Source organism: Channa argus, chromosome 12 (assembly GCF_033026475.1).
Source record: "Channa argus isolate prfri chromosome 12, Channa argus male v1.0, whole genome shotgun sequence".
In the NCBI taxonomy this organism is placed as follows: domain Eukaryota; kingdom Metazoa; phylum Chordata; class Actinopteri; order Anabantiformes; family Channidae; genus Channa; species Channa argus.
The window spans coordinates 27,414,522-27,472,312 of NC_090208.1; the positions used below are offsets into that span (position 1 = coordinate 27,414,522).

General features: G+C 37.6%; 3 protein-coding genes across 3 annotated transcripts; 2 read left to right on the top strand and 1 right to left on the bottom strand.

Moving 5' to 3' along the window:
* The first annotated feature begins 1,285 nt into the window (after window positions 1-1,285).
* Window positions 1,286-24,525, top strand: alox12 (arachidonate 12-lipoxygenase). The gene is made up of 15 exons (XM_067524904.1): window positions 1,286-1,568; window positions 4,343-4,524; window positions 6,951-7,152; window positions 8,033-8,114; window positions 8,204-8,326; window positions 8,558-8,664; window positions 12,570-12,742; window positions 18,004-18,147; window positions 18,800-19,003; window positions 19,335-19,421; window positions 19,634-19,803; window positions 20,094-20,215; window positions 20,845-20,945; window positions 21,221-21,388; window positions 23,206-24,525. Exons 2-15 carry the CDS (start codon window positions 4,378-4,380, stop codon window positions 23,383-23,385), a joined length of 2,010 nt encoding a protein of 669 aa, XP_067381005.1. The 5' UTR covers window positions 1,286-1,568; window positions 4,343-4,377; the 3' UTR covers window positions 23,386-24,525.
* A 4,528-nt stretch (window positions 24,526-29,053) lies between these two features.
* On the top strand, window positions 29,054-36,350 carry zgc:92664 (uncharacterized protein LOC436695 homolog). Its single transcript, XM_067524883.1, has 5 exons — window positions 29,054-29,409; window positions 29,988-30,082; window positions 32,220-32,446; window positions 34,424-34,531; window positions 35,289-36,350. Exons 1-5 carry the CDS (start codon window positions 29,389-29,391, stop codon window positions 35,351-35,353), a joined length of 516 nt encoding a protein of 171 aa, XP_067380984.1. The 5' UTR covers window positions 29,054-29,388; the 3' UTR covers window positions 35,354-36,350.
* A 13,187-nt stretch (window positions 36,351-49,537) lies between these two features.
* Window positions 49,538-56,907, bottom strand: si:dkey-6n21.13 (P2Y purinoceptor 3). The gene is made up of 2 exons (XM_067525522.1): window positions 56,711-56,907; window positions 49,538-53,408 (listed from the first exon to the last, which is right to left on the bottom strand). Exon 2 carries the CDS (start codon window positions 53,249-53,251, stop codon window positions 51,791-51,793), a length of 1,461 nt encoding a protein of 486 aa, XP_067381623.1. The 5' UTR covers window positions 53,252-53,408; window positions 56,711-56,907; the 3' UTR covers window positions 49,538-51,790.
* Window positions 56,908-57,791: the final 884 nt, after the last annotated feature.

Here is a 57,791-nt window from a genome sequence, read left to right on the forward strand (position 1 = left end):
CCTCCTAAGCCTTAGTCGCCCTTCCTTGTGAAAGACATTGAACCCCAAATCAGTATTTCCTGATGAGTACAGATTGGTGTGGTTGATAAAGTATAGCAGACTTGTTACACATTCGTGTTTATTAACTAACTCTAACCACAATCTGTCTCTAACTTTGGTCATGCACAGATGTATGAAAATTGGAAAAATAAAATGAAAACCTTAGAAATGGATCATAGCAGTTCAACACTGCTATCATGCCCATTTTTATACCATTGTATATCACAGCAGAAACTCTTCTTTAGCAACTGCTTTCCTGTCTAGGTTTACACACACATCAAAGCTCAACCTCTGCTGAAAAAGCCCTGTTTTTATGGGGCACTTCAATTGTGAACACTCCACTTTATAATGGACATTCCGTTCTGATGCCCTGATTTTTTAACCATGTGACTTTTATACAGTTGGAGTCTTGTAACAGACATATAACCACAGCAATTAAAAAATATATATATTTGATGGAGTAAGTCTTCCCACCTGCTGCCAGTCTCTGGTTCACCTTCATTTCAGCAAAAAGACTGCTTCAACTCTTTTACTTTGTTTTTTACCTTCTGCATATTCATATCTGCTGAGCACTAAGCCAGTATCCAGTCAGTTTTTTAAGATAGTGTTCAGAGCTGGTCCATAGAAAGAGTCTTTCTTCTACAGCATTATGAAATGCTATGATCCCTCTTTAAATAGCAGCAGAAATTAAACCAATCCTCAAATACAAGTTATTTTGAATTAATCGGAAACACATCAAACAGATGCTCTTACAGTTATGTCACCACCATCGTGGTTTTTTTTTTTTTTTGGTGGTGTTGAAATATTCCCTGTATTTCTCTATTGGTTTTTTCTTTTTTTAGTGGTGATGCCATATTTCCATTACAATGCTACGTAATAAGAATTGCTGGTAAATTGACATTTTAGATGTCAATATTTATAATAGATTAGTAAGTTTAAGGGAACACAAAGTCAACCAGGACCATCAGTGTGGCACAGGAGGTAGAGTGGTTGTCCACCAGTCCCACACTTATTCATTCAATCTTTAGCGTTTTTAAGTTTTACAGTTACAACTGGAACCATTAACCTCTCAGAAGCTAATTAAAAATCTCTTAAAATGTACTTAGTGAAGTACTATTTAGCTTGATCTGTTTTTACACTTGCTGTTGACACACTTCTCTGTAATGCTTTGACTATGTAACCCAGAGTGTGACTCAACTTCCCTTTTGCAACTGTGTGTGTGTGACAGAGAGGTGAGATTAAACAAAAGAATGATTGATGGGAAAGTAGGAGGAAAAGGTTAGTACAGAGAAGAACAGTAGGGGAGTAAGCTTTGAGTGTCATTTGCTGAAAACATTCGAACTGAACACTCAGAAAAAGAAATAGAATTTGTAATATGAAATGCAAAGCAGAACAGGTTTAACGTACAACAGAGACCTTAGGCAACTTTTAACAGAGAGACAGTAAAGAAATCAGATACAAAGGTAAAGAAGAACAAAGAAGGAAGTACAAAACAGAAAAATCAAGGAAACACACAAGTGAGGAATAAGGTGAGTTTTTTTTTCGGTTACTTTATGTTCTCAGCTAAGAAGACTCAAAATATTTACCCAGCATAAGCTATTATGTTCATCAACTATGCTGCTTTAAATCAAAGCTTTAGAGTAATGTTAAGAATGAAAAAATAATAATTTTGATATTTTGTTTCCGTATTCATTAGTTTTAATCTAGGATTGTTTTCAGCTGCAGTGTTGTTGTGCTTGTGTGTGAGGGAATACAGTGCATTTCCCCTTTGGATGCTGCCAGGCCGAGCTGCCAAACAAAACAAACATCTCCCATTGATTTAAAACTACAGTGTGTAACCGTTTCTAAAAAATGTTTCCGTGGAATTTGTTCCAAATCTTATTGTGGAGATAAGCCGTCCCGTGAAGTCAGACTCACAGAACAACAAATATTCACTTCTAAACTATTTTTAGCCAGGTCACTGTTTAAATCAAGCACTCGGATTCATTTGCTCATGACTAGTACTTTTTTCAGATTTTTATTTATTGTAATTATGTCTCCTTCTCTTGGGTTGAGTCTCTCTTTTTTTCAAAATTGTAGTTATTGGGTTCATTTTGGGGTGGGTCCCAACTGAGAAAATGTAATTTTCCTCAAAGCTTTAAAGTGCATGCCAAGTCTTTCTTTAATACAGGTAAATGTCCCACCAGTCCCCATAAAAGCACCTAACATTGCAGTGCCCAGTGGACACAGAAAAAATCAAAAATAACCAAATAACTATCTAAAAACGGTGGATCACCAGACTCTCAAGGGAAGAAGAACTTCAGTAGATCTGAAATGGAATGAGTGCTGCAGTGTGTTCGACTTCTTGCTGGGCTCACAGCAATGTCCTCTGCACCCCGTACTCATGGACTAGAGCCCACATGACCACCCTGAATGACATTGTCTAAATTCACAAAGCACATAATAGCCAGGACTGATATGGATTTCTCTAGCTGATTCTGAGGCTCAACAGTCAGTCAGGGCCTACGCTACAGCACCCTGGAGAGGATGTTCCTGAAAGGCTGAGCAGTGTGACACCCTCTGGTCTCATTTTTTAAAAATGGGAATCCTAATCAAAGTCTGAAAGTACACATCCAGTGTCCCTCTCTTCCAGGGTGATAGTGAAGAGATGTGTCAGCCCAATTTATTCATATAAACTGTCAATTATTTATTTATATTTATTTTTGCCTTTGTGGCTTTAATTGTTAAGCACTTTGGTCAGCCAACAATGTCCAGAGCCTTCACTGGGAAATCATCCATACCTTGCAGCTCCCTTACTAGTTACTCCAGTGACATCTGAGTGTTCAGGCTCCTCCTCCTTCTCAGAGGAAATGTTTGCTGGGTTCAGGAGTTTTATAGTCCACAGCATTGTGATATCCCCAGTTGTGGTCAGCAGTCCTCCACAAGCAAACAGGAACCAACCCAGTGTGTCCAAGTGTATGCAATTTGCATACTTACATAAAAGAGCTAGTGAGCAGGGAATTTCCAACACATCCACATCTGGAAGCTTGTGAGCATCCCTGACACATGGCGCCTCTCACACTGGGCAACTCCAGTACAGCCTCTCTTCAGGACAGTCCGAATTCCCCGTTCACCTAATCTGATCTGTACAGGTGGTGAACCCACAAAATGGCCTGTGAACGTCAAATTACTACATGAAAATTTTAGTCTTGATTATAACTATAAATACACATTTCTTAGCAAGATGGTGAAAACTATTCAACTGATTATTAAGAGTCCATATTTCAGCATTAGACGACCAGTTAGACTTGGTTCATTCAGCCTGACAAAGCCTTTTAGTGTAAATGGCAAAACAATGATTGAATATTTGAACTATTATTTACAGGCCACATTATGCTCCTCACATGGTCTACATTAACTGGGTGACAGTTGGAAGTTCAGTTTCACCCAAATAAATGCCTTTGACATGCTAAGGTGGTACAAGACCTTATAAACGTATGTAACTGAACTTTAAAATATAACTTTGTTAAATTATTTTTTGCAATAAGATTTTATGTTAGTCAACAGTAAAGAATGACTTGCATAGTGTCAAAACCTCAGGTACATGCTACAGTAATGTGAACCAAAGCTCATGATGCAGACTTGTCACGTCCTGTCACAGATGTGTGAGCTGTCATATCTGTTGTTTCATCAGCTTATTTGCATCAGAGTGGATTACAAATTTGGTTACTCTGAGTAATATTCAAATTGTTACCAGGAAAGTATACTCATAATAAGCATAATACTAACTTTGAAGAATGTGTGAAAATGTGTTGTTGTGATGTTGAATGTGTTGATAAGGAGTTTTATTCCTATTTAATTCTAGACATGAAAAACCTGGATAATGTAGTTGCTAATATGCAAAACCTGTAAATTGTAAAAAAAAAAAAAAAAAAGTACGGTGTTTATGACAAAGAATAGTTTGTTAACATGAGTTAATATGAATAAAACATTTCCTTTAGATATTGCATTTGATGTGATGAGGACATAACTACGCTAAATTAGTGGACTCAAAGACAACAGTAAATTGATAGCACACTGTGGTAGCTAGGGAGTGAATCTTAGACAGAGATGGCAGGAACACAATACACAGAAATACCAAACTTGCCTTGGAAGTGAACAGGGAGTTGGTGGAGTGTGTGAAGTATAGGGGTTATGTATTCATATTTCTGCACTCTCTACCAGATCCTGATAATACACACAAAAAATGTATTCATCAACTATTTCTTTCTGTCTCTGTCTCTCTCTCTCTCTCTCTCTGTCTGTTTGTGTGTGTGTGTGTCAGTGTGTGCATGTGCGTGTGCCTGTTTATGTCTAAAGATGGAAGTGTACACTGTAACTGTAGCAACTGGTACATCCGAATATTCAGGCACCAACAACTACATCTATGTGACCCTCGTTGGGGAGAAAGGGGAGAGTGAACGCACCCTATTGGACAATCCTGGACTGGACTTTTGTCGAGGGGCCGTGAGTACATTGGCATAACTCTATTTTATTTGTCAGAGCTTATCAGCTGAGCTAAGCTATTGTGATCTGTTGTTTGCCCATTAAGGCTTAATGTGAAATTTCTAAAAAGGTTAGAAAAAGATTTTGAATACATTTAGGCGCATAATGATCTCACTTTTGTGCTCCAACATTTTGATAACGTGCTATCAGACATTTGTAGGTTCACTCTGTCTAAAATATAGACTGGGTAGACACCTAAATAGATTACTACTACATTACTATAGTACCAGGCTCAACAGTGCAAGTGAGGAATGACATTTGATTCTCAACATTTTATTTGCACATAAAGAGTGACAGAGTGTCAGTGGAAGGGAAGTTATAGATGTGGTGTTTCTTCATTGTCTGCTCTCTGTCTAATGGAGGGTGGGGAGTTACACACACACACACACACACACACACACACACACACACACACACACACACACACACACACACACAGCAGCAGCTGTCAAGGGGAGAGGAAACAGCTGGGACACTCAAGTTGACAGTGTTTGTTTCTTACTGTTACCTTACAGGCAATTAAATCTCAAAGTAAAAAGACAATTTTTCAATCTGTGTAGGTAAAGTGGTAATGTCAGCTCTACCCTTGGTCTCCATCCACTTGTCTGCATATGTGTTAACATAGTAGGGCTGCCGACAAATCACTAATTCCTATGAATAAGCTAAAGCAGCAGTTGGTTGTGTTTGTGTGTTAGACTATCTTTTCAGTTTATGTTGTCACATAACTTACTAATTGAGCAAGTTCTGCTGGACCCTGTAGCAGCCTTTCTACTATACCAGCCCCCCTCCCACTACCAGCTGTACCTGCTCAGAACTGAACCACATCAGAGAGAGAAGAGAAAAGGATCATCGATAGTGACTGATTTCTGTATTTTTTATTCTTCAACATGTAATTAATTATTTATATTACGTCAACATGTCTTAAAAAAATGTCCATTTACAGGAAATTTTAATAAGATGTAACATTATTTTCAAATTATAATTAATTGCAAATGAATCATAATTTAAAAAATCTCATTGATGTGCAGTCCTTATATTTTTTAAATTGTAGTCTTCTCAAAGTCATCTGAAATAATAAACTATTAAATTAATTGAGCACTACCTGCTCTGAATGGCTGGTAGATGATAAAGCCAAAAAGTAATGTATGGGACAGATTGTAGGATGTATAGCAGTACATATTTGATAATGACCTGAAGTGATGCATTTAATGTTAGTTTGTTTGATAATAATTTGGGTGTATGCAGTGGTCATTAATATTTAAAAGGGTTGTAAAGTGTAGCACACCTCAATCAACTCAGAGTGGCTAGTACATTTGGAAAAAAACACTCTCTAGAGTGACTGGTGAGCAAAAAAAGTCTGAACCCTGCAACTGAAGTATGCAGAAGAGCATCTTTGAATGCACATTGAACTTTAAAGCGTCAAACCTCTTTCCATGTAGACAATCAATTTGAAACTAGCAAGCGAGATCATAGCTTCTCTCTATTGGCTTCCCATTAAATCTAAAATAGAATTTAAAACCCTGCTTCTTACATATAAAGCTCTAAACAGTCAAGCTCCATCATCAAGGAGTCAAGACCTCATTGTACCATATCATCCCAATATACCACTTCAATTTTTCCAATTCCAATTTCCAAAAGACGAATGGGAGGCAGAGCCTTTAGCTATCAAGCTCCTCTCCTGTGGATCCAGCATTCAGTTCAGACTCGGGAAGCAGACACCCTCTCTACTTTTAAAACTAGGCTTAAAACCTTCCTGTTTGACTAAGCTATTAAGCTTACAGTTAGTTACTTTGCTTTCCTCTCCCTCTGCTCTCACCCCACATTTATTTGTCACCACTGTTTGACGTTAACGTTGTGTCTTCTTTCTCCCGTAGATGTCTTTCGTCCTCTCTCTTTAGTCTCCCTCTCTCTTTAGTGCAGTGAAATTACTTTATTGTGAATTGGCTCTATATAAATTAAGTTAAATTAAATTGAGTTGAATTGCAGGTGCAACAAAAAAATCTGCAACAACTGCCTGATGCTATCATATCAAAATGAACGAAAATCTATAAGGAATGTTTCCAGCACCATGTGTTAAAATTATGCTATGAAGAATTAAATCATTTTAAGTGAGAACGGGGTCAGTACTGGCAAGTGTATATATAAGTGGCTGATAAGTGTCTGTGTCAGAAGGATCCAATTTAGGTGGTTCCTGATGTTTGCAATTTAGATGTCTCCTGTACTTCTCCCGCCAAAGGTTTTCTTAGTACTTCCAAATATGAGGAAAGGTCAGAGAGGTCCTAGAACACATTGAATGCAGTAGTGTTTTACTATTGCATGTTTGATTGCTTGAAAACTTTGCAACACTTGTTTTCTCCATTTGTTCTCCATTTTTCCATTTCTATCAGGTGGACCAGTACAAAGTGACCAGTCGTTCCCCCTTAGGATCTGTGCTTCTTGTCAGATTGGAGAAAAAGAGGTACTGGGTGGAAGACAATTGGTTCTGCCGCTATGTCACAGTGGAGCCTCCTGGTGAAGAACAGGTTCTGACTTTCCCCTGTTACCGCTGGTTAGTAGGAGACGTCAAGGTGGAATTAAGAGAGGGCACAGGTAGGAATTTCAGCCACTCACAACCAACCTCTACAGGTCAGCTACAGACATAATGTCCAAGTACCTTTGAGCATGTAGCAAATATGTACAAAACATGTTTTTTTTTAAAATCAGGGTTAGAGAGAGGAACGACGTTTATAGCTATTCTCTTATCCACTGGAGCCAAAGACCAGGACACATCATATACATCCATCGACCCTTTCAACTTTCTTATACAACTCACTCCTCATCATAAAGACACTTACACTTGGTTGTAAATTTTCTATTATCAATTTAGTTTCTACTCACTTGAGACTTGGAATAAGGAATTTCTGACCTTCTGAACATTTTAATGTTTTATCTTTACCCCATTAACACCAGGCATTAACATGCAATCCATAGCCGGATAAGGAAATACATAAAAATAAAATACATATACAAATTGAATTCAATTTGTAACTGTAGGTATAAACAAACACATTGTGTGGTTTAGTTTGGTGAACTCACATTGTGGTCATGGTGATGCTATTTAACTATTTGCTGGAAAGGAAAACAGTGATAATAACTGACAATACTGTAACTTAACAGCTGCATCTACAACACAGCTCCTTTTAGTTAAACAACATGTATATAGCTCCTGAAGGACATGAACATCTACATATGTATTTACTTGGAAAATTAAACCAACACTGTAACAACACACTGTAATAACACAACAAAACACGTGATTTTCATCTGACTCCTTACTCCAAAATATTATCAGTAAACTACAGACCATATTTCCCCTTTATTAAACATTGGTTGGTCAGCAGGTGTAACTTCTTGCAACTCCCCCAAACCCTTGCGACATACAACTTCATGGGTCTGAACTGTTTATAAGTGTGCTTTTGTGTCTCCATAGCTAAGACTCTGATGGATGAGTCCTTATCTCTGCTGCTGGCACATAGGAGGACAGAGCTGCAAGAGAGACAGAAGACCTACAGGTCCAACAGCACCACAGCACAAAAAAGAGCTTCACTCCAAAGTGAAAGTTTTATGTGATAATCTTATCATCATATGGTTTCTGTGTCAGATGGGTACAGTGGGCCCCAGGAATTCCCAGATGTATTGATGCCAAGACGGAAGCAGATTTACCCCAAGATGCCCGCTTTGAAAATGAGAAAAGAAGCGACTTTGAGCATTCCCTGCAGTATGCGTAAGTGGTGAAAACACACACACACAGACACAGACACACACACTGCAGAGTCAGTGGTTCAGTTCCTGATTCTTTCAGGCTCTGTTCAAGTGTAGCAACTTAAATGTAGCAGCTTTTACATAACAATGTCTTTTTTAAAATAAAGTATTTCAAAATTAAAACAAATGTTTTTAAAGATCTGTATACCAACAAAATGATGAATGTCAAGCACACACCCTTCTTTCTCATTAGCCTGCTGGAGCTGTCTCTGAAGAAGCTGGCCATCAGTTTTGGAAAGTCCTGGAATGACCTGGATGACTTCAAACGGATTTTCTGGAAGTTGAGAAGCCCTATAGCTGGTTTGTATATAAAATGAAAAACACAATGTACAACACAAATTCGCAAAAAAGTTCCCAAATAGAAAATATTAGCTAATTTTTGAATTGATGGCAGCAAAACATGGAGGAGCAAATGGAGGAGCATTTGAAAACTAATTAGGTTAATTGGCAACAGGTCACTAAAAAGACTGGGTATAAAAAGAACATTTCAGAAAAGCAGAGCGTCTCGAATATAAAGATGGGCAGAGGTTCACCAATTTGTGACAAACTGCGTCTAAAAATTGTTGAAAAGTATTAAAAGCATTTTCCTCAACGTAAAATTGAAAAGACTTTGAAGATCCCACCATTTACAGTTTATAATATCATCCTCAGAGAATCTGGAGGAATCTCTGTGCTCGAGGGACAAGGCTGAAGGTCAGGAACATTTCCAAAAATCACTGACCACAAATGTTAGTTAAAGCTAGAATCCTGCATCAGACAAGAATGGGACAACATTCCTCTCTAGCAAATGGTCACCTCACTTTCCAGAAGTTTAAAGACAGTCGTTAAAGGTATAGGTGATCATACACAATGGTAAACATCATGTTCAAATTTATTTTAGTGTTTTGCTGCCATCAAATTCAAAATGCGCAAATATTTTCCATCAAATGGCAAAATGTCTCAGTTTCAGCGTCTGATATGTTGTTTATGTACACATTGTATGTAAGGACCATTTAAACAAGCAAAAGGGAAACACAAAATGTTTGCTTTTTAATGTTTGCATTTACTGCGTTATAATTAAATAAGAAAACTTTTAAAAGACAGTTTTTAACAACTGTTTACATTCAGCATTTTGAATAACTCATTGGAATTTTTTTCGCCGTAATATTTTGCCTTATCAAGCCATATCAGAATCAAATTACAACACAGGAAAAAAAACTTGCATTACATAATTTCAGTTATATGGGTTTCAAAACCAGCTGTTTTTGCATCAATGCTTGAAGTGGGAAAACAAAGTTGTTGGAGTGGAGGAGGGTTATTATATGTTCCAGTTGTCACTAGATCACCAGTGGACTAAGGTAATGCCACTCATAGACAGAAATGTCTGGTTGAAGCTTTAGGTTTAGCTTTAGAAGTTTAGGTTCTATGATCTCATGCTTGGTGACAGTAATAGCCTACTGCAGTATTTGCACTGCAAGTCAGTTCAATACAAAAACACAGACCACTGTTAAAATGTCAGGAAAACTGGAAATGCACAGAATTAATGAGCCACAGAAATTCCAAGGAGAAAACTGAGCCTGATGTAGTCATGAGTGTAGAGATGGGAGGCATTCCTGACATATCACGGTCACATAAATAGGATGAAAGGACAATGTGATATATATATATATATATATATATATATGCATTCAGCTTCAGATGTAAATGGCTCAGAGGCATAGGCATAAAAATATGTGTTTAATTTCAGGACTGTCTAGCAGCAAGCAGAAGGAGACATGTTGTCCATGCCAAAATGAATTAATGGAAAACAAAATCTCTCTAAAGAAAAACTGGTGGTGGAACCGTGGTTGTATTTGTGAGCAACTGACAACTCTGATAGATTTTCATATTGTTTTCTGTGTCATGTTTTGGTTTTATTGTGGTATGGAAAATAATGTCACGATGAAAAATTATCCATAAAGTTACTGAAGACAAACAACACAAGTAGAAAACACAAGTAGAAAACCTGTGAAAAAAATATCAATAGCATAAAAGCACAGATTGTGACCCCCAAAGATTGGTGTAGACTGAGAGTCAAACAGGACAAGCCTGTTTCTCACTGTAGTTTAACTGAAAGTGATCAGTCATTCATTTAGTCACGTCATTTCTCTACTGTCATGAGATTTGGTTTAAAGATGAAAAGGTGGATGTGAGTATTATAAGTTTTATGTAATGATATTTACACAGAATATAGAAACTTTTAGATTATATCAGATGTCCCAAATTTTATCTGCCCAAAAGAATTGGCACAAAAAGTTCTGAAATAAATTAAAGAAAACAAAACCAGTATTTGGTTGCATATTCATATTCATAAAATCTTTGACTTGCTGACTTCACCATATTCTTGGTTTCTTCTTTTATATGTCTTGCAAGGCTTTTACTGCAGCCTCCTTCAGTTGCTATTTGTTTTAGCAAGTTCTCCCTTTAATCTGCTCTTTGGCAAACTTCCACCTTTTCCCTCTGGTGAAGTCATTTGATGAGGTGCCAACATGTTTTAGATCATTGTCTAGGCCCAATCGCCCAATTGACTAGATTACACAATACACAAGAAATGTATGAAATTGAAAAAAAAAACAAAAAAAACAGAGCCAGCTGTATTTCCAGAGAAAGCTCCTGTCTTTCAGTCTGTGGTGGACAGTGTCATCTTCTATGCTGTGGTCTGCCGAGGCAGCAGGATGAAGGTAACCTGACACTGTAACAGACTAAACAAATGGAGAGTTGGTGCTGTTCTGGGGGAGGAGCTGCACCCTGTATAATGTCTACTGTAATTCTCACACTTGGGCAACTGTGGCACAGGAGGTTGAGCGGTCATCCACCAATCCCCCAGTTGCTGGTTTGATCCCAGGCTCCTCCAATCACATGTCGAAGTGTCCTTGAGCAAGACACTGAACCCCAACTTAGTTGCTCCTGGTGAGCATTGGTCAGCTTCATAACAGCTCCCGCATCGGTGTGTGAGTGTGTGTGTTATTGTGAGTGCGAATGGGTGAATGAGAAGCAGTGTAAAGCGCTTTAAGTAGGTAGAAAAGCGCTATATAAGTGCAGACCATTTACTTCTGGACGACCGATCTCACTCACTGCACAGTGTGCTGGCAGGACGGAGGAGCCCGTTCAATCCGAGACTGATCACTGTGAAGTACTATAGGAGATACTGTCTCCCAACGGCCATTAAACTGTACACCTCACCCCCATTTTTCAAGGGGGAGGAGGACAGGAACTGAAACTGGACTAAAGCTGAACAATTAATTTCCCTGTCAAATTTGTCACAACTACCCTTTAAATTTGCAGACACCTCTGAATTCATTCTACTGCTGCCATTATGAGTTATATCATCACTAATGTTTGTTAGATTGTTTCAGAAGCAGCCATGCAGCCAAACCCATGACACAACCTCCACTGTGCTTTTTTATCATTTTAGCAGTTTTATCTTCATTAATCCAGAAATCTAATAATAGTTTAATCTTGATCTCATCAGTCCACAGAACTTTGGAACTTTTTCCAATCATCTCGTTACTTTTTTGGCAAATGCTACAAACACAGCTTTCTGATTTCTACTGCTGATGAGGGCTTCACATCCTGTGGCGTAATCTCTGTACTTCTGCTCAGTTTTCAGGTGGTTTATTGTGAAACCTTCACACTCTGTGTCTCTGTGGAGACTGTCTGTGATGTCACTGTTGTTTTAGGGTTTTTATTCAGAGCTCTCAAATTGCTTCTATTATGAGCTGTAGTTGTTGTTCTTCGCTGACCTGTTGTGTGTATGTTGCCCAGTACAGCAGTAGTTTCTTTCTTTGTCAGAGCATTCTACATTTTTGTACCTACTATGTCCTATGTGTGCACAATTTTATCCCCCCAAACAAAATAACACAGAAAACAACATCTATCTAAAACCAAGTGTATGTATTTCAAACTATTTACTTTTACCTGTCTCACAGGACATCACAGGGTCACAAAAGACACCCGTCAGTCTCATGTTCCAATACTTTTGCTAACATAATTTTTGTGTCTTCTGGTAAAAAAGCTTCTGTGGTCATTTTTTGATCCTAAACCCAGATCTGCAGTTGTCAGGCCTTTTATGCTGTTTTCAAACCTCAGGGTTTCCTTGCTAGAAAAATAATTACTTTTACATAACCACAAGTCCTATACCTGATTAGCAAGTACCACAATTTATGCACATTTATGTTTGATTTTAGAATACTGTATGGACCACTGGAAGGAAGACTGGTTCTTTGGCTATCAGTGTTTGAATGGCTCCAACCCAAGAATGATAAAGAAGTGCAAGAAGCTGCCAGAAAACTTCCCTGTCACCCCAGACATGGTGCAGAGCTCAATGAGGACTGGGACCAACCTGGGCAAAGAACTTAAGGTAAGGAAATACACTACATACTACTGAATGTAAAGACAAGTCCGAAGTCTGGATAAATGTAGAGGGTTGTATCAGGAAGGTCATCCGACGTAAAAGACATGACAAATTAAACATGTGAATCATGACTTCCACACCAAATCTGACTTCCATACCTGGCCAGGTAAACAACGACCCCCACCGGTGCTGTTGACCTACAGGGTGCAGGTGGAAATTGGGCTACTGTTGGTCAAAGAAGGAGAGGAGGAAGGCGTAACCAGAGAGAGAACAGGAAACCAAGAGTGTAGGACTGACAGTATGGACTTTGAATGTTGGGCGATGACAAGGAAGACTAGAGAGTTGATTGACATGATGCAGAGAAGGAAGGTGGACATACTGTGTGTCCAGGAGACCAGGTTTAAAGGTAGACAGCTCAAAGCTTGCGAGCAGGATTCAACTCCTGAAAGAGGAGTTTGTGAAGAATGTTCTAGAGGTAAAAAAAAGAGTATCAGACAGGTTGATCAGTCTGAAGCTGGAAATTGAAGGCGTGATGTTCAATGTTGTTAGTGGTTATACCCCACAGGTAGAATGTGAGTTAGAAGAGAAGGAGAAATTCTGGAGTGAGTTAGATAAAGTTATGCAGAGCATCTCCAAAAGAGAGAGAGTGGTAAATGGTGCAGATTTCAATGAACACGTAAGTGAAGGGAACAGAGGTGGTGAGAATGTGATGGCCAGGTTTAGTCTTCAGGACAAGAAGCAGAAGGACAGATATTGGTAGACTTTACTGAAAGAACAGAAACGGCTGTAGTGAACACTTTCTTCCAGAAGAGGCAGGAACATTGGGTGACATATAACAGTGGACGTAGAAGCACTAAGGTTGACTGCATCTTGTGTCGATATTGAAATCTGAAAGAGATCAGTGACTATTGGTAAAGTGTAGCCAGACAACACAGGATGGTGCTGTGTAAAATGATGCTGGTGGTGAGGAAGATGAAAAGGCTGTGCAGAGGATGAATTGGTGGAAGTTGAAAAAGGATGAATGTTGCGTAGTTTTCATGAGACAGGCTCTGGGTGGTCAGAAGATGCTTCCAGATGCATGGACCACTACAGCTAATGTGATCAGGGAGACAGGTAGGAGGGTACTTGGTTTGTCATCGGGAAGGAGTAAAATGGACAAGGTGACTTGGTGGTGGAACAAGGAAAGAGGAGTGTATACAGAGAAAGAGGTTAGCTAAGAAGAAGTGGGACACTGAGAGGACTGAAGACAGTAGACAGGAGTACAGGGAGATACAGTATAGCACGCAGACACACACACACCGAGCACACTGATGATGAAAGCTTTCATGCTGTGTGCTGATCTAACCCACCTGGAGCAACTTGGGATCCAGAGTGTGGTCCATGAGAACTTTGACATACGAAACAGGATGAGCTGAGGAATCACTAATCCCCATGATTAACAGACAACCTACAACCACAGTTGCCTCCTCAAAATTGCTGACACAATAAATGTAACACTTCTTTTCAAGCCACAGAGTAAGTTAAGGTAACTTATTGCCTTTCTTATGAATGAATTTCACTTGTGTTTGTAGATCAAATACATCACTTAACACAACACACTAACAAAACAGATACAGGCATATTAAAACATAAAATACTTAACAGAACAACAAATAAAATCAGATTAAAAATTTAAAGTGCTTGAAAAACCTGAGTTTTGCTACTCAGCAGTCTGACAACATCTGGGAATGTGCTCCTTTTAAACTGCACTCATTTAAAACTGAGTTGTCTGAGTTGTCAAACTATAAGAGACAAAGTTAGCACAGAACTTGTGTAAAATTGGACCATAGCTGTCTTTGAGGTGGCAAATTTCCTTAGTGTCTGCACAAAATATAATCTCTGATGGGACAGTTTTACAATTCTGTGAGGGTAGTGTTTCCAATTTAGGTCTGCAGAGAATATAGCACTAAGAGACTTTAATTCTTTAATATTTTCAACTGGTTTTCCAGGGAGGATTGATTTTTCTTCCAAAATCTCTAAATCCCCTTGGTTGAGTTAAATATTAGATCAATATACACTTATTACAAACTCATGATAACTGAGCTCAGGGCAACTGGTCCATAATTGTGGAAACATTATAAACATTATGTAAAATTGTAATTTTTGCGCTTGCCTGTTGAAAGCAAGCTGGAACCTTTAACTACTTGTGATTGTGATTCATAAAATCAGTGAGTTAAATTCTATAATAAATGGTTTATGTAGGAAGGTGGCTGCAGATAGGATCCAGATTAGCATTTTGATGTCTGACCTCTGAAATAAAAAGCTAAGAAAGAGCGATGATAGACCTGTCAACAGCCATTACTGAACATAATTTCCAGTAGACCTACAAAGTTTTGATGGCTTGCAATTGTTGGTGTATTTTAAACTCTATCCTCCTCTTTTTAAATGTGTGCTTCTTTTTTAATTCAACTTTATTTATATAGCACCAATTCACAACAAAGTCATCTCAGGGCACTTTACAGAATAAAGTCCAGACTATAAAGATGTATAGAGAGAACCCAACAATTCCCCCTTGAACAAGGCATAGGCAACAGTGGAGAGGAAAAACTCCCTTTAACGGAAGAAACCTCCAGTAGAACCAGGGTCAGGGTGGACGACCATCTGCCTTGAATGGTTGGGGTGAGTGGAAAGTGAAGAAAAAAAAGAAAAGAGCAACAAAACGCAACAACAAAACATCGGGCAGGTTGGCAGGACCAGTAGCTGCACGCTGGAAGACACAGCTTCAAAGCCGGGGACACCGGCAGGCTCTTTAGGGAGTTACTGGGGCATCCTGAAAGTAGGGAATTACAGTAGTCCAACCTAGAAGTAACAAATGCATGGACTAGTTTTTCGGCATCACTTTGAGACAGGATGCTCCTAAATTTGACAATATTCCTTAGGTGGAAGAAGACTGTTCTAGAGATTTGTTTTATATGGGAGGTAAAGGACAAATCCCGGTTAAAAAATAACTCCTAGGTTCCTTGCAGTAGTACTGGAGGACAGACTTATGCCATCTAAAGTAACAATATGGTTGGACATCATATTTCTTAGATTTTTGGGACCAAATACTATGAATTTAGTTTTGTCTGAGTTTAGAAGTAAAAAACTGTGGGACATCCAGGCCTTTATGTCTTGTAGGCTTGAAACTTTATTAACTGATTTTTTTCATCTGGTTCCATAGATAAATATAGCTGGGTATCATCAGCATAACAGTGGAAATTTATGGAGTGTTTTCTAATAATGTTGCCTAAAGGAGACATATATAAAGTAAAAAGTATTGGTCCTAACACAGAGCCTTGTGGAACTCCATAGCTAACCTTTGTGTGCATGGAGGATTCATCATTAACATGAACAAATTGAAGATTCAAACCAACCTAGTGCAGTTCCTTTAATCCCAATTTCATGTTCCAGTCTCTGTAATAAAATCTTATGATCAATGGTATCGAATGCAGCACTAAGATCAAATAGAACAAGTATAGAGATGAGTCCATTATCTGAGGCCATGAGAAGATCGTTGGTGACTTTTACCAGTGCTGTTTCTGTACTATGATGAACTCTAAATCCTGACTGAAAGTCTTCATACAAATTATTCCTATGAAGGTGATCACATAATTGTTTTGCGACTACTTTTTCAATTATTTTAGAAATAAAGGGGAGATTAGATATTGGTCTGTAATTGGCTAAAACACCTGGGTCAAGACAGGGTTTTTTAAGTAGTGGTTTAATTACAGCTACCTTATAGGCCTGTGGTACATCGCCTGCTTCTAAAGATAGATTGATGATATATAATATGAACGTATCTATTAAGGGTAAAGCTTCCTTGAGCAGCTTAGTTGGAATAGGATCTAGCAGACAGGTTGTTGGTTTAGATGAGGTAATAATTGAAGTTAGCTCAGAGAGATCTATGGGGAAAAAGCAGTCTAACAGGGATTGAGACCTTATTGTTGATTCTAGCAATGTTGTAAATGAAGATCTATCTGTAATATTTGGGGGGAGGATCTGGTGAATTCTTTCTTTAATAGCTACAATTTTATTCATAAAGAAAGTCATGAAGTAATTGCTGCTCAGAGTAAAGGGAATAGTAGGCTCAACAGAACTATGGCTCTTAGTCAGCCTGGCTACAGTGCTGAAACCGGGGGTTGTTCTTGTTTTCTGCTATTAATGATGAATAATATGCTGTTCTGGCATCACAGAGCTTTTTTGTACATTTTTAAATTATTTTTCCAGGCTAAGTGAGATTCTTCTAAATTTCTGGAACCACTTCCTTTCTAACTTTCATGTTGCTTGTTTTAAGTTGCGTGTTTGCGAACTATACTCTTCTGGTTTACTGCCTTCTTTATCAGAGGGGCAACACTATCGAGTATTGTACGTAGTGAGGCTGCACAATTATCAACGAGATAATCAACTTGTGCAGGAGTAACATTAAGTAGACTACTTTCCATTGTATTAACATATGGTGAAGCGAATTATGAAAAAATCATTTCTTTAAACTTGTTGACAGCTTTTCACTTAAGCATCTGCTATAGTGGAATTTTTCCCTAACTGCTATATTTTCCGTTATTGTAAATTCAAATGTTATTATAAAAAGCGTCAGACAGAAGAGAGTTGTGAGGAAATATATTCAATTTAAAGCGTTTCAAGGTCTAACGTGTGACTAAAACAGTGAGTGGGTTTATTTACATTTTGGGAAAAACCAATTGAATCTAATAATGAATTAAACATAATGCTCAGGCAGTTACTGTCAGCATCTACATGAATATGTTAAAGTCACACCACAATATCTGTACTAAGAACTAAATCAGATAGAAAATCAGAAAATTCATTCAGAAACTCTGAATAAGGGACTGGAGGACGGTACACGATAACAAATAATAGTGGTTTTTGAGTTTTCCAGTTTGGGTGTGAAAGGTTATAATGAGTTATAACTATGTTTAGGTCTAGGATTTATTGATAAGCTACAATGGAAAATTGCTGCAACTCCTCCACCTCGGCCTGTGCTTCTAGGAACATGATAATTAATATGACTCATTTAAACTGACATATTCTTCCTGCTGCAACCAAGTTTCAGTGAGACAAAATAAATCGAATTGATGATCAGTTATTAAGTCATGAACTAACAGAGATTTAGAAGAGAGAGATTTGATATTTAATAATCCACATTTAATAGTTTTGGGGTTTTGTTCTGTAAGAGGAGTAGTCTTAACTTTTATTAGGTTGTTATGATTAACTCCTCCTATTTTTCCGTTCAGGCAGGAAATATCTACTTGATAGACTATTCTATCATGGAGGGAATTCCCAGCAACACAATAAAGGGTAAACCTCAGTACATCGCTGCTCCACTTTGCCTTCTGTACCAACATCCAGATGAAGGACTCATACCTATTGCTATACAGGTATGTTATTACACCTTCCCTGTACTTGTAGAAACACTGAATGAGCTCAGCCTGCACACAGTCCCACATACACTACTCATTAGGGATATTTTGACTTTCAGGTAAAATTTATGGAAAATGTAAAAAGTTCCTGCTAGAGTGATATTATATGATGAAAGTAGGGCATTTAAGTATGAGCATGCTATGGTAATGTCTTCATTTTAAACAATTTGTTAAAACAAAAGCTAACAACTATACCATAAAAAAATTGTCAATGTCTCAATAACTTGTCAATCGTTAGGTGTCGTCTTAGTCTCATGATGTCAAAATGTGAAAAGCCATAACAGAAGAGGACTGTTTAAATAGAAGTTTTCATTGAACCAGACAAATTGGTTCATGGATCATTCATGGATCAGACATGGATCATTCCAATTTATTGGAGGGTTACAGTACATTTTAATGGAAACCTGAATGATTTATTCCTAAATGAATGAAAAACCAAAAAAAGACGATTGTAGATGAAAAATTGGAATGGATGCTGAGATTAATGACTACAAAGACTGCATTTTCTTTAACTGTGTTTCTTCAGGTGGTCTGGGGGGTCCTAGCTTTAGCTTTCATTGTGGAACAGGGCTGTGTTTTGATAGTTTCTCTTCTTCATCCTCATCCTCAGCTAGAGCAGACTCCAGGGCTGAACTCCCCCATATTCCTGCCCAAAGACCCGCCTTTGGCTTGGCTATTGGCTAAAATGTGGGTGCGTCATTCTGAGTTCCAGGTGTTCCAGCTGCTATCTCACCTGCTTAGGACTCATCTTGTAGTAGAGGTGTTTTGTGTGGCTACTCTGAGACAGTTGCCTGCTGTACACCCTATATATAAGGTACACAACCATCCTGATTAAAATGTAGTTTTTGTACATTACAATTACATGGTGAGTGTAAAACTACTACAATGTGCATTGCAACTAACAATTTCTTATTTTACCATAAACATTGTTGCCATTAAGTAATTATTCCCATTTTCTTAAAATTTGCTTTCCAATTACCATCTTGGAGCTTCTCCAGAATGTGTTTAGTTTAACTGATGGTAGCATAACAATTATTAAATCACATAGCCAAATCAAAATAATTAGAGAAAGACAACAGTATCTGACAAAGTAACATAACTCTGTTTTGCATTAGCACACTACAACCTGTGTCTTTCTGCTGCAGCTCCTCGCTCCTCACCTGCGTTACACTCTTGAGATCAACTGTAGGGGGCGCACTCAGCTTATCTCTCCTGATGGCATCTTCAAACGGGTGGGACCATCTAAAACTGCCTTGTTTAAGCTTTTTTTTATGTGGACTTGATTTACATAGCCAGGGATAGTAATGTTAACAGTCCCTCCACTTGATCACAGCCACGGTATTAATCTTGTATTGAGGAAAATAAAAACACACAAACGTATTTGCTGTTTTAAACAATAACGATGGAGATCATCTTTAATGGTGTTGGTCGTGCTTGTTTGTAGGTTGTGTCTACAGGTGGTGATGGTCTTTTGATTCTGGCTCAGAGAGAGTACAAATTGCTGACCTACCGCTCCCTTCACCCCCACAGTGACTTTACTGACAGAGAAGTGTTCAATCTCCCAAACTATTTCTACAGAGATCACAGTCTAATGCTGTGGGAGGCCATACACAGGTAGACAATGCACACTGCACTTTTGGCATCTGGCCGAACACAATGTAACTAGAGTGTCAAACAAGAGATTAATTCTGTATTTTTTCTTACAGATTGAAATATCTTAGCCCATTACAAACGTCAACATGTTTAAAAGATATATGCTTATCTTTCACTAAGTATGGACATTTCAAATCTAATGAGGTCTGATTTCAGTGAATTAATTCAGTTCTGTTTTCATACTAACAAAAACCAATACGGCCCATATGGGCCACTATAGGATGAATAAATAATTGTAACTCTTGCTAAAGTTTTGTCTCAGGTATGATTGACCTGTACTATGAGTCAGATAAGGATGTACAGGAGGACCAAGAGCTCCAAGCCTGGATCACAGACATAGCCCAGGAGGGCTTCACAGAACTGCCCAGCTTTGGTCAGTCATTAATGTATTTTTCATCCTGACAATATCACAATCCAAGTATATTTAGTATACTTGTATACTAAATGTATGTATGTAAAGTGTCTAAAAATTAAGTTGTTTGGTATTTAGTGAAATACTATGCTATACAAATGTGTTATTCATATGGATTATTCAGATGTGTTAAGTACAGGGATAGAGGTGGTTAATCTAGCTGACATAAAGGCTGGAAGAAGGAGGAAATAGCTAACCTGACTGTCCAAAGCTAAGTCAAAAGTATGGACATTAATCAGCTATAAAGAAAGGTCATAACCAGCAGGTAGACTTGAACCAGTGTCCTCCTGCTCTACACTCCACCATTGTGTTGTCCAAAACAGAAATGGAAAAGAGACAATTTTTTTATGAGGTGGAGAACATGACCACTCTTTATCTTACAATTTCAGGTAGCTAATCACATATTCAGCCACTAGAAGGATAAAATAAAATTTTAAATTACAGAGCAATAAACTTTGTATTGTATAATGTAGAGATTATTTTTGTTGTATTTTAGCACTATATAGATCAAATATAACATTACTGAATTAATCTATACATTTAAAGTATGCTTCATATCATATGTATCAACCATGTTGGATGCGTTTCAGGTCTGCGCAGTAAACTGAGCACCAAAGAGGAACTGTCTACCCTGCTGGCAGTGGTCATCTTCACCAGTACAGCCCAGCATGCTGCTACTAACAATGGACAGGTGTTGAGAACAGACATTCACTGAACACACTGTGACAAACAGCACGGTTGTTGCTAAAGATCAGAGCCATGAACCTTCAAAATTAGCTTTGTATGTTAAAATGAATTGTCAGAAAAAAATCATGAATTAAAATGCTGTGAAACCTAGGAGAGACTGGCTTGTCATGAATGCTCAGCATTTCCTCAGCCTCAGAGTTTTTTGAATTATATCACAGTCAGTTGTGAAACTTCGACATTTTCAAATATTACTAATTAATACACTGCTTTTGTTTTTAGTTTGACTGGTGTGCATGGGTCCCCAACACCCCCTGCACCATGAGACAACCCCCACCAACAGACAAGGCTGTTACCATGGAAATGATTATGGCCACGCTTCCTGATGTCAGCCAGTCCTGTGTACAGATGGCCATCACATGGCATCTGGGTCGAGCACAACCGGAAGCAGTAAGTCAACCCCAGTCTGGTTTGTGTGGCAACTAATTTTACTAATAATGAAATTTATTTTTTTACTTCTCTCTGGTGGTGTTTGATCAAGCATTTGGGGTTTTATTTGTTGGTCACTGCATTTAACAAAAGTTTTTAAAAAGGTTTTATGAATAATCCACAAGTGCAAAAAACACCAAACTACCTGTGTCTGTCTAAAGATTAGGCTACTTTAAAATTATTTGTATGTGGGAATGTGAAGAGGCAGCGATTCCACGGTTTTGATATAGGTAGCATCTATCAATCCAGATGTTAGTTCCTGGAATGATGGATGCCCTTCCTGCCGCAACGCTCCCATGTTATCCGGTTGGGTCGTCCTTGGTGACTGGGTGGGGCCACACCCGATGTGGGGGGATTGAAGTCCAAGCCGTTGACATCCCAACCCAATGCGCTACCACTGAGGCACCAGGCCCCAATCTCTGTCAAAATCACCATATTGCACTCTAATAAATCACTTTTTAATTATAGTTCTGCAATGGCACCAATGAACAAAGTGAGGAAGGAGTTGTTTTGATTCGATTCAGTAAATTTTAGCACTCAAATATTTCTATGTTGCTGCTGTCAGTGTGGGATTTTAAAATGATAATGTATTATAAGATTTTTATGAAATAAAAATGACACCTCGGGGCACCGGTGGCTGTTTTACAAAAGTGAAACATAAATGAAAGAAACATTTGCCCACTCGGCACAGGCTCAGTGGTAGTAATATTTATTTTCCGAAACACAAAAAATGATCACAAATCTTTTGGAAAATAACCAAAAAAAGACAATGACAAAGAATAACCAAAAGGAGACATATAAGTCAGACATACAAGTGACCAGAGAGACATCCAAAATAACAACAAGGTTATGAAAAATGACAAATGATCAACACCTTTCAGCTTGTCCCTTCAGGGGTCGCCACAGTGGCTGGACAGGGCACCTGGTGGGGTGGGATGCTCTACCACTGAGCCACCAGCCCCCCTGTGAAAAATGAGAACATATAGATTTAAAATGAGTAGGGTGGGGGCCTTTTGCCAGGTTACATCCAAAACGTAATAGCCTACAACATATGTCAAAGAAAACTTCCCATCCCCGGCTGAGCAGTGCCAGTCCAAGCCCGGTAGAAATTGAGGAAGGGTTTCATCAGAAAGGGCATCCGGCGTAAAAACTGTGCCAAATCAACATGCGGACAATGATCAGCTGTGGCGACACTGAACTCATGGAATAAGCTGAAAGGACAAAAAAAAAAACAAACACAAAAACAAGTCAAAGAAAACATTTGCAGTTTCCACTAAAGAAAAATTTCTGTGAATTATGATTATTTATTTTGTGTTTATTTTATGTCCACCAAAATTAGATCAACTGTCAACAAATTACACAATCCACACATTACAAAGCCAAAATATTAACACGACAGAGGGAAAACATCCATTTGGACTGTGTAGACGTCTCTCTTCCTCTTGTCTACGCTTTGTAATGTTGGGACTCGTTTCTGATTCTTAAAGCAGTTACCGCTCACAATGAGGCAGGTCTCCTTTGACAGAATAATAACTATTCTGAAGTATTAAATTCTGTGATTACTTAGTAGATTCTGCTATAGTTGTGGTGGTATCACGAAAAATGACGGGCACTTTGCCATTAGATTTGTCAAACATCCCCTTGTGTGTTGTATATTGCATTTATATATTCATAATTGTTTCACTAATGTTTGAAAAAAATTCCTGTTGTCCTGTAGTTGGTCAGTATTGAGCTCACAGCAACCAAGACCAGTAGTTTTTCTGTTTTCTTCTGCCTAGATCCCTTTGGGCCAGTACACAGAGGAGCACTTCACTGAGGGGGGGGCCGTAGACCTTATTGACAGGTTCAGAACAGAGCTGAAGGAGATTGAGAGCCAAATCGTAAATCAGAATGAAGGATTGGAGCTGCAGTACCTGTTCCTTCTGCCCAGCCGCATAGAAAACAGCATCACTATATAGAAATGCAAATAGGCTACTTCATGCAAGATTAGATTCATTATTTGAAATTACAAAATCTATAAATTCTTTTGTATAAAAATTGTTCAGCATCTAACTACTCAAACCACAATGATTGTGCTTATTGACAAAGTACAATATTAAGAACTCAAGTGATCACAGCTGTAATACAATTAACACACATAGTTAAAATTATTCACACACCAATCAGGATAAATAGATAAAATGGCCATGTATCAGTTGACTTGTTGTAAAAGTATAGATCCAGAAGGACCTAAAGGTAAAAGAAGATAGGGGAGAGGCAGTGAATTAGTCATGGCAGAGTTTTTTCATCAGTGCTGAAATAAATAATGTAAATAAAAGTGGATTGAAGTGCTTGACAGAGCTAATACTGGCGATGATGTTCATGAGATGTTCTATGGCCTGACCCAGACCACAGATGAGACACAACAAATATTTCTTTTGTCTGGGGTGTCTGTGGATTAGCAGGTAGCAGTGGGTTCTATAGGGTTGGTGTTTTGATTCCACCAGCCACATGTCAAGTTTTTATGGGCAGGAAACTGATTAATAAAATGCTTCTGTTGTGTAGAATTGTAATTTGTAAGTAGCTTTAGATAAAGGTATCTGCCAAATGTCTTAAAATGGTTTAATGGTAAATACAGTACATAAAAAGTATTATTCTGTATTCTATAATCTTTATCAGCTGCATATTTTAACAGTACAGGTATTTTAACAGGTGTCCTTTGGGGTAGAAGCATTGGTGGGGTTGCCAATCATACACCCGCCAATGCAATGCTAAAAAGAACTCTGGGATTGGGATTGGTGATTATGGTGGTGGGTGAAATACAATAAATTGAAACCATTGCTTACTGCAGCAGCCTGATGAAATCCTTTTCCCCAGGCAACACTAAACCTAGACTGCCATTGTGTGTTACCCTGGTCAATACAGTCTCCGGAGAAATGCACAAATTTGAATGCATTTTGTTTGAAAATAACAAAAAAGTTTGTGTTTTCTGTTTTATCGATGGTGTGAAAAGTTGTAACAAAATAGCTTTAGTTTGAACTAAAAGAAAAACAAGAAAAAACTGTAATGTGACATCAAAATGGGAATTTGTCTTTTTAACAATAAAAACAAATAAAACATTAAATGACGAATGCAGAATTCACTTGGTTTGACGATGTTCTTGCATTTTAAGCTATTTTTCAAGAGATTTTGGAAACATTTAAAGAGAGCGCAGCCCTTTTAAGATCTGGACATAGCATTTCATTTGGATTGAGGTATGGAAAAATATCAATTCTTTTATTTTTCAGCCAACCATTCTGGTGTAGATTTACTGGTGAGCTTCAGCTCATTGTCCTGTTGCCTGACCCAATTTTGACCAAGCTTTAACTGTCAGCTGCCTTGTACCTCACATGTAAATGGTAAATGCTCTGCACTTATATAGCGCTTTTCTACCTATTGGCACTCAAAGCGCTTTACACTGCTTCTTATTCACCCATTCACACTCAATCACACTCACACTCAGCTGCTATGCAGCTGGCCAACACTCACCGGGAGCAACTAAGTTGGGGTTCAGTGTCTTGCTCAAGGACACTTCGACATGTGACCGGAGGAGCCAGGGATTGAACCAACAACTGTGAGATTGGTGGACAACCGCTCTACCTTCGTGCGCCACAGTCGCATGACATGTAAGTTGCTTTGGATTGTGCTCTGTGTACTAATGTGTGTTATGCTACAGTACAATAGCAAAATTTAGTAGACGTCACTGAACAAAATTGGCTATGTCTTGAGTAAATCCTTATACAATAATGGCAGACAAATAACTATTACAGTAATGTTTTTAAACACGAGCTTTCAGTCAAAGGCAGTGCAACAGACCACAGATTAGCACTGGTGCTGCACGTCAACCACTCAGTATTTAGTAGGCTGCCAGTGGGCAAGATGACTGTGATCAGTGTCAGCAGGACAAATGGACTGCATTCTGAGATATAGGTAGAATATACATGTTTCACAGTACTGTACAGTAGGTATGAGAGCCAGTCAAGACAAATTCATTTACAATCTTTAAATGTTTTAAACAAGAACACAACACAGTTAAAAACAGGTATTTTTTTTACTGTTCCAAACAAATAAGCACTTGTGATTAGAAGTAGAATTACTCTCATCTTAAATCTATGAAGGTGCCAAACACTGATCTGCTCCCACGCGTTTCTTCGCTGAAGCTTCTGATTAGGCAGTTTAAAGTGGAGTTTAAAGTTTTTGAACAGGTGATCATCTGAAGATATCGTCCAGATGTTGAGTGATGCTCTGAACTTGTCAGTCCGGGCGTGCTATATATTATTTTAAACCCCATTGTTGTAAAGGGTCTTTTCTGTGACAATGTGAGCCCACCAACAAGTTATACACATCATACTAAAACTCTCAAAACTGAAAATGTTCATAAAATCCACTTTAAGTTATAAAGCTGCCATATGCTGAATTTATTCCTAATTTTAAAATTACATTTGATCAGTAACTACTGAAAAACCTTCAACTTATTCAAAAATGCTGCAGTGAGCCTATACTGGAATTAAAAAGAGTGATCACATTTTTCCTTCATTGGCTTTCCACAATGGGGTCTCCATAAATCCAGAATACAATTTAAAATACTACTTCTTACATACAAAGCCTTTGATGCTCAAGGTCCATTGAATCTTAAAGACATCATAGGACTGTATTCTCCCAACAGAGCACTTTGCTTTTAGAGTGCAGACCTACTTTTACTTCTTAGAATTTACAAAAATAGAATGAGGGGCAGAAGCCTTCAGCTACCAAGCTCCTTTTCTTTAGAGCCATCTCCGACTGGAGATTCTGGAGTTAGACACACACTTTTCAGCCTATTTGTCTGATAGAAGTTGCAGTACAAGTCATATTTGCAAATGTTGGTGTGCCCACTTTTTCAGCTGTAATCTGATCCATAATGCAGGCTTTCTGGTTCTGAAAATGATTTTAAAAAAAATATTTTTGGACACGTTTCTTTTTTGCTTGCTTGCTTGCTGCCTTTTTTTTTTTCTCTCTGTCACCACACACCTTGCTGTGACAATCTACCTCTTAAACTGTAAGACAGACCTCTTTGGAGTTTTTCAAATGACATTACAATCATTGAGAGCATGATAAAAGAAGAGGGCCTGATGCCACAAATGTTACATCCAAAGCACAGTCTTTGGGATACTGGCATTTCTCAGCAGTGGAGCTACGCAGACTGGTCAAAACTGAGGGAAGGATGAATCAAGTCAAATACAGTGAACATGACCTGATACTGACATGAAGCAAATAGCCAATATTGAAGTGTTTTCGGGACATGTCTCTGACTGTGCTTGAGTGGCCCAACAAATGACAAGACTTAAATTCCATAAAACAAATGTAGAGAAACCTGAGCATTTTACTCACATTTTCCATCCAAGCTCCCAAATGTTATGTAGCCAGCAATTTCCTTCTTCCTCATTTGTAAAACATTAGGGGGAACACAATATTGGAACCACCTCCTAATAAAATCCACTCCTTCTGACACTTTCAACTTCCAAACTGAGCTCTAATCTCTCTTGTAAATGCAAAATTCATGGCAGAGCTGCTATATCAGATCATTTTAGATTGTATATGCGTGGCTAATGGATTGGCCATAGTAAAACACATTCATACATTCCCTCTGACCTGCACCAGTTAGCTTTATTAAAAAACAAAACAAAACAAAACAAAACATATCTGTATGAGCCAACCAAGGGTCCACTGTTTAGTTATTTGTTTTATGTAACGTGAGTTTGTGATATGTGTCTGTGTCCTGATGATGTCATTAGTGACATCATATGGCTTTGATAGTTTGCGTTTGAAGGTTTTCTTTGTAGTTTACCTTTTAAGCTTGTTGACCAGTGGTCAAGGAAACAATGCAATGCTAAGGGTTTGGGAAAGCAAGAGAGTTCAGCTCAGCTACTGAAGGGTGCAGCTGTGACACGGTAGCTGGAGCAGAGGAACTGACTACAAGAGGGCCGCACAAGTGTGGACCGCAACAAGGTAAAAGAAAAGGTACTGTGTGTAGCTGTAGAGGCACACGGTTTCTTACCGAGTTCTGCGAGTTCTGTGAGAAACTTGTTTGATGAAACTGCTAGTGAACGTGCTTGTGAGATTACTATGCTAAGTTGTATGTACAATTGATCTGTAATCGGATAATTTGAGAAGCAAGTACAATAAACGTTCAGTGTTTGTCTAACAACGATCTCCGGAGTGAAGTATGTTCTAAAGCATCAGGGGCGTCAGATTTGAGTAAGATCACCTCTACAATATCCTTTACATATGCAACACAGTCCAAGTTTTGCATTCATCTACTAACAAGAAGGAGGCCTTCTGCATCCCACCCTACAACTGAGCCACCAGTCCCCCCGACCTATTGGACATGTTAAAGGTTATTAAAATGTTAAACTTTACATAAATACTTCAACCAATAAAAGACAGGGGTTAAATCTATATAAACATAGATTAGATTGTTTGATTAGTTAGTTTGTAGCTACATTGCATGCAGTCTTTGTTGATTGCTGCATTGTTTCTTTTCAAAAAATTAACTTAGGCTTTGTTTTTCCCACCGATTTATACAAAGAATTTTTACTCATTGTTTGGTAAAAACTTATAATGTAAAATCTTAGCTGTGTTTCAGTTTTGTGCACTGAAGAGCATAATTCTCTGTGAAAGACAGACAGGCTGTCTCCAGTCAGACTCTTAACAACAGCAAATGTGGAGAATGACACTTCAGCTGACAACACTAGTGCCTCTATCTCATAGACAATTCAGCGTGAATGTGTTTTAATATAGATTTAGAAGTCTTACCACTATTTTGTCAGCCTAGACAGGTGAACAAGGGTCGAGGGGCCTGTGTGTGGTGATGGGAGTGAGAAGACCTAGAAAATATAACGGGTAACAAATCAACACCAACCAAAATTGTATCTATTTTATCAGCAAAGGGACTAGAAAAAGACTTGGAACCAAGACGATGAGGTTAATTCATGTTTAACCTAAGCTTTGTATTGGCATTAAAATAAAGTTCAAATAAGCTAATAATTCATTATGCAGATAACTGGATAATAATTCATTATTGTGTATGCTTTACTTTTATAATGGAAATAGAGTGAAGCTTCTTGTAACGTTAGTTTCTTCCTTTTATCAGGGTCAGACCGAGAAAAAAGATCCAGGGTTCTTCAAAAATACTTAAATAGTTAGGATACCTACAATACTTCCCTCTTTAATGTAGCAGATTAGAACCATTAACTCACCTAAAACTGCTGAAGTACAAGGACACCAACGCTATACGATTATTGATAGACAGTATCAGTAATAATAAACTGGTTCTGTTAGCGAACACGTGTCTATACGCATTTACAACCGTGTGGATTTTAAATTATTATTATTATTATTAAAGTCCCACAATGTAAAGCATGTAAAATCACATTACCTCGTGTAATATAAAGAATATAACACGAATAAATTAGATTACCTCATGTAATATAAAGAATATAACAAGAATAATACATCGTGCACGAATCCCTTTTAATATAAAATAAAAGAAAGCCAGGAGACCACTGTTTATTTTGAAACGTGGGCAGAAGGGTCTCAAAAACAATTCAAAACATTAATGAACGCGAATATTACGAACAGTCCCTGAACGCGGCAGCAGTAGTAGTGGAAGTCGTCGTCTTTGTAGTAGTAATAATACGTTCTATACAGGGGCGAACTGACCGTCCTGTCTGTACTGGTGACTAGTTTACCCGGAGAAAACATTATGTACCACTCTGTTCAAATGCTGGACCTCTGCAGTCATCATAACTAAAGGCAGTGAAGGAGCAGATTTCTCTCTTCTCTGCTATATCAGGTGCTTAGCTGCACGCTGTTAGCATCGTAGTAGCTGTTCCGTCAACCCGAAGGTATCAGTGTATCTTACTCATAGACTGTATGTCTTTCATGATACCGCAGAGATCCGCAAAATGACCTCAGCTTCCACTAAAGTAAGTGCTTTATACTTATCACTGTAACGAAAACTGCACCTAAAAGCTAGCGTGGTCTGAATAGCTAATATTTTTATGTACATAACGTCAATGTCCCGTTGCGTTTCGCGAGAGTTACAGATTATCAGAGACTACACAGTAGTGACCTCTGCTATTCGATCAGTTCGTAGGTGAAACTGTTATGGTTTGCAGGTTTTCATAATCTATATGTACAAAAGTGTACGGACACCCCTTGATACATGCTTTTCCTGATTTGGTTTTAGCCCCCCAAAATCTTTATGCTTCTTCCCGCAGCTCCCCCCGGTTTGCAGTAGATAAGATTGACTTTCCCGCACAGAATATTATTGCATCTAGTTGGAGGAATGAAAAGATTGGGGGAATTGCATGCGGTTACTTAGTTAACATCTACTCACGCCCCCCCTGTTTAATAATGCATATTCTCATTTCATACGAAACACTTTTCATCTTTCATTTACTAAGGAGACTAGTCAGCAAGTGAGACCAGGTCATGTGGAACAAAACAGCTTTAATCTGTCTCTTTCTCCATCTCTGTCTTTGTGTGTATGTGACTGTCACAGGTTGGGGAAATCTTCTCTGCGGCTGGAGCTGCCTTCACCAAACTAGGAGAACTCACCATGCAGCTTCATCCAGTGCCAGAGTTCAGTCCTCCGGGGTAACACACACACACACACACACACACACACACACACACACACACACACACTTATACTGAACAGTCATTCAGACAGAGAAGCTCGCAGGTGTGGTGATGTCCTGTACAGACTTCCTCAGGGCAGATGAATCCTTATTTGGTGGCTGCATTCAGGGGAAACAGCAAAAAAACCAGCTCAGACAGTTGAAGAGATATCACCTTGATATACATGAAGTTACATAAACATTTAGCACAAATACAGAAGTTTAAAGCAATAATCAATAAAGAAGGATAAGTTACCTCAACATGTCAGTGGTTGGGACTCAGACGGCATCTTGTGATGCAGTTAGTTTTCCTGTGCCTGCAGTTGTAGACCTCAGCATAACTATTGTTTTGCTTCTATAAACATTTTTATAAATGTTTGTATTTGACGGAAAAGGGAAGACACGACGAAGCGGAGAGAGAAAGAAAACAGATAAATTAAAAAAACTTACCATGCAGTGCTATTTGCTCAAATTGACAACAATAAATCAGGTTGATTTGGCAGTGCAAGATTGGATTTATGAGTCTGATGAATCACCTCTACTTATCTCCAAATTCACAATCCAGCACACAGTGAGAACACAGACCTGTAATAGGCTTAATCTTTACAATTCATCAGTCAGCAAAAGTAAGTTGGCACACAGTTTGCTATTATTTTTGAGTAGTTTCCAATTATTTTCAGATGAGTTTTGAGTTTTAGGAATCTAATGCTTAGACCACTATAAGATACTCATATCACAGCTAAAATGGGTGGACACATACACAGAACAATGTGAACAGCATTTCTTTATTTGTCACGTTCTGTGAAGAAACGGGCGTGTTAGATCATTACATGCTTGTTCCAAGTGGGATCCTTGGGCTCCAAATAAGAAAATGCACCCATTTTACTGTTCTGGTTACCATGTTTAAAATGAATGAGGGGGGCACACATTAGATCCAACTTTGAATATAATGCCCTCCGACACAACTCCATCACTCACTATGACTTCAATAATAAACAGCATTATCAACGTGCTAACAGTTTAAACCGAAAAACTGAAAAATGATCCGTTAATTATTGGTAAAGCTCCTTATTGCATTAGATGATACAGGTGCACCTAATGAAGTTGCCAGTGAGTGTATGTGGGTCTCTTAATATGTACAAGCCAATCCATTGAGCAGCTACCTGCCTGGAACTACCCATACACGCTTTGTTTTGGATGGCTTAAAGACATTTTAGTGAATAAAATAAATAAATACCAATTTATTTATTTTTTGTCCTTTTGGCTTCTCCCGTGAGTTCAGGTTCGCCACAGCGGATCATTGTCCGCATGTTGATTTGGCACCGTTTTTACGCTGGATGCCCTTCCTGACGCAACCCTGCCCAATTTCTACCAGGCTTGGACCAGCACTGCACAACTGGGGAGGGGAATGGGCTGTTAGGGGTTCAGTGTCTTTCCCAGAGTCACTTTGACATATAGCCAGGGCTGGGATTGAACCACTGACCTTGTGGTCGGTGGAAAACTGCCTTTACCAACACAAAAGGTGCAGAATTCTCATAATATAGAATATAATCAGGAAGAAAACATGACGACCTGAAATTCATTGGCCTGAAATAAGCTTCACTTTTGCCTACAATTTTCTTTAGGCCAGGTCCACTAAGGGTGGTCCAATAAGAGCAGCTCACTGTCTTTTTATATGTGCTATTTTAACACAAGATAATATACACAAATGCAACATGCAGAGCTGACACGGCATTATATACTACGGGAGGGCAGTAATGTTCTACAGAGGAACACATCGGAAATCTACCACCAAGCACATGCAGATACTAAATGCCTTATGTGTTTTGTAATTGAAAATATTATTTTTCACCATAAAAAGATGTATGCTTGCACGAATATGCTACTCAACTTATCTCAAAAAAAGATGTAAGTTATTTTGCAGTTTTAGATTTCTAGAGAATAATTTTCCACTTATTTTAAAACCAACATTTTCATACACAATATTCATTAGTAGAAATACATTCTTAAAGTATTTCAGATGTATATCTTTGGAGAACCACATATTACATCAGTAGGCTGACAACTGTTACTGTGCTTGCATTTCTGTGAATAGCTATTTGTCTTACCTCAAGGGGTCAAATAAAGAGTACAGTGAAGAGGAAGCTGTGTGAAGAAGGAGGTCTGTCAACCTACTCTGATGGTCCTAAGAAGGTAATCAAGAAATCCACAGCTACGGTTGCTGTGGCAACAGAGGGCACTCCCACCATCCTCTCTGTGCCCACAGCTCCGCTTGTTGTGGCTTCAGGGCTGCAGGGTCCCCCCTCTATTCAGCCCCATCTGAAGAAACCAAAGACTGCAGGTGACCTCAGAGATGCATTACCAAATCCTAATAATATTTACATTATACAAATATTCTGATGATTCTTTTGATTTATACTGATCATCTTCATCTTTTAGGTAAATCCACACCCTCTTTTCTTTAAAATAATGTCTTTATAACAGTTACTCTGTATATTTCTCAAAATCATAATATCATGCTTCATTGTGTTTAAATGCTAAGGTTTATGAAATGTAAGACACTAAGTACAATCATATACTTTATTAAAATTTAAAACTATGTATAATAGTTACAGTGATAAAAAAAAAGTGAAAATATTCGGTTTTTATCAAAATATTAAAAAATACTTTTTTATGTATAATAATATGTTGACCATCTTTCAGCACATACAGTCATGTGCAAAAATACCCCCTCTTTCAATTCAATAGCTTTGACAAGCCCATTCCAAAACCTCCATTTTCAAATCTTTCAATCATTCTGACGTTGATATACTAGTCTGCTTCAGATCATTGACCTGTTGCATGACTTAATTTTGACCATGCTTTAGCTGTCAGACAGATGGCCTAACATTCGCCTCTGGTATAGGGAGGAGTTTGTGGTTGACTGCAAAGTGCCCAGGTCCTTCCTGTATCATCACCTCTCGACTGCTGTGTGCATGACAGTGGGTATGAGGTGTTACTGCTGAAATGCTGTGTTGGTTATCACTAAACATTGTGCTGGGCAGTAAAGCCAAAAAACTCAATTTTGGTTGCATCTGTCAATCGAACATTGTTCCAGAAGTCTTGTGGTCGGTTGTGCTTTCATGTTCTTCATAGACAGAAGATCCTTTCTCCTTGTCTGTGGGAGCTCTGAAAAAGCAGGTTGAGCCATCATCACAAAGTCCATATTGTGAGCACCAAAATGACATAATCTGAACTAAAGGTCCCTCCAAGTCATCGGATCTTTAGGTGTTCTTCAGCTAAAAGTAGAGAGATATTTTAATGTAAGAAACTCAGAGAGAATGTTTAATGGTCTGCACTTATATAGTGGGGATCGAACTACCTGCAGCATTGGTGGACAACCGCTCTACCTTCCTGCGGCACAGTTGCCCACTTGGGAATCAGTGAAGGCATCATTTAACAATTAACATGCTCAGTGAGGCCTGTAGGGTCGGAGATGCACGCCTCTCGCCCTATGACAGCTAAATTAGACCCCCCCCCCCCCACTAATGGCATTTTTAAGACCATTGCTTGTGTCCCCTCTTGGCACACCTGCTCCAGACCAGCAAACTGCCCTAAATTCTCCTTTTACAGAGGTTAAATCCTATGGAAGCTGTGAGTACTTAGTATTGTCAACATATGTTTTTCATTTTTATTTTTAATTAATTGATTGATTAATTAATTTGGCTTCAGTTTTGTTAAATACATAGCAGTATTGTAAAAAAACGTATGTGCTATTGTTCATCTAAGGTGTAGTTAATACTAAGAACCGCTATGGTTTTAATTTTAATATTAAGTTAATTTTAATATTAGGTTTTAAATACATTGTTTTCTTGGTATACTTTAGTACTTTTAGTGAAATGTAGATAATCTCCTGCCTATTTTGGGAACTTATAGTGGGAATTTCTCTGGGCCAGTAGTTGACTAAGTTTGTGTACTTTTATCACCTCTGCACACAGTGTATCACATTTTTCTGTTTATGTGGCTGTGTAGCTGCAGAGTGCTGGAGGTGGCCTTAGCCTTGATTCCATTATTAATACCACTAGTGTTAATGTTGTGTCCGATTGATGTATAATGTAATGGTAGATACATGTTTTGGATATAATAATGTCATTTAGTATTGGAAATGATTTTTTTTTTCAAGTAACCAAATCATAACAATTCCTTGTGTTTTTTTTAACCCATAAACTCTATTACTATATATGTTTTAAATACCTCTAATAAATTAAGCCTTTCTAGTATTTTTTATAAAAAACCAAACAGTACTTCGACTTATCTTTCTCTTTTTGTGTGTGTCTAGATGTGACCCTCAGTGCTCTGAATGACTCAGACGTCAACAGTGATCTTGTGGATATTGAAGAACTGGGTGAGGGATCCAACTCCAAAAAACTGAACAACTTTGATCAAGGTGATATTCATGTGTGTGTATCTTATTTTTTATTTTTTTTTTACGGCTGCTTGCTCGCCACTACTCAAAAAAAGTTAGGGATATTCGACTTTTCAAAATTTCAGAATGCACCTAAAATAACGTTTACAAGTGAACTTAATTTTACCTCCTCTAAACTTTTGAATGCACATGTTCAATATTTCAGTAATAATTGCATAACATGCTGTTTCTCTAACAAGGTTCACTGCAAAAATCACAACATGAAATGTTTTGTTTCAATGACAATTTGTAGTTAAACACTCCTCTTCATAATGCTGTTCAGATTTTGACATCATGAAACCAAGATGACATCTGACAATTAACGAGTTATTGAGACATTGACATTTTTGTTATGATATACCCACCATTGTTGTTAGTTTTTGTGTTAATTAATTGTTTGAGATGAAGAAATGAGTATTGGATGCTCCTACTTAAGTACCCTAAAGAAATCGAATATCCCTATGACAGTTATCAGTCCATATATACTGCAGTGCCACATAACAAAAGCAGCATTGTGGAAAATTGTAAAGCTCCTGGTGAGATTACATGTGATTATGGAAGCATTCCAATTATTCATATGCATTGATTTTTTTATTTATTTTTTTAAACGCAATGACTAATTATTGTTTATCTATTTCTGCTGTGCCATAGAGTTCAATTGTTGTTGTTGTCAGAAACCAAATAACTCCAGACTTCTTATTTAATGCAGCTGTACAAATGTGATTTTGTGTCTCTATAGATAACCTGAGCCTGGACTCAAGCCTCATCATGAATCCAAGTGACCTTCCTCTACTGTCCCGTTAACCGTTAACTTCCTGTGAACTTCATAGAATCAAATGGGCAAAATTATGAAAATGATTATGAGTAAACGTTGCAGTATTGACAATTGCGTTGGGATAATTTTACTGCAACACATTTCTATTTTATATATAGTTTTTATTTTCCATAGTTTATTACTTGTTATTGACTGTTACTTTTTGGAAATATCTCAATGTACAAAATTTTAAAAACTTAATGTAGTAAAGTTCTAAGATTCATACATCCTGTGTTGATAAGCCAGGAAAGCAAATATGATGCAACTCGGCTGCATCAAGAAGACATCAACACTAGCACTACAATGATTAGACTCATTGTTCCTTTAACAAGCTTTCTAGCTTATTGGTGTATTTAGCACAATAAAGACGTGAGGGGAATGTTGTTATTGGTTCTGTTATATTTTTAAGCTGGTTTGTCTTTCTCTTAATGTTCCAGCAAAGCTGTGCTAAAATAGATACACTTGCCTTTTTATTTTTCTTAAGGTAAAACTAAATGATACTTTAGCTAATTAGCAGTTGCCTGTTTTTAGAAAACCGCATAAATATCTAATTTAAGATAAAAGATGTTTTTGTGGGGATACTATACATTTTTTTAAGACTGATATAATAGCTAAATCTCATTTTAGCCAGGAGCATGGAATTCTTAAAGTATCTAAAATGTAGCATTTAGTTTTTCCTTTTTCTATTGGTTGACCCACACTAAAAGATGAAATATCGATTAAACAAGCTAGCAAGTGGATCTATAAGCTTGTTTCTTTATTTCTGACTCAAATTAAAAGAATTCTTTTCACTTTTGAAAAAGAATTCATTGTCTTTTGGAATGAGATGACTTTGTGTCTTTGCTTGAAATACAGACATTATTGTTTTTATACGTTGACTAATTTGTGTCTTATATTTAAGAGTCAAGTAGACCAACATTTTTATTATTATTATTATTAAAAGGACTTGTTGATCATTGACGAATCAATAAACATGACTACTTTCAATTCTGTATTTTTATTGTTCAGAAATGTCGAGACAAAGAAATACTAATACAGTCTGCACTTATATAGCGCTTTTCTACCTATTGGGACTCTAAGCACTTTACACTGCTTCTTCACCCATTTGCACTCACACACTGATGGGGAAGCTGCTATGCAGCTGGCCAACACTCACCGGGAGCAGCTAAGATGGGGTTCAGTGTCTTGCTCAAGGACACTTTGAAATGTGACCAGATTAGCCGGGGATTGAACCAACATCTGCAAGATTGGTGGACCTCCATACCTTCCTGCACCACAGTCGCCCCAGTATAAGTATCAGGGTATGTTTAAACTATATCATGTATTAGAGGTGCATATAAAATTCAAACACAGGTTTGAATTAGTCAATTTCACTTTTACAAGTGAGGTACAAGGCAGCAAAAATCTTAAGTCAAGGAGAAACATCAAAGCAAAGTCCTACCAGAGAAGTGTTCAGAAGTGCGAGAAAGAGCTGAAAAGAAGGTATTTTTTTTCTTTGTTTAAAAAAAAAAAGATTTATGTGCATAGGGAGATGTGGAAGAGTTCGTTCAGCAGTTCCTTGAATATTGGGAGAGAGTCTGCTGAGCGAGTTTGGTGGCTCATTCCACCATCGTGGGATCATTGCGCTAAAAAGTTTACCTATTTGAAAAGTCAGTTCAAGGGCCCAGCCTTCTCTCCATGCTCTTATAAATAACTTCAGGTTTAAATAATGACCAAGTTAGAGTAACTCAGAATTTAGTAATTAGGCAGAAATTGCAAAAAGTGAACATCTCTGCACTGCTGCCAGTAGTGTTCTGTTAGCCTGACTTCATGGAAGCTGTCATTTGTAAATTGTACTAAAGATTTATTCTAGTCCACATTGTCCTCAAAAATCTAAATTCACTGTTAGAGGTCAAAATTGCACATCAGCGCATTCATTTTGGTGTCATCTTCTTGTTTGGCAGACTTCCTAAAGTGAAATCTAACTGTGAATGTGACTGTGACAGCTGGTCTGTACAGCCTCTGTGAAATGCTCCTCTATAAATGTAGTATTAAGACATGACAAAACATGCAAGTAGCAAATATTTATACATATAGCTATTTTATTAAGTGTTTATTTGACATTATCCAAATATAAATCCTTTAAACCCCTATTGCCTTGTACAGATATTGTAGGTACAAATTTAAAACATCAAGATATTAATACATCTTTAAACTGTTAAAGAATGAAAGGGATGAAGAGGAGTGTGTGACTGACAGGAGCAGCACATGTCATACTGGCAATGCAGAAAGGAGAAATACCAGTAATGATGTGCTGCTACCGCCTGAGACACTGACTGCTAGGAGCAACAAACAAATCAAATAGATTTGAAGTAGGCTCTGTACGACTACACCACTTCACAGGTGTTAGTGTATTCTAAAAAAACATCCCTACAGGAATATTCCTTTTAAGTATATAGTTGTGTTTAACACAAGTTGGTCAGTAATTTCTCAGCTCCCACAATTTTTTTCTACAGTTTTTAACTATTAACTAAGGTGGGGACATGACAGTGTGTTCAGAAGTGCTTCCACTTAACAACCTTTGTTAACTAAACAGGTCAGAGTAAACAAAATTCTAAAAAGAATTTGATGAGAAACAATCATTTTTAAAGAATAAAATTCAAGCTACCAGCTACATTCATGATGCAAGGTGGGTGAATCATAAACACATAAACTGCACTTTCGCCTGTTGTGTTCAACAGGCAACTTATATATAAATTTTACCAGACATGTAAATATGTGATGGTGAACTTGGATTCATTTTAGTGATGATTTAAGAGAACTGCACTCAGGGTCAAGGTGTGGCAGTCAACATCTTACAGGGAGGCTTCCACCTGAAAAAACACAACAAAATGTAGCATAATTGGTAAAAATAAACATAATTCTGAAAAAATATACACACTAATCAGCCACAGGATTAAATACACCTGATGGTTTTAATGTTGTGGTGAACAGGGGGCAGCATTGGCTCTGACCAATCTGCAGATAAACAGCAGATTCTGATGCATTGTGTTCTGACACCAGGTTGTGGCTCATCAGTTTACATTCTACTACTATAAAAGAAAACGACTGAGAAATGTTTTTGCTTATCCAACATGTCCTAGTGTGTACTGTATTTAAAATATTCATTAGCTTGGGACCACCAAGGAGTTTTTTGAGCACATATTAATCACATATTTCACACATATTTCAAGAAGAAAGGTGTTGTACTCTGCAGTGTAAGATGTGTTCAGTTTAAATACTAGCAGTTCCCAGTGTTTTGTTGGGATTCCCAGAGCTCACAGTGGCAGCACATAATGATTTGGAGTGATTCAGTACGTATCTGCAAAACATGATGTGCTGCTAGAGTGCACCCTAGAAACTGAGACCATCAGATTTACTGCAGCAGACTGCACACACTCAGGGGAAAAACACATCAGTTTAACACTCAAAGACATAGCAGACAATTTCAGAGGTGATTTGTTTTCGTTTAATTATTAATATTCTGTTTTAGTGAAACAAAACATATTGTAGTATAGTATAATACATATAGCTCAAAAACTTTAATTCTCTTAGCATTTCTCTACAGCCAAACCAGGTTCAGTTGGCAGAATTAATCTAGTTATACTGAAAAAGATCACCAATAGTTTTTGAATGTAATATATGTTTGTAAAGAGAATCTAACACAAACCGTTTGGTTGAAGAGGCCAAAAAAGGAGACAGAACTAGAAAAAAGGGACAAGTAACACTACTGCTGCTGCTTTAAGAATTACAGTGGAAAAAAATGTCAAATAAAAATTTGTCAAAATTTCTCAGACTATCAGACAAACTGGATTTGTGTGAAATAACCCCATCCCCCTCATGTCCCCCCTCACCTTCTGAGAGTTATTTAGGAACCAAAAATTACTCTTTTGGTGTGGTCATAAACTTGCTCATGTATTTTTTTTTAAACATACTATTGAATTGTTCTTTGTAGTGAAATAAATCAAAAACAAAACAGAAAGTTATATTAAATGACACATTTGACATTTCTACAAAATATCACTGCATTCTACCTGTGACCAAACAATAAGGCACCTGCTTAGAACACTATAAAAAACCAACAAAAAGACTTCTTTTTCTGTATCTGCTAATAATTACATTATTTCACTATTCAACAATACAATATAATTAATATAAAATTCTCAAAATTTAAAAAAGACAAACAAGCCTGTTGATTTTTTGGTAGTTTTGAAACTGATTTCATCACCTTAACCAGCCATATTAACGCCACATTACCAAAAGGAAATCAGTCATAGCAACCAGACATTTGGAGCTGTTCACCTTTAGTTACCACCAAAAAGACAGAAAAGGAAATGGTTGATTAGATTAAATATTAGTAGTTAAATGGGTAGTGACATAAGCTAGTTTACATTTTTTTTATTTTTTTCAGAAAAAACAAAAACAAAAAAAAAACAAAAAACAAAAAAAACAAAATCAGTTGAAAAACAAAAATCTTTGAGGTTAAATTATTTTATATAATAAATTAAATATCTGCCTTTTCCAATCCAATTTTGATCATTAATAAATAAGTGGGGTATTTTCTTTAGACCTGTTATTCATTAATCTAATACTTTAAACTAAAATATAAATAGGATGTAACTTTAAAACAGCTCTGCTGTAGTAGTAAGGAACTTGATGATTGTTTTTAATATCAATTTAATTGATAGGTGTCTAAACCATCAGAAAATAATGGAAAAATTTCCATTATATTTGTAAATCAAAAGTGACATCTCAGCAGACCAAAACTCATCATATTCATTTACAATGACAGCTAAAAACAGCTACAGTTCAACAACTGTTCATTTTAATCAATTATCATATTTGTTTCTGATTAAATTTCTTTCAAGTAACCAATTAAATGACTATTGTTTCTATACTAAATTAATGTATTCACTATAGACTACATTTACCATGTAACTGCAAACTAACCTTAGTGTGTTTTGAAATAGAGCTCAAACGCAGGAGAAAGGAAGGAATCATGGCCTCTAAGCACCACACCCAAACAACTGTGCTTCAGAACTGTTCCTTTCAAATGATAGTAATAATGACAAATTATTGAAATGACTGATTCAAAGTATAACAACTTTAGTCAACATTTAAGATAAAAATGAACTTATGGAGTGGAAAAAGCAATATTATTCATGTTTAGCTTCATAGACTGCTACCATGATGCATTATAGAGCCATATGACTACACAGTCAACTAGAATGTGGCTTGATTTGAAACAAGAGGTCAGCAGGGACAGCACGGACGGACAACTGTTAGATTCAGTCCCAAACTCATTCAAAAAAAAAAAAAAGAAGCATGGAACGGAGAGAAAGAGGTAGACAGCGGAGGGGGTGAGTGCGAGAAAGAAAAAAAGGCACAAACTAAAACTGTGGTAGAGAGAAAAGAAGAAAGAGAGAGAGAGAGAGAGAGAGAGAGAGAGAGAGAGAGAAGCAACGCAGGGTTGAGAAAAGCTCCTCTCTGTGGCCTGCTGCTCTCTCCATTCACGGCAACAGAAGCCATTTTAAATGCTTCACAGAATAAAAAGATTCACTTACCATCTGCTGTTGAGTTCATAGAAAAAATGATGGAAGGGCTAACGAGCCTAACTACTGACTAAGAACACTAGTAGTTATAAGAGGACAGTACACCTCACCTAATCTCTCCTCAGTTTGAGGATGCTCTAATGAAAAGGCCAGTCTCTAGAAGCCAACAACTATCCACCAGTTTATACTGGCCCTCAGATATCATATAAAATCTAAAATTATAGATCAAATAAAGCACTTAGCACTTGCACACAAACAGCATTTAGGCTACAGGTTGACAAAGGCATTCAAATCAAAATGATCGCAGGACAGCAGGCCTAAAACATTACTACAACATGCACACACACACGCCCACCCAAACAACATCAATGGGAATATAACCAGACTGCTATAGTGACAGGGAGAGAGCAGAAAAATGGCCTGTTATGGGTTTCTGGTTGCTCCTGCTTCTGTTCCTAGTAAGAGAGGGGGTGTCAGGGGGGGCTAGGGATTCTGGTCCCAGCCCCCAAAACTGACCCTCCAAAAACTCAGTGTTCCTTCTCTTCCTTCCTTCCTGGCCCTTCACATCTTCACCTCCTAGCTATGTAAGTGTATGTGTCCCAGTCCTTCTCAGTGCTGCCTGCTGCCTCGCTGGAGCCCCAGCTACGCAAACTGAGGCAGTGAGGAGGCTCAGTAGGCATAAAAACCTACAGGGCTGCAGCCTTTTTCCCCAGCCATCACTTTCTACAATAAAAATCAACATTTTTAAGGTTGCAGAAAAATCTGAAAAAAAATCAGGCTGCCCTTTTAGGTGTGTGTGAGACAGGTATGAAAGGAGGAGTCTATTGGTGTTACCATTAGCGAGTAAAAAATTAATTTGTGGAAGGCGAGGGGGCTGCTGCGGTCCGCCGAGAGCTGAGCTGTAAGCCTGCCAAGCTGCTCAGCTGTCAGACTGAAAGAACAAGACTGAGGAGACACGGAGGGAGAAGAGGGAGGGAAATAAAATGAAGAAAGTGTGGCTCTGAGAGGAAGCTCTATGCATTCACACAGAGGGTTAAGGAAACTTGCTTTTAAAGGTAAAGTTGCAAAATAAAAACCAAAAACCACAAGACAACGAGTGAAGTGAGAACAACAGACCTACTTTTCGAGGGAAAGAGTTGAACAGAGACAGAGGTCGAGTCCCATTAATTTAGAAATAGGTTATTAATTGCGCTGATGTCTGTGCTCAGGGTTTGTTTGAATCTCCTGTATTTTCTGATATAATTTGAACATGAGACGGGTGTCGGTGGGATGGAGGCTGGTCCTCAGAGTGCTGAAAGTGCTGCTCTCAAACTACACTGCTTTACCAGAAGGAAATCAAGGCCCTGCCCACCCCTTTCTGTTATGCGTACATGCATGCGTACACACAGAAGAAGAAAACAGTCCCTATAAAAAAGACCAAGTCTCTTCTGTCTGTTTGTTGGTTGAACACTGGCTTTGTAAAAATACTCAAATAAACACAAGATGAACACAAGATGATTGACTCTCCTATCAGGAGAAATTATCTCACTAACACAGATACATGTACCATCAGGCTCTGGGGTGTAAATAAAGCAAGGCACTAAAGACATTAAAACTGCTGAATGTTATGCATGTTTTTTTTTTTGAAATGTATACATAAAACATCAAGACTTTTTGTGTACAGCCAAAAATGTCTGTGTATAAAAATTGCTGTATTCACAAACTAACATAAAATTTCACTTTAGTGTTTGACCTGAACACTCAAGTCAGAGTCAATCAACATTTTGTTCATTTTATTATTTTAATTCTTGTAGTTCTTACTTTGCATTACAAATTGACCAAACATTGTCTTAACATTTAAAACCTGATGAAAAGACCATAAGCTTCTAAAGTGAACAAAAAAATAAAAAGCTTTTGTATGAAGCAAATGTTTTCTTAATAACGATAGTGAAAAAGGATTCATGCTGGGTGGCTCATCAAATTCAGCTTCTGGTCAAAATATTTTAGGGATATATTTATTTGGATGCTAACTTTCACACTCAACACTCTAATTTCATATGCGCAGGCAGATCCTTTAATCAGTCATTTTTTTAAATACATTTTTAATAGCATGCTATGTATCACTGAATATCATTTATCACTGAATATGATTAACTTAAAACAAACTGTCACTGGTCAGTAGACTGAAAATAGACTTATGGCTAAATCCACCAAGTGTTTCACTGCTTAGGCATTTGTAATACTTAAATATTTGTATTCATATTTTTGTCAAACAGAACAAATGCACTATAAACCCGAACATTTATTAAACTATTTTAGAGTGAAAGGCAGACTCGGAATTGAATACATGCATATTTGGAACTCTTTTTTACCAGTTTTTTAACAATCAAAACTATTTTCGCAACTGCCTACAGCTTGAATGGTTAGACTACTCATTTCATAAATTATGTTACATTATGTAGTTAAGATAAATACTACACTATTATTATGTTATGTTAGAATATTCCACTACAATATAAAACTAGGCCAGCCCTGCAAGGAATCGTTAACATTATTCACTGAGGCAGGTTTTCAGGGGCAAGTGACTTGAGATTATATTTTATATAAGCTTGAGGGTTAGACTGCTGTTTGACCATATCATGTGGCAAACAGTGACACTTGACCTACGTCTATGTCCTCGTAATAATCAGGATTTATCTAAAAACAACGCTGTGTATTAGTGAAATCATTACAGGGTAAAAACTCTTAACTGTCATTTCGCCTATATCCTGATAACTGCAATCCTTAACCTTTCATTTAAAAAAACTATGGAAATATGTAAAGCTGTACAGTACTGTAACATTGAAATGACAGAGTGGCAGTGGCGAGCTAGAAAATAGGATTTTCAAAAGGATTAAGGTTCACTCTCAAAGAAACAAACAAACAAACAAAAAAACAGAGGAACTTCACACCAGTCTTCTATTTTTAAACGTATAAACTCAAGCCTGTTTCAGACATGACCTCCGGACAATGTTAGGAGAATTCAGCGTCAAACATTATTCGTAGTGGCCTTTCAGACAGGTACCAGAGGGAGAAGCGTCCTCAGGTGTGACAATATGCTCGAATTTGGATGCGCAATCATCGACCCCGGGAGGCACAATTTGATATTAACCCCAATCTGCTGTAAAATGTGTTTTTACAGCACATCGGAGCCTTGCATCTAATGAAAAAAGGTTCAAGGCGCGACTCTGGCGCGTGTAAGTAAAGCGGTTGTCCACCAATCTCGGAGTTGTGGTTCGATCCCCGGCTCCTCACATGATGAAGTGTCCTTGAACAAGACACTGAACCCCAACTTACTTCTCCTGGTGAGTGTTTGCCAGCTGCATAGCAGCTCCCCCATCGGTGTGTGTGCGAATGGGTGAATGGGTGAAGCAGTGTAAAGCGCTTTGAGCGCTGACAGGTAGAAAATTGGAGACTATTTAGCGATTGAACGTCATCAACACCCCCATTCAACCGCTTTTAGTCCTCCCGACGATTCGGCACAGAGCAGGGTTCTGCACGCACGAGCTCACGCACATAGTAGATATAGCACCAGAGTGCTATAAGGATATAATCCGTGTACTGTCAGCAGTGTTTCACTCGGACATTTTCGTTCACACATACACCCCATCCGGACTAAGTCAGGATAATGTCCGAACTCCAGTGCACGTCTGAAAGAAGCTTCAATTTGAAGTGTATTGTCAGAGTGGGCTGGGGTCTTTGACGAGGGGGCTGTGACTGTGGGAGTGTCCCCTTCCTTAACAATAAGCTACTCAGTTAACGTTAACTTATCACTTAAAATACTCCGAGGTTATATTACAGAAATACTACACATTTCTTCAATCTTAACATTGGCCACGAGGCTGTAGCGAAATTATTTAACATAAAAAATTAAAACCCATCTGCCATAGAAAGGTAAACGGGTCGTGTAACTCAAACGTTTTGTTTATACAACGGTCTTTGTTTCAAACGGCAGTTCATAATTGCGTATAGAGCAGGCGATTTCACAGCATTTTCCACGTTACCTATTCCCCAAAAAGGGAGTTTCCCTATCAGTATACCAAGACAAATTGTACGTAACTAATAGTATTAAATTAAAATATGAATACTTATGCATTGCGCCTCCGTGAAAATATAACTTTATTAGTATTAAGGAGGGAGTTGCTTACCTTGAGAAGGGCAAAAATGTCCAAAAGAAAAATGGCGTTCAAATACTCCTCGACCAACAATTTATGAAAAAGGAAAATGAAGTGGTGTGTAAATGTATTTGAAGCCGGACTCTCATTCTGTCTCAGTGGAGGATTTGAAAGTGGCGCCAACAGCTCTCCTCCTCAGCTCCCCACACAGCCGTCACACACACACACACACACGCTCAAAAAAAATAAATAAATAGAAATTTTGTCGTGGGACCATCAATATTTCACCTGTATCAAAATGTGTCTGTCGACCAGTACAATCACTCCGTGTTGTTGCTTTGGAATTATATTGCTCCTGTGATTTTTATTTATTTTTTATGTTAAATTAAAATAAGCGGCAGAAGCCCCTCTAGGCCGCGGTGCAGGACGGGACATTGTGCAAGGCGGTTATGTTTTGAATTTCTAACCGGTCAAAGAGGGCAGTGTCTCCCCTTGCAGAGGAGGCGTGCTCGCGTGTGCGCGCATACCTCCGTGACTGCTTGTCAACGCAAACTTGACTGCACATTTTAGCTTAATGATTACTGGCAAGAAATGCGATCCAAGAAGTTCTTTACACATGACATTAACACAACACAAGACGATAGATAGATAGATAGATAGATAGATAGATAGATAGATAGATAGATAGATAGATAGATAGATGATTATGAAGGGACTAAGGTGTAATTTTTATGAAAATGGTGCAAAAAAAGGAAAAAAGACAAGTAACTTGTACATTTAAGGCTAAGGATAAATAAGGTAATACTGTAGTACTACATAATTTAATGTTATTTTTTTTTTACTATACATGTCCACACATTAGTAAACAAAATTACACTACACAATGTCAGTATTTCAAAATATAAGTACACATTAATATGGCCAAATATTTGTACTAAACATTGAACATTGCCTAAAATACTTTGGACATGATCTTGTACTGTCCTTAAGTACGTCTGCAGAAATAATTTTAAAGTGTGGTTACCTTGTGAAGTGCCAGTATACCAAAAGGCAACTATTTTAATTTGCCTATATATATGTGAAGAAAACTGCTGATAGGTTTTCATTAAACTATATCAATCACAAATATTTACACAAACTAGATTCAAGATTCAAGATTCAAACAACTTCAACAAAATTCAATTCAAGTCCAGGTACAAACAACAGATCAATAAGTAATAATAAAACCCATCTAGGGGAGTAAATGTAAATGAAATAATAATAAATGAAATAAAAAAAATATTATTTGTCCATTCTGACCATTTAGTCCCCCTCCTTTTTACAGAAGGGGGATGAGTTCAACATTGTAATAGCCACTGAAAGAAAGGATCTCCTGTGCTGTTCTGTGGAGCACTTGACTGTCATCACTCTCTGGCTGAAAGTGCTCCTCTGTGCAGCCAGCACGCAGTGGAGTGGGTGGGAGACATGGTAGATGTTTGTAGATCCAACTGCAGATGTTCCAGGACCTTAGTCTTCTTAGAAAGTGCTTTGTGTTTTTCTGTGTATTGATGATGCATTAACTGACCAGTCCATTTTATTGTCCAGCTGGACACCCAGGTAGTTGTACTCTGAAACTACTTCCGGAGAGAGGAGGAAGAGTCCAGCATTTCTTGAAGTCCACCACCAGTTCCTTTGTTTTACTGGTGTTTAGCTGGAGATGATTGTGCTCACATCCGTTAACAAAACTGTCCACCACTGTTTGACACTCAGTGATATCTCCACCATCCAACCCATCTAGAGGATGGTTTGGATGCAGAGCAATCAGAAAACTTCTGAAGTTGGCAGGACTCCGTGTGAAGAGAAAGGGAGATACAACTGTCCATTGGGGAGCACCTGTGCTGCAGGTCCTAGTGTCAGACCTCACATTTCAATCTCCAAGCAACAGATTCTTTTCTGACAGTAACATGACCAGTATGACACCACCTGTTGGTGATGTAGACGACGATCCTTTCCTCTTTCTGTCTTCTTCTCTCCTTAATATTTAATAATAAAATAATAATACCTAGATATATGCAAAACCATTTTTAAAGGGCATAGCTTTTACTTTTATGTGGTTTACTGTCACCTCATAGCAATAACTTTCTGGGGTCAAACATGCTACAAAACTTGGGCCTTTCTGGAATTTGCCTGTTTATGCCTGCTCTGGGTGCTCCAAATTCCTCCTACATGAGATATGCAGGTAAGGTTGCCCAAGTGCATGCAAGTATATTTCAATGGAAAATACAATTTTGTAATTTATTAGATTTATTTTCTTTTTTAGGTGTTTGGTTTTTTTAAAGTTTGATTCAATTCAACTTTCTTTATATGCCTTCAATTGATAGCAAAGTAATTTCAAGGCACTTTACATAATGAAGTCAAGACTATAAAGATATAAAGAGGAAACCCAAAAATTCCCCTTGAGCAAGCCCTAGACAACAGTGGTGAGGAAAAATTCCCTTTAATGCAAGAAATCTCCAGCAGAACCAGACTCAGGGTGGGCGGCCATCTGCCTTGACCATTTGGGGTGATTGGAAAGTGGATAGAAAAAAGAAAAGAGCAACAAAAAGCAACAACAAAACATGGGCAGGTTGGTAGGACCAGAAGCTGCACACTGGAAAACACAGAACTCCAAAGTCAGGGACACCTCCAGAAAGGGACAGAGAGAGGGGGACAGAGAAGGAGAAAGACAACTACGGGAGAAAGGGCACACAAAGTCAGTGTCATACAGTGGTGATGTATAAATGTGGGGAGAAAGGAAGTGAGGAGGAAAGTAACTCAGTGCATCCCTAGCAGTCCAAGCCTATAACAGCATATAACTAGCTATAAGATTTATCAAAGAGAAAGGTTTTTGGCCTACACATAAAAGCAGAGAGGGTGTCTGCCTCCCGAAACTTAACTGGGAGCTGGTTTTACAGGAGAGGAGCTTGATAGCTAAGGGCTCTGCCTCCCACTCTACCTTTGGAAATTCTGGGAACCACAAGTAGGCCTGCATTCTGAGGTCAAAGTGATGTATTGGGAGGATTTGGTGCTATGAGGTCTTTTAAATATGATGGAGCTTGACCATTTAGAGCAAAGTACAGTGAAGTGAATATCCATCTATCCATCCATTATCTATGTTGCTCATTTTAATGGACAGCAGTGTTGCTCGAGCCTTTCCCAGCTGTCAATGCACAAAAGGTGGGGTATACACTGGACAGGTCTCTAGTCTAGCTCAGGGCTGACAACAGCACTAGCCATAAAGTAAAATAGATCATAATTATCTTCAGTAGTTTCAGTGCAGAATGAACATTTGTAGTGAAAATTTCTGTTAAAGTAAAAAGGTAGATTTACAAATTTAACTTGAAAGGTTGTTTTTGTGCATGAATCACACCTAGTTATATGTTAGCTCCTATAATCTACTGTGGATTTTGTGAAGCTGCAGAATAAGAAGAATCATTCCCCTTCAAAGTTTTCAACTTATATTGTATTTTACAACATTGAATCACGTGGGATTTAATCATAATTACAAAAAAGACTCTTGTGTAAAATTTAAAACAGAATTAGTTAAATAACTCCTGAGTGGAGTAATTGTGTTAAAAGGATTGTAGTTTAAATACCTCTGTATCTGGTAGATTCGCTTGGTGGAATCATTATCCTGGCCATAATCTACACCTTGACGAAAAGAGAACATTCCAATCAACTCTGTGAAATGGTTATTAAAAAGCAGAAATTGGAACACACATTTCATAGTCATAAAATTCAGTTCATTAATCATTAAGAAATCGAAGAATGTGCCAAATATCTGCCTAGTGCAGGTTGTCCTCAGAAACTAAGGGTCCGTGTAAAAAAGAGACTAGTAGGGAGGCCTCAAAGACACAAAGTGTATTGAATTTACATCATGCATTTACTTTGCTCTAGGTATTAAAAATATCTGTTAATATCTGTTGAGTACGAATGTAAGATTATGTAATTAAATAAATAAAGAAAATGTATAATTCTCTATTTAAGTATTTATTTAATGGTGACCTGGTGGCTCCCTAGGTGCTGCTTGTGGCTGGCCATTGCTCTCCCAAGGCGGCTGTTTGCAGAGCACAAATTTCATTGTAACATGACCTGTATATATACATGTGTCAAGGTTTAATGTGTTCTTATAATAAATATTTAGCCCTTGAGCCTGCAGCCCAAAATGAGCACAGGCCGGAAAATTAGAATGAGGCAGCTGAGTTCTGAATATGTGCATAGCAAACAGCAAGGCTTTTTATGGCTTTTTATGCTAACAATAAGTTTGTATGAGACTTTGGGGCTTCTACGTTTACAGTCAGTTGCTCCAGCAAGATGGAGGTGTGGATTTAGATCTTTATATCGGTTTTCCTATAGCTATTCTCTACTGAAATTAGTCACAATGTTAAGGAAAAATTACACTTGTCCAACACTTCAGTTTAACTACCAGTTTATTTGAAGGCATTAAGGCGCATTGTATTTGCAACAAAATCAGAACATTGTAAGCTGCAGTAATATATGCATGTAAGTATGTACAATAAATCAGATACAGTAATAACCTCAAGAATAGTAATTTTAACAATAACACATTAAAACAACACTGACACTCTCATTTAGTAATGGGTTAATATCTGCTCTAACACTGAATGAAGACATAAATTATGACAGGTGATTAAATGAGAGCTCATCTATTCTGGTCAAGGTTTAATTTCATACAGCAATACTGTGAACAATGGGAACAAGTTGCAGGTGCAACAGTTGCTTTTGACCGTGAATAGTAGAAAAATACAACAAGTATTTAAGTTTGGGAGAAAGCATGAATGAAATTTTGATTATTTTTGTAAACAGGTGGATTACAGAGGAGGTGAAAAATAATCTTCACAGTGTTTATGGTTCAGGGCACCAGTTCACAAATGCCATTGCAACAGATAAATGTAAAAAATATTTTAACCTCTTCCAAAGAAGGGGGTGAAACACCTGCTAACAAGGGCAGGGCATGAATCAGACAAATGTGGATAAAAGTGCACGCTTCTCAGTCTATGGTGTTTCCTCAGCAATACACACAAACAAATAAGGAAGTTATGTGAACAATGAAAAACAGTGCTTTAGTTCCTACTTTAATTTGAAAAGCAACAAATTGTTTGATGTAGTCCAAGATCCAAGAAAGTTTGGAAAGAAATCTTTGTTTGTTTGGCATTGTGTTGAATTATTTCAACAATAACAGAAAATTAAAGACCTACATAATAATCCCTACTAATTCCCATCATTCCATAGTTGTCTTGTAACAGATTTTTAGAGTTGTTTACACACCAAAAAATAAAGACGAAAAAATAAAAACCTCTCTAAAAACTTAAACTCAATTAAGTTTATTTTAAGTTAGTTTTATATATTTATAAAGCACCAAATTTAAAAATAAATCATCTCAAGGTAGTTTAGATACCTACAGAATTACAGAGAACAACCTAGAAATCCCATGTAAGCAACCACTAGGTGACAGTGGAGAGAAACAAAATTTAACAGGAGTGTTTAGTCATTCAAACATTACCGGACTGTGTATTACAGTACATAAAACCCAGAAAAAACATCTCTATAGGCTGTTAATTTAGCAAAACTCAATAAAGTCAGTAAAGTGAATGTCATCAGCACAGAATAGACACATTACATTACTGCAATCTGTACTTTACTTCTTCAAATTGACTCCTCTAGTTTATTTCTTGTTTCATCTTGTCTGTTTCAGAGATTATCCAAAACAGCTGGATCTTTCATTCCAGAAGATTCTCTCCTCACTGTTTAGCAAGGGAGAACACGTAGATAAGATGCCGTGGCACCATTTCTTCTTCTCATGTTTTTGTTTTGTGCTGAGTTTAAAAAGGAGCCACTTTTATTTATTTATTTTACTAAAAACCTTTAATTTTCTGAATGTTCTTCCACTTTTCCTCCTGATGTGTCTGTAGAGAGTAATAGAAACTGTGTTCATACCTGGCTTGCTTACTTTAGGCATAACTATACCAGCCTGTGGCACAGGTGGTCACTTAGCACATGTGAAGCCAATGCGGATGCTAGAGGGTTTTTTCATTCCCAGTATGCCTCAGTCCTCTCTGCCACATTTCTCAGAACATCCTCCAACTGGAGCTGAGCTCCATCACCTAGCTAGACAGCAGCTCTGTCTGCCTAACCATCACAGGGTCATTACATGCTCTATGTTTCATTCTTCCCAGGAATATTTTTATGTCTTGATGGAAAATGGAACACCATAAATTCCGCATGGAGAGGTTGAATGATTGTACCTATTAAGAACCATAATTGTGTCTCTATCACAATAGGCTTTTTGAGAGCAGCCATTCGGAACGACTTTTTTCATTAGGTGTGGTTTAATAAGAAGTCATACAAACAACGTTGTTTTAAACATGCTCTGATCTTCAATGAAAATGAGTGATCCCAATTCAGCTTTTGAAATGTAGAACATATAAATGGACAGTATGCCCTGTCCAACAGAATCACTATAGATTTTTCATTTGTCTTAATTTTGTATTTACCCAGTTAGTTTTTAGAATAGAACTTGTACAAGCCAACAATGCCGTACAAAGCACTGAAAATACCTTAGTCCTTCCTTAGTCATTGCTTTTGCACAGTGCTTGTATTATGTAATGTATAATAGTTTATTTTATTAAAGTTTTAGTTTTAAAGAACAAACTACAGTGCATGTAAGATAATCTTTCTAAATGTCTCATAATTCAACTATATATCTCACTTTTGCTCTGTTAACATATGACAGGCTGTTGTGAAATGCTGTTTTCTGTTTGTTATCAATTTTGTCTTCTACCCATCCCTCCTCTGCATCTTCACCTTTTCCCATCATTTTCAGTGGCAACAGAAGACCACCGTGTTGTTGGGCGTTAGTGTTAACCACCTGGCAGCAGTTAGCTCCCCCCTTGTCTTTAGTCAGAAAATAAAGAAGGGCATTGAGCCATGCATTAAATGATGCCAAAGGTCTTGTGATCTTATAGCACATGGAAACTGTGGTCATGGTGTGACAGGGGACCCTATTAGTCACTTTCAGCAGGAGGAAGATGGTTCTAGTAACATGAAAAGGGAAAAAACACAATGCAAAGAGGAGGGTGATGGTGATAATGGTCTTTATAGATTTACGTCTGCGATTAGCATAGGGGGAATGGGCACCAAGGAAAATGGAAATCCCTTCATCCCTTCCAACTACTCTCAACAATCCATTGCTGCCTTTTCTTTCCCTTCCAAATAATGTTGCACCACTTCTTTCTCTTCTCTCTACTCCTTCACATCCTTCCTCCCTTGGACCTCTGTGGGACGAGGGCAGAGAATGTAAAGTCCTAAATATGGTTAGAACAACATGAGAGTAACACCAAGCAATTATTGTAAAAGGCATGAAAAAGCCTAGCAAATGGAGTATGATGCCATAAGGTACGTAATCAGGGAACTCCTTATCTATGGCATCGTCCCAACAGTTTTGGTACTCCTCAATTATCCCTCCATAGCTGGCATTAGCATTCATGAGTGATATCTCATGGGTTGGGTTGTTAAAAGTACTTGAATTGCTGCCGAGCCCAGCCAATCTTGTCACATGACCTGTCTGCGCAAACCGAAATATTGGGCAGGTCAGAGCAAAAACCACAATCCAAACCACCATGCAAGTGCACTTGACAGCCTTTTTAGTCTCCAGTGTGATAACTTTCATTGGGTGGCAAATACCAAGGTACCTGTGGACAGAGATACAAGTGAGGAAGAAGATGGAGCAGTAGAGGTTAAAGTAGAAAAGAAAACGAACCAAGCGGCACATGAAGTCCCCGAAGACCCAGGAGTCACGCATGATGTAACTAGCCACAAGGAATGGCAGTGATAGGCCATACATGAAGTCTGTAGAGGCCAGGTTGACCATGTAGATCAGAGATGCATTCCAGCGTTTGGTCCGGCAAAGGGAACGGTAGAGGATGACAGAGTTAAGGGAGATGCTGAAGATGAATGTAAAAGAGTAACAAATAGGGAGGAATATGTACTTGTAGGACTCATCTATGCTGCAAGATGGAGATGGAAGGGCAGTAGAGGGAGAAGAAGAGGCTGAGTAGGGGATGACAAAGTCATGGAGCACTGAAACACTGATGTTAGGAGAAACTCCACGTCGGGATGACATTGTGAGGAACTGAGTAATTTTCATGTGAAGGAGAAGTGGAACACGAATGTGACTTGTGCATTTGGATTTCTGCAAGGCGTCTGGTCTGTCATCCTTGAACTCAGTGCCATTTACTGTTAATTTAATATGATCCCTTACAATATCTTTTCAGATGAATTCAGATTCTTCATTGGGTGTTTACCTAGAGATAAAGAGACAAATTAGTTAACTATCTGCAGTGATTTATTATCAACTAAACTTTACCAACAAAGTGCAATACGTACTAGTGGCTTTTGTACAAAAAAAACCCCCATAACATTGTTTTTACTTTGGTTTTGATTGTTCTGGTAACAGCTGGTTAAAACCTAATTATCAACCACACATTCTTCAGATTGCATTCTCTTAATGGCCTACACAATTATTAACTCAAGGCTTGTTGTGCAAAAACAGAGACTACAGTACTTTGATAATAGAAATACTTCAATCCATTATCTCAGCAGAAATGAGATATGATAATATGATATAACTTTAATGTAACATTTAGATTTCCACTGATGCATCTTCAGAATCCCTTGGCCTGTTCAGGGTTGCAGAGGGCTGGATCGTATCCCAGCTGTCACTGGGCAAGAGAAGAGTTCACCCTGAACAAGACACCAGTCACCAGTCCATTTTAGGGCCAACACAGAAAGACAACCATTCACACTTACAGTCAAATATACGGGCAATTTTAGAGCCAGTAATTAACCTAACATGCCTTTAGAGGGAACCTTCTAGCTGTAAGGCAGTAGAACTAACCACTAATCACACACATTTATGCAAACCTATTGCCACTAAAAGCACTTTACACTGCTCATTCACCAATTTGCACTAACAATCACACACTGATGGGGGAGCTGCTATGCAGCTGGCCAACACTCACTGGGACTAACTACTTTGGTGTTCAGTGTCTTACTCAAGGAAAACTGCTCTATCTTCCTGCGCCACAGTTGCCCCAAGTAACTAATGTTATATTTGAGTGTAAGATGTGTGAAACAGCACATCCATTTAAAAAGTTGTAAAAATGATATTATTCTAAAACAGGCTAAAACATTACTTGTTTCAACTAACATCTTTAATTAAAGTTATGTATTATTAGTATTTAATTGATTTTGTGAAGGATAAATGATTTACTCAGATATTTATTTATGTATACAGTGTTATTTTAAGTCCTCAGCTACAATAAAAGTAATATAGACCATGGAAATTTCATTCAATCTAATACATGCATTGATTAATGTGGCTGTTTTCTTTACTTTTAACTATTATTGTTTATATTTAAGTAAGTAATTGTATTTTGCTAGGTATGATTGAAACAACTGCTAAATTACAAAAAAGGCAGCAGACATCTAAACTGATTTGTCACATGTGATAGAATTTATTAAATAAATATTTTTGACAACTTGTCTAGTGCATGTGTGCATATTGAACTTATTTGAAATGTTGTGAATGCAATATAGTGTTTTATATAGTATATTCACAGATAATTATTTTGTTTTAATCCTCTGTTGATCTAAACTCAGCAGTTTATCCATGTTTGGCTGTTTCCTCAGGAAATTCTACTTACAGTATTTTCCACATCCTTCTTATACTCACCTCTCTGAATAGTTTGCCTCAAACACACATTTTACCGTCTTGACTTTTTATTCAAATCACTTATGAATGGGAACATGGTAATGGGATGAAGCAATCCTAGCAGCTCTAGTGTCAATTTGGCCAGTATGTTGATTTATGACCAGTCTCATCTATCCACTGTGTTCAGTGACATTTAAAACACAGCAAACTTGTGAACATGGCAAACAGTATCTCATAAACATTAACATGCAAACAATTTGATGTATTTCCTCATGAAAAATTATCTGAACTTGTGTTGTTCAAGGGTAGGAATGGCAAGAAATTATACTTCCTGTCATCCCCCCACCCCCCATTTTATTATTTGATTTTTGACTAGGGCACTTTGCACAATGTGTTTGACCTCCTGTTGTCTGCTGCTGACTCTTAGTGCTTGTTTGCCTTCCTGTGAACAAGGGTATGCTGCTGATTCAGTCTCTTCTCACCCCATTAACTCAGCAATAAGTAACCACTCTTGCCCCAGTTGTCTCCATGGTGCTGTGCAATATATTGCTCTTGCTCTAATTTCAGTGACTATGCCCTTCAGTACTGTTTTTACAGTTCAAATCCTTATCCTAATTTTATGTCACAGGAAGAGTGGCTATAGTAAAATCAGCTTCAACATTTTTGAGCTAAACAGATTTTCTTAGACGACCCAGTATACTGCACAGGCAGTAATACCTGTACTTCACTACAAAGAAAATATGGATAAAGTCTGAAGCATTCCCATTTCATGTTAACAGTACAAAACAAAACAAATATAGCAATTTTGGAATCTTGAGTCTTTAAAGTTGTTTCAGTTATTCAAACTATCGCAATGTAAGCAGAGGCTGCATTCTATTTTTCTTTTGTAACATTATCATATGGAATTGTAGTTAATATAAATGATGAAAATGATGCATTATCACTTAACACGTTACTTTGACAAAAGAATGTGCAAAAAATGATTCCCGCTCTTCCTTTAGCTTGACTAACTAAAGTAGAACAGTTGCTAAAAACTTTGTGGTTCACTGAGTGAACTGAGGATTTATTGGACGGTTAATGTGTAGGTTCAAATAATTTGGTTAGCACCGGCTTCTATTTCATTTGGTTAGCTTTGTTGAGGTGAAACTGTGTTTTACTTTATCTTTATAAAAAAACATGATACTGTACAAAGCCAAATGTAAACTAGTTTTGAAAAACATGTAAATGCAGATTTCATTTTCACAGAAAGAATGTACACAAACAGCTGCAGATCATAAGTTACATCACCATTTTGCAAATGATGGTGGTAAATGCAGCCAAACATTCAAAGGGTGTAGCCTGCAATCTGAAGTATTCATTGTAAATGTAAAATAGACTATAAATAATTTGTAATTAAGGATTAGAACTGTCAAACATACTAGTATTGTCATTATCAGATTGTCCAGCCAAACTACAGTTTCCTGGGAGAAGAATGAACCTTCACTAATAAGCTTGCTCCATTACCTTTGCCTGAATAATTGCTACATTCAATATGGTAAAGGTAAAGTCCACATTCTCTTCTCACTCAATTTTTACTGCTGCTGTAGAAATTGGGTAGAAAAATATAAAAATTGAAATTTAAAATCTTATTTTAAAATAAATACCTTATGTTTCAGCAATTATGTAACTTTTAAGGCCTGACATTTGTAAACCTATGGTAATTTAAAGGTATCTGGGAACATACAAACATCCATTTCTTCAACAAATATTAATTTCACAAGAACACACTTTTCTTTTTTTCGACTGTACTGAGGTCAATTCAAATGAGATTGTTTTCCAGGAGCAGTCAGTAGCTTCTGGGAACTGCAGGGAACTCTTAAATAATCGCAATCTGCTGTTAAACAAAGAGCTTACCTGCGCCAGCAATGGTTTTTACTCCATATGGCTCCTGTCCTATCTGTTGACAATCAGAATAATCACACAAAAATCCAACAACCATCCAAAAGGCTTTGACTGAAGTGAAAGTATATGTCAGCAGTTAGAACTACTGTAATCTATGATTTGTTTTTTGAATCAGTGACCTTGTCAATTGGATCACTTCAGCTTTCACCCTTTTCTCCTGCTTCAGTTCAACCAGTTTCTATGGTAATTCAGTACCTCCCTCTGCCCCTCACAGTGTGTCATCCAATTCTTCTCCCCCACTTCATCTTTGAGACTTCCTCTTTGATCAGCCTCTTTTGCAAAAACATTTACCTTACTTCAGCTGGTGAGGAAACTAATTACACAAAAACTTTACTAATACATTTATATTTAGACTAATGATAATAAATACATATTAATATCAATGAATATATTCATTCTGTGTACACAAACTCTAAACCCTCATGGCAACAATACTGTATAATCTTTGTACAGGATGTTATTGTTAATTTCCAATGCATTCTGGGAAATATTAATGTACTAAGTTAAGAAATCACACAAGTGTCCATCCTCAGGAATTTTTATGCTGATTAGATTGAAAAATAATTTATTTTTCGAACTTAGACTCATTTGTCTTGGCTCATTCCTGTGAACAACATAAAAAAAGATTTTCAATGACTGTACACTGTACCCGTCCTTCACAAAAAAATATTACATAAAATATTAAATAAATATGGGGAAATTGTAGGTATTACTCTATCCTCCTCTTACCAAGCCTGCTGTGTGCGTGTGCATGTGTGTGTGTACACATGATATATGATAAGGATGCAGCTAGGGCCCACATGGATGGCTGTTATTCATGTGCAGGACATCAAGTCCTGTTTTGAACTTTTGTCATGGATGCTATCCAGAAAATCATTCATTCACTAAAAAAATAAAGAATTCATTCAATCATCTCAGCTGACAGAACCACCATCTGCAGAGCTTGATGTAAGTGTGTGATTCTGTTGCCTGTACATAGGCAACAGCATAGACTAGTCAACAGTGTATGACTGATTTTTCACGTTGTCCTGCT

What these genes read in the sequence shown, in the direction of transcription:
- alox12 (XM_067524904.1), top strand. Translation starts at nt 4,378, where the DNA reads ATGGAAGTGTACACTGTAACTGTAGCAACTGGTACATCCGAATATTCA. An exon ending in TGGACTTTTGTCGAGGGGCC is followed by an intron (nt 4,525 to 6,950) that starts GTGAGTACATTG and finishes CATTTCTATCAG; the next exon opens with GTGGACCAGTACAAAGTGAC. An exon ending in GTTGAGAAGCCCTATAGCTG is followed by an intron (nt 8,665 to 12,569) that starts GTTTGTATATAA and finishes GTTTGATTTTAG; the next exon opens with AATACTGTATGGACCACTGG.
- zgc:92664 (XM_067524883.1), top strand. Translation starts at nt 29,389, where the DNA reads ATGACCTCAGCTTCCACTAAA. An exon ending in CCAGAGTTCAGTCCTCCGGG is followed by an intron (nt 30,083 to 32,219) that starts GTAACACACACA and finishes TCTTACCTCAAG; the next exon opens with GGGTCAAATAAAGAGTACAG. An exon ending in GAAGAAACCAAAGACTGCAG is followed by an intron (nt 32,447 to 34,423) that starts GTGACCTCAGAG and finishes GTGTGTGTCTAG; the next exon opens with ATGTGACCCTCAGTGCTCTG.
- si:dkey-6n21.13 (XM_067525522.1), bottom strand. Translation starts at nt 53,251, where the DNA reads ATGAAAATTACTCAGTTCCTCACAATGTCATCCCGACGTGGAGTTTCT.